General features: G+C 38.3%; 1 long non-coding RNA gene across 1 annotated transcript; it reads right to left on the bottom strand.

The window, feature by feature from the left end:
- Positions 1–36,829: 36,829 nt before the first annotated feature.
- LOC136302734 (uncharacterized) lies at positions 36,830–46,158 on the bottom strand. The gene is made up of 4 exons (XR_010724126.1): positions 45,900–46,158; positions 45,383–45,488; positions 37,917–38,041; positions 36,830–37,060 (listed from the first exon to the last, which is right to left on the bottom strand). It is a non-coding gene; the product is annotated as an uncharacterized lncRNA (long non-coding RNA).
- Between the last annotated feature and the right edge of the window lie 25,931 nt (positions 46,159–72,089).

Here is a 72,089-nt window from a genome sequence, read left to right as displayed (position 1 = left end):
CTGTCAGCTATTTTTTAGTTCCCTAACAGCAGGGTTCTTTTTTATTTTCAGATAAAGTTAATGGATGCAGTTTTTCCACTGCCACATTTATAAACAATTTGGTTTAGGGGCTGCTAAAAATTACTTACAAAACATCATTTAGAGAGCGAAAGGAGAGTATTTATGCCATATAGTGTTTATATCTTGTGGAATGACAGACATGCCTTTTAAGGAGATGTTGCTTTTCTCTCAGAAGTTAAGCACTTGGTTATACTCTATAGTTATTCATTCACTTGGTGGTAGTTGTTACTTAAATACCTCCTGTCTAATCTCTGTGCACAGACTTGTGGGCTTGGCAACCAGCAGAGATGCCTGGTATCATTTGCTGAGAAGGAACAGCAGCTCCTGGCTCACTCCACTTCCCGGGCAACCCAGATATCGCATTGATGTGCCTCTTTCTCTTGTATTTAAGTAATCAGCCCCCTTTCCTTTGTTTATCCCTTCCCTGTTGAATTATTCTGTCACTTTTTATTTATGTCTTGTTCATTGAGTTTTACAGTCATATGTATATATGTATTCACCTCTATTTAAACACACATTTCGAACATATATAATTAATGGCAGGAAAGTAATAAATGTCCATTGGGCTTTTACAAATTATCTGCAAAGTTGCACCTGCCAAAGTTTGTCTTATTATGCTCAAGAAAGCATTGATCTAGTGTAAATAAAGAGGAGTTTTATTGCCCTTAATGTGATAAAACCATGAATAACTAGGGTGGAAGTGGAATTCGTGAAAAGTGAAAAGGCTGTTGTTTAAAAAGAATACAATTGTACCTCTGATAAAATCTTCCATAATGTCTAAATGAGGCTCCAGTTAACCACATCAAAGATTGCAGAGGAAGCGGGGGGGGGGGGAGTAGAAAAGCAAATGGGAGGAAGTTTGGAGTATAGGGTTAAATCACCTGAGCATGTGTCTCTGCACAGCTGCTGAGATCCAGCTTGTTTTCTGTTGGTTTTAATAGTTAAGTCAAAGGGTAACTGCATGGAAATACAAAAATTTCTTCTGAGAAATAATCTCCTTTTACTATGAAGACAAATCAAATCCCAGAGTATTGAATCATTTAACAGAACATCATGATTTCCATGGGTTGTTCCGAAGATAGTACAGCATTTGGAAACGGATCAAGTTGTTCTTAGTTTACAAGCTGTCAGTCCAGATCCACATTCATTTTAATAACAATAAAAAACATGTTCAATTTGTCTGGCTTTTACTTTTTATTTTTGTTGTGTCATAAAGACACAATTTGGACTGGATTTTTGGATGTTTTCTTTCCCCTTTAGCACTTCTGTAGGAAAAAAAAATGGTTTAGACTTAGCAACAGCATGTTATTAAGTGCAGCTTGCCTGCTGCCAATACAACAGCTTTAATGCATAGCTGCTGAGGTTCTCTAAGACAGAAAATTCAAAGTTAGAAACTGTGTAGCACCCAAGATCCTGCTGTATAGAGTAAATTAGAACTCAAAGACAATGCTGATTCATACAATTTTTGTCTTCCTCGTCCTGCATGTTAGACTCATTAGAAAGGATTTAAAAATAATGGATCTGAATTTTCATTCCTCCCTCACTTACCTGTTAGCTACTTAAGTATCAATTAAGTGCGTAGAGAAATAGGCTGAAAAATGGTAGTGAACTGTATGATATGGGAGAGCTGGAACAGAAAGTAAATCCCATGAAATTCTAATGATCTTTAATGCTGGAGGTTATCACTTCTCACTGCCTCTACCTAATGCTTTTGCTGATGTAGAACACCACCAAGGGGAAGGCATGAAGTAATAATACACTACTTGGTGGCCTGGAGAGGATAAGAGCAATAGCAGAATAGAGAAAAGCTCCTAGGGAAGGAAATTTTAATTGTTGTTAGCTTTTCTAATGAAACTAATTGTGAGCATTTGTGAAATTGTGAAACCAAATGTGGAACATTTATTCAGCATTTATACCTCTAGGAAGGAGAATAGTGTGAAGAAAAGTAAAAGCAGAGGTTATCTGCTTTTCTAGGAAACTCCTCTTGCTCAGAACAAACCAACTGGGAACCGGGATTTCACTGTTAGCAGCTGTTCTCAGTGTCTGCATTTCAATCACTCTCCTGTTGGGAGTACAATACATTCATATGCCAGCTGCAAAAATCAACTGGTATTACAGCGTGCTTCAGTGTATTTGCAAAATGGAAACAAGTACTGCAAAATACATGTTCTAAGGTCCCTGCAGGAACCCAAACACCAGAACAGACACACCAAAGAAGAATATCAAGAGAATGGGATCTTGCAGTGAAAACTAGTATTAGAAATGCAAATCAGAGGTACGTGGCAAAACACCAAACTGACATTTCTCAATAACAGTGAGGATTGCCTTTGTCTCCAAGCGGCAGCTAAAATTAAGTGAGTCTTGAAGAAAGATTCCCACAGTTGCAGCTCTCCACCCTTCATCTCTGTCATTTATACTTGCTAAAATAAAGTTTGTAGAAAGTTATAGCATTCATCAAAAAATATGACTCTCAAATATCTAGCCCCAGGTATGCACAAGCATGCTGACTGCATACTTGTCTGTTTTAATGTTGTGGAAGATCAAATTTTCTAGGAAAATGCAAACAACTCTAGCAGCAGGTGGCCGAAGCATAGCCTTCAGAAAGCTGTTAAGAACCATTTTTGTCTGGGAAATAAAACATGGTTGCAAGCTATGTTATTTGCACTTATTGATTCAGTGAAAAGAGTCGCCTTATGTTTAATTCAAATCGTAGTCCTGGCTTGGACAGGCTTAGAACAATCAAGTTTTTACAAATCCATGTGTTTAAGGGACTCTAGTGGTGGTTATTCACACTGTCCCCCAGGTTGTTTTTAGATTATCTCTCCTCTTATGGGCAGAGGCAAGAGCTGAAGCAGATGAAGGGTTACATGAGGGAGGGAGAGGGAGAGAAAGGTACTGGTATCCATAGGAGGGGGATGAATATGACAGCAGGGTGCAGGGCTACGGATCAGTGTCAGAGCAAGCAAACAGTGCCACAAAAGGACTGAGAGGCAGCACCACTCTTTTTAACTACCAACCTCCACTTAATGGTACATTCAGCATCACATGTAAAATCAATACCCTAATTGCTGGCTGTATTACATCTCAATAAAGATTTATTTTTGCCTCATTGGTGAAAGAATTTAAAAAGAAAAAAAAAGTACATGCATTCTTACATACTTCCTCTGCCCCCACCTTTTTTTTTTTTTTTTTTTAAGGAAAATCACCACGGCTTCTAGGTAAAAAAAAGAAATTACATCCTGCTACCAGAAGGCTCTTCCTGTTACAGGGTGGTGAGCATACTCATTAGGTGATCAGCTTCCCATCTTCAGAGTGAAGATATTCTTGCCAGTTACTGACTTCTGTCAAACATGGGCACTGATGATACATCAGCATCGGTTAATTTCACAGGAAAAAGTCACTCTAAGAATGTTACATTTATTTACAAATTTAGTTGGGTCAAGAGCCCTTCAAAACAAGGGCTCTGCCTCATCATTGCTGGGTATATACAATCCTGCGCAAAGATTTTGGGTGTATTTTTGTTCAAAAAAAGAAGTACTTTGTAAATAAAGCCAAACAACCCTACACACCCATTGGAGATATTTAAATTTAAAAATGAATGCAAAATCCAGTCCACAGTTCCCTGCAGAAATTTTCATCAAAACATGCATTCTCCCCTGAGACGATTTCTTTGCTAAAATCAGCTGTACTTTTTCAAATTGACCACAAGATTTTGGACAGGGTAGGATTTATGTGGTTTGTGGATATATTTTCTTTAATTTTCATTTATTTTCTCAGATTAATTACTTAGGTCATGGAAGAAAGAGACAAGGTGGGCTATGAACAAACAGGATCTCTGTCCCTGCTGAGCTCCTGGGCAACACATTAGCACTGTGCTGGACAAAGGATGTCTGCCCTGCACCTGGACCAAAGCAGCAGATGCCCTCCTTTTTAGATTCCTCACAATAACTCAAAAAAACTGCCAACTTCCTTGTACATTTTCTAATACCTCCCTCACCAGCATTATAGTGGGGCAAGAGGCTGATGCTATGCTTTCAAGACAATATCAGCTAAAATAAATGCTGCTATGACTTGATGTTTCACTGACCTCCCCTGGGAATGTGCTGTTGGTAGGCACATAGTAAAAAGGCAGACTCAGCTGTTCACACAGACACAAAACACTTCAAAAATCCTTCCAAAACACCAAAAACCCAGAACAGTGTTCCAGGGTTTTAATGCTGACAACAGAATATGAAGTCAAAGACAAAATAAAGAGATGAAAACCATGTTGAGATTTTACTCCACAACACAAAATTATTCGAGGTACTCTGAAAAAAGAGGTAATGGCAATGGTGCACCTATGCAGCAATTACAAATTATAGTAAGTACTGTTCAGTCTTTCACCCTCCACATGGGTTGTGACTGAGGGAACAACACAAGTAACACCATGCATTTAAACTCAGATGTGGAATGAGACAAGTTTCCTTTGCCAGTTTAGCTATATATATGTATGCATGCACATAGAGGTGAGACAGCTCACAAATAGTCTCCCTCTCCCCTGTCCCTGACCTCACATCGCCATCCCACCTGCCACCTGCTGAAAATTGCCTTGCCCAGACTGGTGGCAGAGCATGCAGAACCCTCAATATTAACAAGCCGTTCTTTAAAAATGCAGCACCCTTGGCGTCAGCAGCATGGTTAGTACTTAAGTCTTCCCTACAAATGCATTTAATATCCTCCAGGGAAGGCAATACTTCTATCAGTTATATAATTCACTCTGAGCATGGATTTTCTAACTATAGACTAATGTGGTGCAAAGTCAGCTGTGGGTGGGTAGAGCTCAGAAAAAAGAGAGGTAGATATCACCCAGAGAGGCACCACAGTGAAGCATCAGGTTTTGTCATACAGTCTTTTGTGGAAAAGGTGAGAATATCAAGATGAATTTTTGAAGAAGGCTATGCTTGTTGCCTCCCTGGACAACCTGAACCATGCTATTACAAACACACTGCTGGGCAAGGAAGAGTCACTGAGGCTGCAGACTTTCTTCACTTTTTAAAGGCCTTTTGTAACCCTCCCGGAAAATCATGGGGACTCAGATCCCTCAAGACACTGTGAGTCACAGAGCACACCCTGTTATGGATAAGGCACACTGTGCTCAGCTGCTGTACCTAAAAGCTCTATGGTTTATAGGCAAATGGTCAAGATTTTCTGAGACAGGCTGTGAAATATTCCAGGCTTGATCCACTGACCAACAGATCATTAACTTGGAAATGAGACATGGAAGGTTCACCTAAAGCACAACATCAGAAAAATCTGATCAATTCTAAATTGTGAAATGGGTAGTAGTAACAGCATTTTTTCACTTCTGATGTAGCTATTTTATAAAAGGTACATTATTTTTAGCCAGGACCTTTTTACAGGTATGCTACTGGGCTGATTCATACATCTTGGCACACTCGCAAATGTAGAGCTTTTGGGGCTCTTTTGATAGCAAACAGAAAAAAGAACCACATGGAGAGAAGTGCTAAGCTTGCATGGCTGCAAGTGCCAAAAGTAACTTCTGGATGTCACTGCAGAAGCCTTGTCCAGAATTATTGAATTTTGAAAAAACTATCTAGGCTCTCTGTATCCAAATCCATATATTGTATCCAAATAAATTCTAAGCTGATTATCCATCAGCTTGATCAAATCCAGACAGAATTTAACAGATGAAGCAAAGTATAAAACTGAAAATACCGGAACACTGCAAGATAAAAATCATGTGAATTTTAATCCCAACCACATACCGGCAGATTTTCCACTCAAACTATGCTGCAAGGCTTAAGTAGTATCTACAGAAATAAACTGTTCAGGGACAGGAACAAGACAGCAGGAAAACAATCTTTCTAGCTATGAACTTTACATTCGGCTATTATCTTCAGAGATCCTTCCTTCTTCCTTGAGTTGGAGGGAAAACGCATGCTGGACTCAGATGCTAATTATCTCAAAGGTTATTTAAACAAAGGTGTGTAAGAGACAGTCTGAAGATCCCTCATCTGCCTCACGACCATCGTCAAGGACAGAGACTGAAACCCCTAAAAGGGACTTTAAAATCTCAATACAGGAGTTCTGGCCTGGCTGAGGTGGGATGTTGGCCAAGTGCTGCCTGCAGGTGTGTTCGATGGAAAAACCCAGCACCCATATCGGAACATCAGAACCTGAGCAGAAACAATGGGCAAGTCACGGTGAAGTGACCGCGCCTGCTGACTTGTACTGGTTGACACTGTACCTGCTGATGACTGACTTGTTCTGGGTTCTCTAAATGAACACACTGCAATGATTTCCCCCACCTGTTTGGCCAACTGCCTGTCGCTTCAGAGAGGACTATAAAAACCCTGGAGACCCCCGCTCACTTTTGTGATCACCCCACTGGAGAAACTCGCGTCTATAGGCATCTTCAAAAGCCTCGAGGACTCGACCCTCCATGTTGGTAGCTATAATCCCCCTTCCCTCTTTTCTGTTTTTCTAACTATTCTCTTTTTCTCTCCCGACTATCGCATTTGTTGGCACTAAATAAAGGTGCATTTGTGATTGAGTAAACTGAGTTTGTCCCCCGCTGTGTCTTTTGTGCTCTGAGATCCCTAAAACGAACCATCACGAACCCCGCTTGTGTGAGCGGATCGTGACAAGGTGACAGAGCAAAAGTACTGCAGGAATATCACAGCAGAAGGTTTCAAGTTAGACTGATTTTGTTAGACACTGATTTGACGGGTCTATGAAACCTGGTATTAGTGATAGCTAACTGATAGGCCACTAGCACTGAAAAGTAAATTTATCTTCCAATTTAAATAAACCCAGACAATCTCAGAAGCCTTAGAGAGAAAAAAACAGGTACCATTACTGCTCCATTTCTTCAAGAAGTCTAGTAAAGCTGCTAAAAAAAAAAAAAAAAAAGAATATAGTCCTGTTTTACATAGAATAGATCAGTATGTATTCAGGAACAATCCAGTTTGACTAGATTCTTTGATGGATGATCAAGGTATCATGGTGTAAATTCCATCTCCTCCCAATCCAAGTGGACTCTCTACAGGGACAAGGCTCTGCATGTGGTATGTCCAGAAAGGCTGTAAAGGGACTGATGATAATGTAACCTGATCAGACTCAAGATAAGATTACGATCAAAGGCAAAATTCTTATGAATTGATAAGAGTTTACTTCACTGGAGCACATGTGTTAAAATCAGACTGCCACTAATCAGGTGACATGACTGGAAGGAAGAACATTGCAGCAAGTCCTTATTAGTAAAATAAAAAGGGTGAGATATCAGGCAGATTTGGCATGGGCTTTGAAGCAGGGTAAAAACTGAGTTTATACTGGAAATATGGTTCAAAATTTAGATCTAATCTAAATGTGTCCAAAATAATAACAGAAATTATATGAAAATAAAAGGTCTATAATCAAATATGAAGACCAAACACTGGAGCAATCAAATGATGAGAGGAGACTCTCTAAAGAATTTTCTCCATTTGTACACAGTTTGGAACAGGAGTGAGATTGGAATCACGTCTGTATCCAAGGAACTGCTCATGGATTTTTCGATTACAAGTCCTGTATTCCTAAGGAAGGTAATTATACGGTCTTGAAGCAATGCAACATCAGCTAGTTGACAATGTCAGTGTTTATCACGTAATTCAAAGGCACAGTAACACAGTTTTTCCAAGTTTAAGAAAGAACTGTATCCAAATTCTAAGTCTGTTCTGAAGAATTGTATTGAAATTCTAAGTCTGTTCTGAAAAATTCATACACAAAAGAGAAAATTCAGTGAGATCACAAAGGGTTAATTTTAAAAGAAAGGACTTGATTAAGTTAAATGCCTAACAACACTTTTTCCATTCACTTGGGTGCATTTATTGGGACACCATCTTCTCTTAGGCATCACATATGCTTCTACATGTAAGAAATAAAAAGATCTCATAGATCATACAAGGGAAGACATGAACAACTGTACAATCTTCTCCATGCAGAATAATACCCTCTTATTAAGTGGTGCATGACTATTCAAAGCAAATTCATTTTTCAAGTTTCTCCAAAGGGCGAAGGAATCCCTGTCTCAGCTGTAGCCCCATTGCTTGCATAGTTAAGTGGCAAACTTAATACTTGTAGTGCTCGCATGTACTTGTAGATCACCCTTGCTGGTCTGTGCGTTAGGCAAGAGAATAGGAGAAGGAAGAGGAATCTATTGCACATTCTCAAAAATAAAATTTTAACTGCTGACATTGGCCAAATTAAAATCAATCTCCTCCCTATTCCCTTTAGTAAAGATAATTCAAAACACAGTAATTTCTCTTATTTAAAATACTTTCTTGTTACTACAAAGTATGCTTTCCTTTCCAGATTTCTCCTTATGAAGAAGTGATTGTTTTTTTTTCTCAGATACTAGAAGAAAAGTATTTATTTTCAGGCAGAGTTGAAGAATGAAGTTGCAGTCAAGAAAGTTCAAATTTCAGAGAAGTTGCATGTGATTGGAAAGCAAAGGTTAGGAAATTGCTGCTCAGAGCTAATGAAAGTAGTCACTCTTGGACTTCTCTGGCAGGTCTTGCCTCAAAGAAGACCTGTTATCTCCTTATCCAGAGCTCTTATATTTGCATACTCTTCCTACAAGAGGTCAGTGTCATGGAGCAATGTCTCACACCTTTTTACAAGGCAGGATTTTCCTTTCCCTTCCTTTGGTCCCACTGCTTAATGTGGCTGCAACCTCTGTGATGCACAGGGAGGTTAATCCACCTGCAAATGAGCTGTGTCCTGGGTGCAGGGCCATGCAAAGTATCTCAGTGCAGAGCTGTCCCCAGTCCAGCGTGACATAACAAATCACATGCAGCCCAGTGTGAGCAAGGCGATATTCTTTCCATAGTATGCTGCTTCAAGGTACACAGGGTATGCCAGTTATCTCACCAATCTTCTATTATTTCAGCTTGTAGAAAATTTACTGTAAAACCAGTGTATTTTAAAAAGAACCAGACTATAAGTAATTTTCATGCGCCACTCCATTATGGTAGATAATGAGATTTCACATTTTATTTTACTGGTAATAGAATCAGGGATTTAAGTGCCCTTGTCAGAGCATACAATGAAGCTTTGTGAAAATAGATAGATTTTTATTACCAAAAACAGAAAGCAGAATACTTTTTCTCAGGAAGTTCTGCCACAAACATATGACAACATGCCAGGCAAGAAAATCCATTTCCTTATGCCTCAGTCTGTACTCATTTTCAGAAAAAAAAAAAAAAATGGCATGTAACTGCCTGATAGCTAGTGCAGAATTTTTTTTCCACACAGTATGTATTAAAAACAGATAATCCTTCACACTGGAGCTAACAGAAACACCATGAAGAAGTTCTTATACTCTGCTTCTTGCTCATGCCCTTGGGAGAAGTGCAGAATCCAGATGTTTTCAAATGAATCTCACTTTTCCTAAATTATTTTTAAGTGATCCTGGTTACTTCAGTTATCTGGGAGATAAAGGAAATAGAAAGGCTTGCTGTTTTGCTCTTGAGTAAAGTATTTACATCCCTTAATGACTCTAATCTTAATGAAGAGGTAAATGAGACTTTCAGAATTGGATAACTTTAAATCTATTGGATAGCTTTTCATGGATTTTTCTGGGAACAGTTCCTTGTCCTAAGAAGTCATCAGTCCATACAAGTAGCACTGTACACAAAGTGATAACAAAGTTTAACCTAATTTGTTTCCCTACCTTCTTCCATTACATGGGGTGCAGAACAACACAGACAATTAAATAACCATTGGCTGGTTTTCCTTGAAGTTTACACTAAAGGCTACTTCAGGGAAACTAAAGACTTGTTATAGTACAGAGAACTGGGCCTCCATCAGTGCTAGAACAGTCTGCTCTGAACTTTCAAGACCTCAAAATTCTAAAAAATGAAAATAATTTTTCTCTGGAATGAGACTTACATCTTCCTAAGTTTCAGTTTCTAATCCTAGCAACAGAGCTGTTCAACAGAAAAGGTAAGGAGGGAGTATTTTAAAAAATAAGCAGAAAAGTGTATGTTTTTTTGTGTTACTATTTTTTTCCCAGTAGTCATAAATCTTGTCCTCCAATTTTAAAACAGGAGGTGGGCGGCAGGCCAAGGGAGGTTCCCTTCCATACTACCTGTGGTAGTTCACATTTCTGTGCACTCAGTCTTACCTCCTGACTTGGGAGTAATGTTTTGGGTACTTTTATTTTTAAATCAAGTGTCAAGAGCTAAATCACTCCAAAATCAAGGTTACAACTATGTACTCCGTTTTCTTTTTTCTAAAAGAAAATAGATCTAAACTAACAAAAAATCTTTTCCCTATTAGTTACAGACAGACCTTGTCCAAGGCCAATTGAACAGCTTAGAGTTCAGCAAGTTGACTCGATCCCCCTTCTCCTTCAGTGGCTTGTGCGACCTGTCGTGTGGGGCTCCATACGGCTGCTTTCCACTTGTGGTTCATCCCTATGATGCGACAGGAACCGTCAGTGAAAAGAGCGTAGCGTGTTTCTTCTGCTGGCTGTTAGTTTTATGGAGGAGCTTTTTCAGCCCTTGTCACTTGTTCCTGCTCCTCTTCATCTGTGAGACCAAAGCTTTCACTTTCTGGACAGTTGGTAATTACTTCCAAAATCCCAGGGCGATTTGGGTTTCCAATGCGAGTGCGCTGTGTGATAAGGGCAATCCATTTGCTCCATGTGGCATCAGTGGCATGGTGGGTAGAGGGAACCTTTCCTTTAAACATCCACCCCAGCACTGGTAGTCGGGGTGCCAGGAGGAGTTGTGCTTCCATGCCAATTACCTCTGAGGCAGCTTGAACTCCTTCATAGGCAGCCAAGATTTCTTTCTCTGTGGCAGTGTAGTTGGCTTCGGACCCTCTGTAACTTCGGCTCCAGAATCCCAATGGTCGGCCTCGGGTCTCCCCAGGTACCTTCAGGCTGGGTACCTGGACAAACCAGGACAAGGCTCCAGGACAAACCGTTGTTCCTGGCTGTGGAGTAAAGCACATTCTTCACATCTGGTCCCGTCCTGACTGGGCCAAGGGCTACTGCATGAGCAATCTCTTTCTTGATCTGAAAAAAGGCTTGTTATTGTTCAGGGCCCCAGTGGAAATCGTTCTTCTTGAGGGTAACCAGGTTGAGAGGGCTCACAATCTGGCTGTACTCTGGAATGTGCATTCTCCAAAAACCTATGGCACCTAGGAAAGCTTGTGTTCCTTTCTTGCTGGTCAGTGGAGACACTGCTGTGATCTTGTTGATGACCTCAGCGGGAATCTGCCGCCGTTCATCCTGCCATTTTACTCCCAGGAACTAGATTTCTCGAGCAGGTCCCTTGACTTTGTTCTTTTTGATGGCGAAACCGGCTTCCAGGAGAATCTGGATGATCCTCTCTCCTTTCTCAAACACTTCAGCTGCAGTCTTCCCCTACACAATGATGTCATCTATGTACTGTAGATGCTCCGGAGCTTCACCCTTCTCCTGTGCAGCCTGGATCAGCCCATGGCAGATGGTGGGGCTGTGTTTCCACCCCTGGGGCAGCCAGTTCCAAGTGTACTGCATGCCCCTCCAGATGAAAGCAAACTGAGGCCTGCATTCTGCAGCCAGAAGAATGGAGAAAAATGCATTGGCAATGTCAATAGTGGCATACCACCTCACTGCCTTGGACTCCAGCTCGTACTGAAGTTCCAGCATGTCCGGCACAGCAGCGCTCAGCAGTGGAGTCACTTCATTCAATGCACGATAGTCCACAGTCAGTCTCCATTCTCCGTCAGACTTGCGCACAGGCCAGATGGGGCTGTTGAAGGGTGAGTGGGTTTTGCTGATCACCCCTTGGCTCTCCAGCTCATGGATCATCTTGTGGATGGGGATCACGGCATCTCGATTTGTCTGATACTGCCAGCAGTGCACCATTGAGGTGGCAACAGGTACTCGTTGTTCTTCTACCTTCAGGAGTCCCACTGCAAATGGGTTCTCTGATAGTCCTGGCAAAGTGTTCAACCGCTTAATGTTCTCTGTCTCCACAGCAGCTATCCCAAAAGCCCATCTGAGTCCTTCAGGGTCTTTATAATAGCCATTCGTAATACCTCCCATGAGGAGCCTCATGGGAGGCTGAGCCTACTTTCATTCTATTGGAACTCCCTCTGTTAGTGTTTCTCTCCTTGAGCTCACGTACCCGTGCTGCCAGGACAGAAGTAGGTTTCCCATGCCACACTCCCATGTCCTCCCCATGGTCACGCAGATAAAACCACAGGTCAGCTCGAGGGGTGTACCTTCTCTCTCTCGCTGGGGGATGTTGGGCTCTGATTCTGGGGCCTGTGACTCCCACCGGTGCTACATGGGAACTGCTTCTTCTCATCTCCTCTCTCATTTCCCTCATCTCCTCTTTCAGTTCCTTCACCACTGCAGAGACATGAGCCTGCATTGGGCCACTGATCATACTCTCATAATTTCTGAGCTTGTTGGCAACAGAGCCCACTGTCTCTCCGTTATCCTCGGCATTAACTGTTGCGATGAATGTGGCGTATTGAGGTGGTCTATGAGTTGCCAGATTCCACAACATGTGCCCTGTGCATTTAACCTTGTCAGGGTCATTATCATGCTGTCTGGGCCTCCCAAAAAGTACTTCCAATACTGCCACTTCTCCCAACTGTTGGATTTCTTCCTCAAGGGTCTTCCAGTGCATTCTATTGTTGTGCTCTTGCATTCTGTCTCTGTGGACAAATCTCTCTCTCACACTCACTAGAAGTCATTCCCAAAGGGAAAGGGGCCTTTGCTCCTTTACAAATACCTGATTTATACCTGAGTCCTGGGTCAAGGGTCCCAAATTCCTTGCTTCAGCACTATCCAGTTGTACACCTGCACCCATAAGGTCCCAGACTCGAAGTAGCCAGGCTGTATAAGCCTCTCATCCTCGTCGTACAATATCTTTTTGCAGATTACGTAGACTTTCACACGACAGGGACTCAGTGATGATCTCAACCTGTGGCTCTTCTGTGGGCTGTGAGGGCCTTGCTTTCTTATCCTTAACACCAGGATCCGCCGATTTCACTTTAGACTTCCTTGTTTCCACAGGGGCGACTGCTGCTGGCTGTGGCTGCCCCTGTGGTTCAGCTGGAACCTGGACAGTTGTAACATCTGTGGGTTCCACTGCTGCACCATCAGTCTCTGCCTTCTCAGGGCAGGGGAAGGGTTTTTCATGAGCTGGGGAAATGTACTCTCTCAGCATCTGGCCCATCTCATGCATCTCTTTTACCAGAACCTCAACCCAATCCGGGTGGGTCCTTTCTGAGGCAGGCTGTGGGGCAGAGTCAGGGTCTGGGGTATCATCTTGTCCTGGGTTGAAGTATATTCTATCACCATCTTCAAGAACTGTTGAAACCAGGTGAGGCAGTGCTCTCTGCCTCCTCCACTCTGTCTTATCTTCTGTTAATGGGCCCATCAGCACCTTTGCTACACAGCTCACAGATAACCCCCTCCTGGATGATCTCCTGTTAATGGGCCCATCAGGCCTTATCACATGACTCACCATCCCATTGTGAGATGCTCCGCCCAGAGGGAGAAACCAAGCATTCCAGCCTGGATATAAGCTGAGACTCTGAACACCAGAGGGGCGCTTACCCACTGGATTCCCAGAGGACCCGAGCTACCAGACCTTTCTACATGATCACTGCTTCAGGAAGACCACCTCATCTGGACTGCTTCCATCACTCCGCTCAGGTTGTATTCTGACTCTGTCAGTGGTCTTTTGTATTATTGCATCTATTTTTTTTTACTTTCTTTCCTTTTTTCCTATTAAATTGTATCTCTGACTTGGAGCCTCTCATTTGTTTTGCCTTCAAACTACTACACATCTTTATTCTGTGGGGTAGGTATCAGGGTGGTTATCCAGGTCAATCTTCCCTTATATCTGAATGCTAAATAAAATATGCCTATTAGCAGCACCAGGCATTGTATGATATCATTAGCATTCAGAGAAGATTTAAACCCTTCAAAAACTGGTGGGGCAGACCCAAAGAGGTGGATAAAGGGTTGGGAAAAAAACTCCCACGGTGTCATTTCCTCACAGTAGGTACCATTGTTAAAGTAACTCCAAAAACACACAGTTAGTGTATGATAGCCCTGAATCCATGTGCCTGTCTTCCAGAGGAAATTAAAATCCATGAGTTCTTCACCTTATCAAGCCATAAAATAAACTGGATGACAGTCACAGTAGCTTTAGTTATGGGGCCCATATTTAGATTAGGACTTGCAATGGCAGAAATACAGCGACAACCACGTGCCACCCAAACCAGGGAAAACTGGACCACATGATGCTGTTCAACGAGGCTTCTATACACAAGAACTTAGGTCACCAAAGAACTGCTATTCCTTTTCCCTCTCAATGCCCTCTAGTCCCATGTTGGGGGCCAAAATCTGTCTTGGTTTAGAAAGACAGGTATCTGCCAGGGAGGGTTGGAGTCTCCCTTAAAATGTAAGCCTCTCCCACCTTTTCCAAATTATTATAAATTTGCAATTAAAAGACTGTCAGGCAAAGATTTTGGGAATAGGTATAGCAGTTCTTTACTAGGGATATAAAAATACAGATGTTGTAGTACAGAAGAATAAGCAAGCAAATAAACAAACAAGAAATCCTAGAAAACCCTGACAGAGTCAAAAATACAACCTGACACCCTGTTGGTCAGGGTGTTGGAAGCGGTCCACAGTAAGCCCTCCTGGAGTGGCAGATGTGGTTCTGTTGGAGTAGAGATGGTCCCGTTGAAGAAAAAGGGTCCAGTAATGGTGAGATGGGTCCAGTCTTCCTCCAGGGATCTGGTGGAAAACTGGATACCTAGTGGTACTGTGGCTCCTTTTTACCTAGGTTAAGAGGGTTTGGCTCCTCTTCCCTGTGTGGAGCATCTTACAATAGCACAATGTAATGTGTCATGTCATTGATGAGCTCTTAATGGTCCATTAGCAGAAAATATTCCCATGGAAATAGTGAAACAATGAAGAGAGATAAGTAGCACTCCACCATCTGATAAGTGACACTGACCCATTTGGGCAAAGATAAGCAATTCTGCTCCACCCAGATAAAATAGAATAACATGTTATTTACAAAACCCATGACACACCTGGTTTTAGTTATTGTGCTGTAGAACTAATGGATGCAGTCAACTCTCACTCACTTGGGACTTTCCAAATACTGTTTTCCTTATCACTGTTCTCAGTATTGATTAAAAGAAATTATTAAAATAAAAAAATAAACCTGGCATTTACATATCTAGAGTGTAAACAGTATTTGTTCTCTAATATCTGTGAAATGAGTCCTCAATATCTGCAAAGGCTTATGGCAATTTCTCCAATTAATATGAGAGAAATCTTTGTCTGCATCTATTTTTATGTAAGAGATAAATAATCAAGATGAATTTAGTGCTAAAGACAAAAGGGAGGATACGATGGTTTGGCATACTCTTGGCATAAATGCTACAGTCTTTTAAAATACAAAGCAACCCCTAAAATACTCCAAACATTTTAATGCTGAGCTGATATCAGTGTTCTAAATAAAAGAAGCATTACTCTTGTTACAGTCTCTCTTTACTTCAATTGAGCTCCAATCATGGAGAAGTCACTTTATGAGAAGTCACATATGGGATTGCATCTCACTGATGCACTGTAAGGGAAAAGAGTATTAAATGAGACAAATTCAGCTGCCAACACTGAGAACATCAAAGTATTTAAATGACAGCAGAGCTGGAGTTAAAATAGCTGAGATACAAGAGTTTAAGAGATGACCTTCTCTTGAATGGTGACATGATTTGCCAATTATCCATCAAGCTCTCTGTGAGTATTTGATACGTTTATCAAATATGAAACTATTCATTTTAATATAGTGGAGAGCAAGGTTTTATTCATTGTGAGGTAGGCTCGTTATCCCATTGCGCTTTATCATAGAGACAGCACAGCCACTTTTCAATGTTTCACGTCTAATGGTCTTTAAGAGTGAGAGATGCTCACCTGTCCTTGCTAACACTTCCATTAAAAAAAGATGCCCATTTATAGCAGAGAATTAACTGCACCATGAAATGAATACACTGTTACACAGTAGGACTACTGCACCCATCCCAGTCACATTGCACTTCTGGACAGAGCACACTTCTCTCGCTTAGTACCAAGGGATAATTTCTTCTCCAGCATAAATTGTCTGGTTGATCACCAGCCTCTGAGATTTCTTTCTGTCTGCAGAAAGTTATGGGTTTTTTCTTGCTTTAAGTGAGGAGAGAGACTGCATTTTGGTAAATGCATTGTAAACATGTCTACAAGGAGCCAGGATACACTCAGGAAATAAACTACAAGGGCCTGCTATCAAGGAGATAGACTGACCTGCTCTATGCAGGTGGAACAGAAAGACCAGAAAAGAAAGGACAATTAATGATTACTTCTGGCAAGAGAACATGAGTTTAACTCCTTGTTTTACAATAACCTTCTAAATAATTGAGTGTTCTTAAAAAAAATCAAAGATACATGTTTGCTTCCTAAATTTCTCTAAAGAATAACTATTTATATATGACTGATAAGCAAAAATGAGATAATTCAGACTAACAGAACTGCTGAACATTGGCTAGATAACGACTGTCTTATGTAAACTCAGTCTGACTATAATCAATACAAACACTGAAGGGCTCTTCTGAAGGTGATGGAGATGAGGGGAGGGAAGATGATTGATGATGAAGGAAGAGAGGATACAAGAAGCATTGTTAAGATGGGAAACCAAATGTCTGGAAGACATGGATGGTCATTGGAGCTTAGAAGGAGAGCAAAGATGACTACAAACAGGTAAAATGAGATTATGTGGTAGTTAGAAACTAAACAAAAAGCTATAGTCTCACCCCATTATACCCATGTACTACATATATATTCTTTGATCAAAAAAACAACCCTGTCCAAGCAGCTGTAGTCTCTACAGGAAAGTAAGAACTGACATAAGAGAAGAAAGGCCAAAAATCTCAATCAAGTGACTGAACAACACCAACAAAACCAAGATGAAAACCACTGCATAAATTTGACTTCATTGCTTGTTCACAACCTCAGCTAAATGTTAGTGTCCTGAGGTTTGCAGGTTGCCTTAGGAAAATGTGTAGGAAACTAAGGTGTTCCAAGGACAAATGAGACTAAACAGAGAATGTATGAAGGGCCCAAAATACAGAATGTGTGTCTAAAAGAAGAGTAAATGCTACAAAAATGTAGAAAAATAACAAGGTATATCTCACACAGTACAGAGGCATAGAAGACAGTGAGGGGGAAATTGGATGCTGTAAATCCAAAAGTAAAACACTGTGCTGTAATGTAAAAATACCAACTGAATACACGGACTTGAAGAGGAAACAACCTTCTCCTTTATTTTGAACACACAGAGTTTCCCCTCTTCACTTAATTGTTATTAACTCAATAGATGGAGAAAAGCCAACCAGATTGATCAAATTATTATCTTGCTTGGCACAAGGTGGTCCATTGATGCTTGCTTTCCTGATTTTGTTATTTCCCATGATCCTAGTTGTAAAGTTCAGTGATTTGGAGAAAATGCCCTTCCTCCACTTGGCAACATTTCTTTACTGAAACTGAAATAAATTTAAAAAAAACCCAATGACAAAGAAAACAACAAAACAAAAATACATATAGTAACATATCACATGGGAATTTCTGAGTTGCAGCCTGAAATATGAAAGCCTGATGAAAATTGAACGCTTAAAAAACGTAAAGGAAAGCAAGAGAAAGAGTCAAGAATAATAATGAGGACTATTAAAAAGATATGCAGAGGCCCTCTCTTTTCTCCTCACAGAACTGTAGTCACAGCTATTGAAGACAATTAAAGACTTCAGTTCAGATAAAAATCTCCATCACTATATGTTATACACACACTCAGAGAGGATGAGAAATGATTGCTGCCTCAAGCATTGACAGTCTAAAAGGAAAGGAATAAGGGACAGAAGATGATATAGGGGCACAGAGGACTTCTTGAAAGATGCTGTATTTTTTAGGTATTGAATCAACAAGGTCTTATATATGCACAGTCTTTCTTTGAAGACACAGTTAAAGGTGACTGTTTCAAGATAAGTATGTACTTAAATGTCTTGGTGAACTGGAGCCAGGTTTCTTGGCAACTGACAGGACCGAGCCCAGAAGATGTCTGTGGTTGTGTTGAGGATGGGTGAAGGAATAATTACAGCCTGTTAATTTTAGTGATGTGAGCCTTGGTATCTCTGATAAGCTCTTGTCAGAGCCTCTCATAGGTACATGAAGAGTGTCAGAACCACTCAGGGCTGCTCCTTTTAATAAAAGTAAGAAATGGCCAAGAAATATGAAAAACCTCACCTTCCAACCACACTTCTGTGTTGTGCATGTGGTAAAGCACAGAAAAATAGCTCAAATGTATATTATCTCCCTCAGAATTTGGAACATTTGAAAATACTAAATTGTTAGGTTCCACCATCCAATCTTACATAGTTCCAGTTTGCAACTCGAAATATGGCAGAGAGACAAGCTGTCCAGTGGGTGGTATAAATTAGCAAAGAAACATTTCAAAAAGACATAAATACAGAAAACATCCCACAGTTTTCTAGCTTAATTCAAAACTGCCACAAATTCTGTTGTATACTTGCATATTTTCTCAGCTGCACCAGCTGAGTTGGAAGACTTCAAATTGCATCTGGGATTCTGTATATACCTGGATTAAACAGCACAAACTTCCCTGAGACAAAAGAGTCAGGATAAACTTGGTGAGCAAGGATTTCCTTAACAAAGACACAAAATATACAGAATAAGGCGCCCTAACAAAACCTGCCCCATAACATCCTTATCCCATCAATGCCAAGAACAATGACAAGGCAGAGGGCATGGGCAGAAACAGAGGGCAAGGCGAAGGGAGGGAAATCAGTTGCTTCCAAATCAGCTAACAGTCTTGGAAAAAAGACTGAATTTTCTTCCACAGAGGGCATATAAAAATCAGCAAACATTAATGGCTGGGGATGCAATTTTATCTGTGAAGTTCTCATTTCCTCAGGTAACAAACATCCCCAAAAAATCAACGAAAACCCCATGAGGTCTGTGTTGCTTGGCTTTGTTGGGCAACATTTATTTTGTCTTCAGGTATTTGAGTCCTTGAAACCAAATTTTTCACCAGACTCTAAGTTTTATGTTTGCATGAAATAACGACTGTGGACCCTTAATGAGATTTATAAAATGGTTCCTGCTACAACATATCAAATAAGGTGTAAGTAGGACATGTTTGTGTCCCTCTTCCATACTGTTTGTTCTTTCTTGGGGTATCTGTAGCCACAGCAGTCTTCCAGTCAGTTGGCTGCTGATAGGAGCTTTCCAAAGCTCCTAACTCCAACACAAGGCAATACCTCCTAAAAACTGGTCAGCAGCATCCCTCACACTGTGAAGCATTTCTCCATGTCGAAAAAGTTTCACCAACCCTGAAGGTGTTTAAAAGATGTGCAAATTTGTTTGGGACACACCACAGAGATGGAATGTGGCTTAGTGATGAACATGGCAGTGCTGGGCTAATGCTGGACCCAACCATCTTAGAAATTTTTTCCAACCTATTCGATTCTATGATTTTTCAGATTTTTGGTGACTGATGAAGTAGAACCAGCCACTTTCACTATTCACAGAAACTGTTTAGAAAGAACTGTGTAAGGAATGCAAGGAATTGCAGTGGTTCCTTATTACTTAAAAGATTTGCATGATTACATGAGAGAATGAAAAAACTGGGCATAAAGGAGACAAAGAGCTGATAGGGAACTTATATATCAAAAGAAAACAAAGTCTTAGCAATAATTTCACCTGAATACTATTGCCCACGCATATTTTAGATATCATCTTTTCCTTTTCTGTCTTCTGAATAGAATGATGCCACAAACCAGCAATAATAACCCAGAGGCCTGATATTTCTTCCTTTATACATCTTTCCTGGGACATTTCAGGATTTGCATTGCTTCTAGTTTTTAAGAGTGGCTTTATTTAACTATCAGTTTGTAGCAAGTGTGCTCTTCTTCACCTCCCAGCACACTTCACATTGGGACAGGAAAATATATGAATGAAAAGCATTGTGAGACCCACAAGCACTAAGAAAGAGGAGGTGAAAGGAATAGTATATATGCCCCTGAAGGAAACAACCATGTTAGAAATAAAGATGAAAACCAGAGTAGATTTCAGAACTACTCAAACATACGAGACTGCTTGTATTAAAAATGAGAAGGAACACATTCCTAAGTTTTCAAACTTAGTTTTACTTTCTCTTTCAACTTTGCAAAAAGTTCTCTGCTAGTAGAGGTATACATTTCTAATAAAAGAATTGCATTTAATATTAATAAGGTGCCTTTCACCTGTCACCCTCAAGTTGCTTCACAAAATGTGGTTCTCACAGTTTTTCATAGTCAGATGAACAGGGCAGTTTAATTAGGTCCATCTCACTCTAGTGAAAAAGTGGAAAAGAAGCTGAACAGCCCATATTCCAAACACTTTTGTTGAGTGTTGACTCAACACATGCATACATTAGTGCAGTTCAAATTCCTGGCACAAGTAGTTCAACCAGAAATGGAAAACAGAATAAATAATGATTTGTGTCAAGACATCAGGCTTGAGAAAACCAAATTCAGTCTATTATTTTGCTGTAGGTGTTAAAGTTTCTCAGGCAAGGTACTTTCTGTGCTTACAACTGTCATGAATGTGGTATTATTATAAACACAATTGCATCGAACACAGGTTCCTTAGATGCTGCTACAAATCTAGGAATCTAGGCTCAATTAAAGGGACTTCAGAGGTAGGGACACTCTAACAACCCTCACTGATGTCATGGTGACAAAGAAGTTAACATGCAAGGCTTTTGGCCCATGGTCTGTTGCTTTACGTGAGGCAACCTTTCAATAATTACTTGCTCTAGACTTCTGACCTCCATTTAATCCCACATGTCAAAGGAATGAGCAGCCTGGGTTAATTTAGGTCACCAGGCTTGCACTATCACCGCCAACTACCATTCCTCAAGACTGCAGCCCTCATGCTGACAGCCCCCTGTCGCTGTTACCTGTAAGCAATGTAATGGAGTTTCACCATCACCATGCTTCTGTTGTGGCCTTCTCTTCTGACTGTTAGCACAGTGTCCATTCTGAAGTGCTCCTGCCTCACAGTGCCTGCCCTGGACATGGCAGAGCAAGCAGCTGAGAGGTTTTGGATGTAACTTGCTTTCTTGGGGCAATGATATTCCAACCAACGAAGCTGTTTGAGCAGGGAGAGGTAATGGTAAGAACACAAAGGATATCTGTCTTTCCCATCCGCTGTTTTAGTCCCGTATGTTTAAGATGAACGTGAGTCTTAACCATACCTCTCTGACAAATCTTCAACAGCTTCCACAGGCTTCAGAAAAAGCTTCAGAAGCTGTCCTGAAACTCATGAAGTAGTGCAAAACAACCCCCAAATATGTCAAAAGAAAGAAAATCAAAGTGCTCTGTAGCACTTCTCTTCAGTTACATATTACTGTACAATTTTTTTACTCTTTAATAATGTTTATCAATAAAGGTGCCTAGGAGAAATCTCACAAGGAAGACCATCAAAATTTAGACATGGTCTCTTTATGCTGAGACAGGTTTGTTGACAAAAAATCATGAAGAATAAATATTTGTCCTGTTAAATCTGACTAGGCATTTTACACGATCCTTATACAAGTACTGAATAAGATGGAGATGTGATTTTAACATTGGTCCCATCCTCTAAAACAAGAGATTTTGATTTTTATTGCCATGAATAGTTATGCAGACAGAGGAAGAAGAGGCAGAGTGAGAATTTCAGTGTACAAATATTTGCATTCACAAGTTAAAAACTGATACAGTCATCTACTACACAAGGCAGTATCTTACAATGCATTTCATTCCCTAAGCAGCTAGAAATTGAGATCAGACTTCCCATAGGATTAAAAATATACACTGGATTTGCCCATGTTTAAAGTACCAGAGAGGCAGATAAAAGTTTGAATGTCATGAGACTGTAAAGGAAAAAGAAAATCAGGGAAAGGTCATTGCAGGCCAGGAAGCGAGAGACTAAAGACAGCTTGCAGAACAAGAAGTTCATTTAAACACAGTAATTTGAAAACAGGCACAACAGGAGACGATCTATATTATCTTTTATTTGCTGAATCTTTTTGCTTTTACTACTGCCAATTCCTCCCCTGCAGTTTAGACCTGGCAGCTAAATCTCTGCTGCTTTCCAGCAGCTTTCAGAAAACAGATAAGAAACCAGGCAAAGAAATAGGCTGAAGTACTCTCACTTTCTCACTCACTCCCTCTTCAAGTACAGCAAGTGAATCTTTCTTTACAGCATCATCTAGGGGCTTGGGAACTCTTGACAGCGGAAGTCTTATACTGACCTACAAACGTTCAAGTCTATGACTACCATAAACTTCTTATAATGGTTTCCTAAGTTATGATATACTTTTTAGATGTATTGTGTATATCTTGGCAAAATCATGAGACTTAGTTCATGCTCAGGCCCCAAAAAGATGATACTCTCTTGATATGGAAGGCTCTGGAGTGGTTTGAACCCTGCAGAGAGAAAAAGGAGGAAAAACCTCCTGCTATTTTCTCGAAGTCAGAATCATTCTGCAGCGAAAAACTCATCATATTTTACAAGAGAAATAATACACAAAAGATGCATTGAAAAAAAAAAGCAGCATACGGACTAGTCTGTTGTTACGTATTTGTTGACAGACTTTTATTTTTCACAGAAATAAATATCTACTGAGTCCAAATGTTCTCATGCTATTAAGAAACATTTCCCTCTCATCCTTTTTAGAAACAGCTGCTGCACTCTATGTGTAATACAAAACCAATCTTTTAAAGCCATCAGTGGTTGTGCTTGAATCCAGATACTTTTGCACTTTGTTGACTCTGCTTTAAAGTCTTAAAAATAAATCAGCAATTCATTCCGCACGTTTTTACACCTTAGAAAGTTGTTGAAATGCTATAATGAGGACACAGAATTTGAGAACAAGTACTGTGTTAAATGTACTTTGATCACTGAATACAGTGGGAGTGCTATGCATTGTCCTTGCTTTATAAAAAAATGAAACTTTGAGCCTGCATCCTACTGTCTATCATGATGTAACACTGCAAAGCAAAACCTAGCTTAGGGGTCTAGAAGCTTTGTCTCCTTTTCTTCCTCAACTGATAAGTTACACTCTGTTGCTAAAACTACTAAAGTTAATATTCCTTGCAAAGTCCAAAATGAGATCCAGCTTTGATTCTCTCACTAACGTTTCTTTCTGGTGCTTCACAGCTGAAATTCTCTAATTTCAAGAATTCTGGCATCAGACTCTGGCAGATGAATGGTTGAGTCCTGCTTGCTTCCTTTTCTTCAAGAATTTCTTTCTGTACCTTCCTTACTAGTAATGATATGCCTATGGCTTTCTGTTCAAATGCTACTCTTTGTTGTTGAGTATCTGAACTATCTAAACAAAGTTTACAGGCAGCTTTTCAGCTTTTGTGATCAGAGCTGAAAATATTTATTTCAGACTAGACTTTCATTTCTCTCCTTGGTTCCCCTCAGCACAGAGAAAAAGAAGATTTTCTAGAATGCCTTTGTAATCACTGCCATCTTTGAAAAGGAGGGCTCAACATTCCTCATTCTCATGTGCAGTCCTCTGTATTTATTCTGAAGCACAAGGTGTTTTCCAAATTTACTAATTTTTCTTGTTATCTTTACACAGTCCATCCCACTGTGCATATATTCTACTGATTATTTTGGTAAAAGCGTGCGATAGGACCGTCATTCTGTGATCTACATATCTGACCACTTATTTGTGTCAGAGGAGACCTGGAACTGGAGACGATCAACCATTTGTCAAGTAAAGTTTAATTCAGTATGACAGAAAATTTCTCAGGAACAAAAAACTTATGTTGTTCTCTCAAACAAGAGAGGATAGACGAAAAATATCTACTATTTGGCACACTGAAAAACAATCTTGAAAAACTGTCTATGTGACCCAAAAACACTTAATCAAAGCTTGCAAAAATTTCTTCACATTCAAGGTATCTAATCATGATCCCATTAACAGAAAACTTCCAGAAGCTTAATGAGGGAGTGAGATTTGGTTGTTTTTTTCAGCATTGCTGGAGTGGGTATGCAATCAACCTCAAACCAGATTTAATTCAAAGACCAATTCTGAAAGGACATTGATACAAAGGAACCAATACAAAAACCTACTGAAGTCTGTAGGAGCCTTTCAATCGTACAAAGACCATGACTTGAAGTGAATTCATTGCAGGCTTTGGTCTTAACTTAGGAAAAACTTCATTATATGATAGAAGAATAGCATCATTTTATAGAGACATAAAATCTGAATGAGACCTGAGGTGGCCCAAGTCTTTCTCTGTCTATGTACTCATAATCCATAGAAAACTGATGACAATACTGGTATTAGTCCAGGTGGGAAGCTGTACAAGTATAACCAAAGCATTAAAAAATCATTATGCAATATTGAAATTTAAAAGGCTGATTTCACTTTATTCACTGGAATGTAAGAAGAGAAGACTCAAAATGTTGTATATGTTAGCTGTGATAGTAAGTGCAAAGAAAAACACTTTTATTTGCAGAAGTTTCCTAAGCTCTAGGAAATGCTAACTGGGTACATGTAAGTTGATCAGTTACTTTACTTCAGTGTTGAGAAGGAATAAATAAAGATAGCAGTATTTTAAATTTTTTTTTTTTTAAATTGTGATGGCTATAAATCCCAGAAAAGCCTTTTTAATGGGTCAAGGCATTAGGTCCGCAAGCTCAATTAGTAATGCTACCATAACGCTGTAAAAATCTACAACAAAAATAAAACACCGTTAGCCGATTAGATTAAAAGCAACTATAAATACTAAGTATGTGTGTATATGGAACCAACTTTTGGATATGTCAACTGATGGATGTCAACCTTAATATTGACTTATTAAAGGACATTGACATGTTTTCTTGTTACAGAATACTAATACCTCATAAAAAAGCATTTGAAACATGAATTGACAGAGCACATGTTAGTAATAAAATACAGCTTTGTTCACACTCTATTTCCTTTTTTTATATTTAATTTTTTCATTGTGTTTCTCAAAATCTTAATTGTTTTGAAAAAAAACCAACCAGTTAAACTTGGAAAGTAACAGATATGATTTCAGTAACCAAATGCAGCATTTTAAAGAGGTTGCTCATAAAACAAATATAGACTCCCAAAAGTTCTAATAAGGAAATTTTCATTAATAAATCATTTTTTTCAAACTCATCCTTCATTTCTGATTGCAAGGTATTAGGGCAAAACAAGATGAAACAAAAGATAAGAAAATTGTTTCCTTCCCCCATTCCCACACCCTCAGTGATTCTGCAGTTCTGGGATTTGCTGCCTTTGTAGAAAACTCTTAGAAAAACTGTGGTATTAATGAACATGAACAAACTTTTTAGAGAGGTTCTGGGGAGGCTCAAAGAATGGGAACTCATTTATTTGTCATAAAGACGCAATATATCTGAAATCCCACTGCTGTAATACCATTTATGAAGCTACAAACTTCCATCTCAAGAGTTTACTAGAACACAGGAAAGTCAGCCTGTTATATTTGCTGTGTTTGTTCATGAGCACAAAGATCATATTTATCCACACCTAAGTGGAAGACCTACCTGAAGAAATGGGTATAGTTCATGTGAAGTTCAACCCTGTTTAAAGGACTAATTAAGGAAATCCTCAGTGTTGCATACAAGTATTTACCTGTGGGCAGAGGTGTAAGAAGACACCCGGACAAATTTGAAAGCATTCATGGTCCGCGACAGTGCAATGCAAGCCAGATTTGGTCCAGCTGTGGCGCAGACTTGTTAACAAAGAGGGACATTTAGCAGGGACAATGTTTCTTGCAGCTATATATTTGCCAGACACTGACTAGCTCCCATACAGACGATTCATATGCGAGTCTGTGCCTGCTCTGACGTGCTGTGCCCTTTGTCAGTGTCAGGGACTCATTAATACTGCTTCTCTCTTTGTCTAAACCCTTGTACTGCGTCCATCACAGAGGTGGCCAAGCATACTCCCTGGCTACAGACAGCTACAAGTGCTTTTGTGGCACTTGTGGGTTTAATTTGTCTATTTTGTACAAGCTGAGTGGTATTTTAACAGCCTTGTCTCAAAGCTTCAAGACTTGCATGTACATCCCTTTAAGTCATGTTACTGAGGACGAGCTGGTGAAGATTCTGTTTCCCTCTCTGTTCTTCTCCCTTGATTAATTGTGACAGCTGAAAGAAAGTGGCAGAAGGCCAAACAATCAAAGGGCATAGCAATAACAGTTCTGTTGCCCTGCAATTCACAAATTATTTCATTATCTTTCAACACTGCAATCAGGCAAATCCAATACTGCGCCAGCTGCCTGGGTTACACACATTCAGGTGGGTTTGATCTGATTAACATCCACTGTCCAGAAAACTTTTGCTAGTTCTAAGAGTAGACAAACCACTGGAAAATTTGATATTTTTTCTTCAAAGACCATGTCAATATACTTGACTGCAAAGAAATAATTTCTGTGCAAGCATTGCAGTCTGTTGGGTTTGAAAGATCTGAGTGCTCATGTTTTGCATCCGTTAAAAAATGGAATGCATTTTTCTACCTACTTTGTAAGCTGATTGTCAATGTACTTCAAAAAAGACAAGTGGAAAAATATGTTTCATGATGTTTTAAAATCATCTTCCTATGGGCATGCTGAGACTGACAGCTCTGAAGAAAAAGAAACATTCTTCATTTGAAATTAAATAGAATAACTTGGAATATCTGAAATTGTCAGGAGGCTTTTTGAAAGGATGTCCTTATGCACGTAACTGCAAGTCCATCTGTTGTTTTAATTTGTCTCTCTAATAATTCCCTGGAGTTCCACTTGGTTTGAATGTTAGAATAAACAGAAAAGAATCAAACCACACATTCTTTAAAGAAAATTTATCCAAAAATACAGTTCTGTGCATTAACTCTTGCCTGTGTCAGCCTCATTTCAAGTTTCACTGTTTTCATTAACATTTGCTGAGCATCTATTTAAAGAAAATGTATTCATTCCAAGAGTCAATGTGCCTTAAACAGAATTTTATACAGTTAAGAAGTTAAAAATAAGTGAAGTATGCAGCTTTTTAAAACAGATAGCTGTATAAACCATTTCACCTATTTGCACTTTTGGATGTTCCTAAATTGTCAATTTTTCACTAAACATGTATTTCAACTTTCCAAATAGTTGGAAAAAATAAAATAAAAGGCAATTTGTTTACTTGATTTCAAGTAATTTTTATTTGAATAAACAAAGAATAATACACTGCATATTAACAATATTGCTAGCACTGATGCATGATTCATCTTGCTGTGTACAAATTAGTGAAATGTGAAACTTACTGTACATTTTAAAAAAATATTATTAACTCTGCTTTAGTTCTGGAAACACTGAAGATCCAGGCCAGTTCTGTACTGATATAAAGGAAGGTTTCCAATTACACTTAAACAGTCATTAAAAGGACAGTATAAACTGATTCTTTAAATTACATGAACCGATGGTTTATATTATTCTGCTGCTGGAAATAAAATCAAATATTTGCTTCTAAACTACCAAATGCATAAAATGCAATGCCAAAAAAGGCAGTCTCCAAAATTTTTCATGTTTCTCCTCAAGCCTAAATTCTATTATTTGTGTAGATTAATCACATGTTTCAATCTGAAGCCAAATCCTGATCTTTGGGATTGATAAAAATGCATTGGAGCCAATATGCCTGAGGCTATTATACATACAAACCATATCTTGCATTAAGTATCATCTCCCTCTGTTAGAACTGACATTTGGAGTGAATATTTTGTAATTAGTTTCTAAAACTGTGTACTAGAACAGAACTCGTTATTTTTTCACATATTAAGGTCAATTATTTTTGTAACTGACTAGAAGAATCCTACAGAATTCAATGAAGGAAATGTCACTTTCACTCATATGTCCTATGGAATTTACTAGTACTTACTAATACATCATTGTAAGTCTTAAAATGGCTAAAAAAGAATAAAGTATAGTGAACTAGGCATCTTTGTTTATGTTTATTTTTATGTCCATTTTAAACCCAGGTTAATTTCTGGACAGTCATTCTGGATTTTACCTGCTGACTTCCACAAGTGATGCTGCATTTAGGTCAGTTTGAATTGTCATCCCCAGAGGGGTCTGCGTATGCTTGCTCAGTTTCACCCGATCATGGACATGCATTCCTGGACAAGGAAAGCATTCTTTAGGAAACTCGTAACATGTTACAGATTCTTAGGAGTGCCAGTGCTGTGACAGTTTCCATGATCTATTTCACAGTCAAATCTTCACCTGGGAGAAACTGGCATAAACTGCATAAGAAAGGACCGAAGAACACAGAAAGGAGGAGGGAAAAATAGGTCTCAGATTTGGTGTACTATTAAATCTGCTCAGTTACCTAAAACACACACTTCCATGGAGGCCATGGACAAAGTGATTCCCCTGTGCTTGCTAGAGAGCTTCCACATCTGTCTTCTCACCCAATACTCATAGCATCCCAATACTCATGGCAGGCTACCAGGGCCCACTGATAACCCTAAAGACGTTAACTACTAAAAAGTAGGCAAAAACCATGACCAACAGTCTAAAAAGTGGTTTTAGTAGCTCAGACTCCTTTAACCTGAATCTGAGAGGGAGACAGCTCAGTTAGTACACGAGCAGTGCTGGCAATGTCTCACAAATGTCCCACAGGACTAAGACAGAGGGTCACAGAAACTGCCTGAGACCAGCAGCTTCTTTTGATGCTGCAGCTATTTGGAAAGGTAATCCTAGGGAGTATCTTAGTATAAAGTGCAAGACAGGGAGAGAGTGTTACTATTTTTGCTTTACTTATCTTTCCAGTAATGCATACAGTCATGTCTGATTTTTGATATCTGTCTACTGAAGCCTTCCTAATTCAATGTCATGATGAGTAAAACACATCATTTCATACTGTTTTTACAATACTTTGCAACCTAAGCACCTCACTCACCAGCAGCTTTGTTCAAAACTGCATTAGTTTTACCATCCAGTATCACTACATTCCACTGACTGCTTAAATCAGCAGCTTATAAATGGATAATGTCCCTCTCCCAGCCTTCATGAGGTAAAACTGTTATAAAAACCCAGAACAGTGAAGTATGTCAAAACGGCAGGCAGTCCAGCCTGGCGTGCTTACTCCAGCAGAGATGCCAGAGCAAAGCCAGGCTGAATTTTGCTTTGAGAGGCACAGACAGCCTCTCTCTCTGCCAAGAAATGCCAAAAACTGCATACTGAAATTCAAGCACAAAATTTCATCTTGTCCACCTCCATCAGCCTTTGGTCACCTCCATTTGCAGCTATTAAAGAGATAAAGCTCTAAAATGATACTTAAAGTAGTACACTGCACACCACTAGGTGCCCAAACAAATACAGAAGAATTAACATTCAGTTTCCCAAGAGGAGTAATAATGATTTCTGAAGGCAAAAATGCGCTAATTGTGACTGTGACCAACATGGCTGCTTTAGGTTGTATGAGAAAATAAAAGAGGCTTATAGAGATGTGGAAAACACAACATGTAAAGCTGAATTAGTGAGGGGAAGAACGAAGAATTATGCTTCTTCTATTCCCCTTCAGAAGGGTTCAGCTCAGCTGCAGTCTGTAGGAGGTTTCACTGAACTGGAGCACCTCCTTAAAATATGCACGTTGCTCCTTGCTGCAGAGAAATAATCAGGGAGCACATGAGGGGAAGGCTGAATTTAAGTTCTACATTTTCTCTGCTTCCTTCTGAAGCTGCATGCTTATTTAGTGACTCTTATGGGCTGCTGTGACTAATGCCACAGTCAAGTATGCAAAGTTCTTCGAAGGCCTAAAACCAGCATGGATCCTGCTAAAAACACATAGATCTTTCCCTCTCTGGGAGTATGCAACATTCTGCATGTCCCTAAGGCAAATAACAGTCAGATTTTAACAGATGCAACATATTAATTTTAAAAATCACTGAAGTGTCTCTGGCTAGAGGGAGCCCAGCCTAATCACTAAAGCTTATTGCCTCAGGGAGGTCTGAAGATTCTAATTCCCTTATATTTCTGTATTAAGTATTTTAAAAATATATAAGCCCTAACCATGAGCAAAACAAATCTCTAAGTCACTCAAATATTCTCCCAGCGATGCAAAGTCCCCGCAGCCAGAAATATCCTTTGGTTGTTAGTTATGCCGCTATTAACTATGAAAACACCCTCTGAATAAGCAGTAGGTGGCAGACAGTTCTGACAGAAGAGACAAAAGCTTGCTATACATAGGCACTGCCATGTAAAAATCTTCAGCATGGTGCACGGACATTAAACTCCACCCAATTTCCCCACTGAAAATGTTTCTCTTTTGTTTTATTGGTTTCATTCATCAAGAATGTTTTGCCAGACTTTTATGTTCTTTTGGGACAAATTCTAGGACTCTTTCTGTTGCTGTGCTGATGGGAGCCCAGCAGACCAGTAAGTTATGCTGCATCATGCACAGAGAGTACTTAAAGGAAGTTTAAGGCCAAATAAACTTTGCAAATATCATCACTGGGTTTAAATTATATGCTTGGTGAATTCAGTTCTTTTTGCTGGATCTAATCTAAGGAGGATATTTTTTTGTTCATTCTCCTTCCTGAAGGATTCATTTGCCCCTGCTGCTTATTACTCATCAAAAGTCATCATTTTCTGTCTGTGACATCCGGATAGGCTGTTGCCATGGAAAAGATTATGAAGCTGAAAACAAACAAGCCGATTTGCATTAAGAAGAGAGTTTCAAAGAGTGTAACTTCTGTTCACAGAAGAACTTAAGACAAATTTGATCAGGTAGTGATAAGGTTACAGGAGAAAAAGAAAAGATTTACTTGAGAGACACCTATGTTTTTTTAAATAGGGTGATGATTGGTATTACAGAGCAAATTATAAAACCAAATTATTAAAACTATTCTTTTCAAGCCCTCTTTTCCTGAATGTTCTTCTCCAGTTTGTCTTTCTCTTCTACTGAGTTCTGAAATAACAGATTTCCTACTGGCCACATATCCAGCTGCTGTGGCTCTGCATAGCTCCATTAATTTCAGGGAAGCTGTACTGCTTTATCAAGCAAAAGATCTGAATCTCTCCTTCAGGACAGAAATAACATGGCATATCCAGAAAAGGAATCTCTGTGCAAAAAGGATCATTTGAGGGAAATCAGCCCTTGATGTACTAAGCGCAGTTGAGTGTAGCTAACAACTGCACTGCTTCATGGCATTTACAGGTGCCAAATAACAACTGTTAATTGATTGGAACATGAGATAAAAATGTTTATAATTAGGTCTAACAACATTCACACATCTTGATTTGAGATGAAAGCATTGTCTTACCTCTGAGCTCTCTTCTGGCTATATACAGCACCCCAGATGTCAGGCTTAGCCATAGAAAATTCTGCTGGGGTGAGGAGGGGAACAATTTATTTTCCCTTAATATAGGAATTGCGTGGGGATGCTTTGCTGTGTTCCTTTTTGTGCTTTTGTTAGTTGAGGGAAAAAAGAAAAAGTAATTAGCTTTGAAGTCTATCTGTAGAGCTGGAGTTCTCTGTTCTTTGATCTACCACAGGTTTTTCTTTCTGATACTTAGCATATCACTCAGGCCCAGAAAATCCAAGGAGTCCTCCAGAAGTCAAAAAGAGAGTGCTGGATCCTTCTGCCTCTAAAGTTCAGTGTTTCTGCAAGATGATTCTGGATAACTGTCTGTGTATTAGACAGTGGTGCCCGTATGGAGGAGTGGCTGCACCCAACTGTGTTTGATTGATAATATCTTGGAGTACCACACTTTTGTGGTGAAGGCTGGTCTCCAGCAGCACAGGCTGCTGCCTTAGTTGAAATCCTCCTTCTGGGAAAGTAATACCTGAACAGTTAGTTCATGAAGGGTGATGCCCAGGAAGATGCAGGTATCATGCTAATCTGCTTTTTCGGCCCGTGATTCTCTGAGGTTTCAAAAGGAGTTTGCAGAATTTCTTAATTCAGTCTTCATTTTTGTTGTGACTTTAGCTCATACCGTGGTGCAGTAATCAACCCTACCACTGATTTATTCATTCACAGAACACTAAAAAGTAATGAATTTCAAAACTAGGTGGCTTAATTATTTTATTTTCTCCCCCCTTTCCTTCATTATCTTTGTTCAATAAATCTAATATTCCTTGATGATAATATTAGAGCACGACACAACATTAATTTTCACAGCAGTTTCCCTATGAATATAATAAATTAGCTTATAATAGACTCAGAAAATCTTCATTTTAAATAGCGTATTACTACACATCTTAATGAATTTATCATTATATTACTGTTAATAAATTAACAAAGTGTTGAATTTGCTTGTTAAGCTTAAATAATAACCTTTATCTATACTGTTTACCTTATCTTTTAATGTTCTATAGTCTTGCATTTGTTCTAGCATTTGGGGGGGATCTTCCCAGAATGCTTGCCTTGTGAGGTCAGAGGTTGTATGTCTTTAGGAGGTTTTAATCTACACTCTGAAATTCTTTACTGATTATAAAGGAGACAGAAAATATATCCCCATATATTTATTGTTTCAACAAACAGAATAGTTTCGTGTTTTAATTAAATGGTGGAAAGCTGTAGATTCTGGGCCGACAGTTTTTGCCACTGAAATCAAGGACACAGTCAAGCAAATCAAAAGACAGGACATCCATGAACAAAGGGATTGAAACTCAAGAGCAGAAATTCCCCTTAGCCTTGAACCAGTACATAGTGCACATCTGTTGACAGGACCTGAGAGCTGCTTGACTCCTCATCTCTGCTGAGTCCACTCCCTCTTCAGAGCTGGAAAGCAGAGCATCACCTGTATCCAGTGATTTATGCTGCAGGCTGCCCCACAGCTGCATGTCCCAGAGTGTCTATTGGCACAAAATAACTGCGTTAGAAAAGGATAATCTTAATGTGTGTAAAATTAATGGCTGATTTTTCCCTACTTTTCATCAGTCAAGAGGAACATGGTCTTCAGTGCAGTCACATGGTAGCAAAACCATCTTTTACAGGTTGGGCTCAGTTTGGCTGACACTAGTAAAGAAAGCAGCCTATTCACATGTGTAAGGATTTTCAATAGGAAAAAAGGTATTTGCAGAACTAGCTAAATGTTTTTTAATATAACAAACATTTTACCTCTATGCAAGCTCATCCTAGTCCTGAAAGCTAGCCACTATCCAACATGACCCACAGTGAAAAGGGTGAAAAACTCCTGTAAGCTGAATTAAGGTGTCAAAGAGTGGGGTAGGAAGGGAAGTTAAGACTTTGAAGGTGTCTTTTTCTTCCTCCATTATGTCTACAATATTCTATTAAAAGTATGATAGAATGGTAGATAAAGATCTGCAATAAAATTCAAAGTGATTATTTGATCTGCTAATCACCTAATTAATGATTGCTCCCATCTTGCCAAAGCAAAGAAATACAGCCTTCATTATGCAAGATCTTAATTCCTCCACTGCTCGCAGTGACAATGCTGCTATTGCATTGCCTACCCCTAAGAGTGTGAATACATTGTCTACTCCTTCTACTAAAGTGAATGCAAGTAGGGATTTGACCTACTCATTTTTTAGCCTCTCATCTCCACAAGAGAGAGAAACAGAAAACCAGAAACCTAAAAATTGGATTGCTTCCGGAATATTTTTGCTATGCTTTATTTAAAGATGCTTTGAGTGTATTTTGCTGTGTACTGCTAAAGTTTTAATATTTGCCTGAATATTATACTTATTTATATTATATTTTTCACTTACAAGTGCTCCAGGCAAGAATTTAGCTCCATTTTTTTAGTTAGTCCTCTCATGAAGCATTAAAATTGCTAATGGTCTCTGTGTGCAGTCTATAACCACATCATCTACTTAATTTAAGTGGGAACAGCTGCAGATTGTTTTGGTTTGGTGCTAGTGTTTTCCAAAAAAATTGTGAGCATCATTAAAAGAAAAAAAAATAATCACATGAGAAAATTTTTAAAATCCTTTCTTCTTATATCTTAAACCCAAGTCAGTTTTCCAATAAGAAACAAAACCAATTTTTTGTTTAAAAACATACTCAAAATGAAAATTGTTGTCCTAAACATTTCACTCATTTGGGTTGAATGTATTTGAGAAATATAATGGGAACTCATGGAGTTTTTATCATCTGGAAACAACATTTTAAATACATAAAATTCAGTAATTTTAAGTAAAATTATATAAAACTCTAAAAAGGAGTTCTAAGTTGTTGGTCTTTTAGAAAACAGGTGGTTAGAGGGTAGGACTCAGAAAATAATTCTATTTTTGTATATTACTTTTGTGAACCCTATACAAAAATGCTCCAAATCACTCTGGCATTCTTATTTCTTAGAAGTTGCTGACAAATTGAAGGACTTGTGTAAAGAAGCCAGAAAGTTTAGTTTAGGTTTGGAGAAGTGCCTTACACTGAGAAACATAAAGATCTCAGTTTCCTTAGCTTACCAGAAAGAAGACTGTAAGGTGATTTGATTATAATACATAAATGTTTTAAATCAGGTGGAAAATGGGTTGGACAAAGCTGTCTGATCTAGGAGGAAAAGGCAAAACTAAAGCCAAGGGCTGGAATTCAGAGCCAAATTAAAATAAAATTATATGAAAAGAGAAAAAAAAATATAGCAAAAGGTAGAAAAAGATGACCGGGATTCTCCATCTCTTAACTCTAAATCAAAAAGGGATGCTCTTCCAGAAGGCAAGCTATAAGTAAGACAAATTGTTTTAAATACCAAATAGTTATTACAGTCAATATTGGCTTAACTGATTGAAAGTTTAAAGGCAGCAGTGTTCAGAAAATCAAACTTGTAGAAAGTGTGTTGGTTCTCAGCTAATAGAGTGTGTCTCACTGGCAGAGCAGAGAGCAAGACTGGACTGAAAGGTCCACTGAAGGCATTAGCCTGGGCTTTGTGCCAGTGTGCAGGGGCAGTGACAGAGATGGGGAAGGCAAAGGGCTTAGAAAGCACTGGGCTGCAGCTTGGCGCAAGATCCTTGGTCTCAGAGTTTCTTGGTCTCAGTCTCTACAGAAGACTGCCTGATGCTGCTAATTTGTGAAGGCAGTGCATAGTCGCTTTGCCTATAATAAAAGGGTTTAATAACATCAACATTCAGCACTTAAAATGAATTCCATCAGCATCCCTGTGGACAACACAAGGTTAAGTCCAGCAAGAAGTGGCACTTAAATTGCTATGTCATCAAAAATCTACTCTTGACTTCTGTTCCTCCAGGAATATCAGCTATCTGAAGTGAAGGCCTCTCCAAGCTCCTTGTGGATAACAAACACTGAGTAAATATGCAAATAGATAACAAGTGTTTTAAAGACCCTTCTTGTTTATCCTTTTCCCACCTTCCCCTCCAACTCTGCCAACCAAGAGGGAATCAGCAACACCCATGTGGATACGCTGTGTGCAGGGTTTTGGGCAGCTCACTCCCAGAGAAGAACATCAGGGCTGGCAGATCATAGAGATAATAGATACTTTCAATAGATGGAGGCAGGTCCTGAATAATACTGAGGCAAAATGAATAATTTTGCAAAGTTTACCAAGGGAATAAAGTGCTATGCCTAGCTGCATATGAGCCAGAGGAAGGGGAGACATGGAAGGTAAGGTTACTGAGTTTGCCTTTACAGGGAATTAGTTTAGATTTTATGCACACACACACTGACAAAACACACACATGTTTACAGAAAAATATTTTCAGCAACTAGTAAGAATTAATCACTTCCAAAGTTTTCATACAGAGGACTTTGATTAGACTGGAGGTAAAATAAAATGTAAATTATCTGAATGACATGGCATTCAAATCCAGATTCCCAACATTAAAGTGAACTGTTAGTCATTTCATACTGCAGAAATGGCTAAGAACAAACCAATCTTTTTAGATGTGAAAAGCCTTTTAGTACTTTAAAAGAAACCTTAATTTTTTTTCTCTAGCTAAAAAGCTCTGAGTTTCACGAGCAAAGATGATAGGAAACAACCCTACACTGCTCTTCCCTTCCCTGCTTACACCCCTTACAGAGGCTCTTTTAAGCCTTCCAGTGGTAAATGTTATCAATGCAAGAGAGAGTATGAGATCATGATTCCCAGTCCTCCAGAAACTGGAGACCCAGAGTTAATCATGTATTAGGTTAATGACATCTATTAAAGGGGTCTCACTGGCCCTGATATATACAGAGGGTAGTAAAAACCCAAGAACAAACTTTAACAATATGCAAGGACCTTTTTGATACTTGAACATATTTGTTATTAGCTCTAGATATCAGCATTTATATTAGACATTCCTAAGGCTTGAGAACTAAAATGAACAGCAAAAATGATAAGAAGGACTTTTTTCTTTTCCATCAAAGCTTAGAAACTGTGTGACACAGAAACCTTTCTCTAAGCGTACCAAAAAAGAAAAAAAATAAATAAAATTGACACCTTCTACATGCCTTGTTGTGGTGAACAATGTTGCTATTATGCCAAAATATCAAAAGTAGTTGTGGTGGTTTGACTATGGCTGGATACCAAGTGCCCAATAAAGCCACTCTATCCCTCCCCTCCACAGCTGAACAGAGAAGAGAAAATACAATGGAAAGCTCCTGGGCTGAGACAGGGAGAGGTAGAGATCACTTACTGATTACTGTTGTAGACAAAGCAGGGAAATTTGTTTAATTTATTGCCAATTTAATCCAAGTAGAGTAATGACAATTAAAAAAACCTAAGACTTAAAACTCCCATCCCTCAGTCTTGTTTGGGCCCAACTTCATTCCAAATTTCCTCTACCTCCTCCCCACCAGTGGCACAGGGGGACAGGAAAAAGGGGATGTGGTTGGTTCATCACATCACATTGTTTCTGATGCTTCTTCCTCCTCTTCACTCTTCCCCTGATCCACCTTGGAGTCCCTCCCAGAGACAGTCCTCTATAAATATCTCCAACATGAGCCTTTCCCACAGGCTGCAAAAAAAGGGCTTTGTAATATACATGTATACATATACATACAAATAGTATCTCTAATATTTACATAATACTATCTATCTATCTATCTATCTATCTATCTATCTATCTATCTATCTATCTAATAAATACAGTTTTATGTATACAGTGAGTGCACTACATTTATATTAGTGAAGAGGAAACCACTCATTACCATATATAGGGTTTTGAATGTGCTAAATACAGCACAGCTTGTTGAGTCCACTTTAATTTTGGCTAAGTACCATCCCAATTTTTGAAAATAACTTAAACATGTGTCTCACTGCTCTCACAAAATCAGAGTTTTGCAAAAGAATTAGATACAGTCTAGTATCATATCTGACGTGACGCAGATGAAGATCTTGCCAATTCTCTTTAGAATGAGTAATTAATTCATGTATGAAAATGTCTAATTCTTCTGATTAGAGCTAATTGCTTAGCATGCCTTCCCTCATCAAACACTTATCAGATACCAAGTATCTCGGTGATGTCATAGTTTTTGTAGACAGATCAGATCTAGATCTACATCTGTAGTCTTTCCCCCTTCCTCTCCCTCAGTCCTTGACAGAAGTCTTATGTTTGCTGAAGACCTCTTAGAACTACTTTTCCCTCTGAAACAGAAATAGCCGAGAGTCTTCGGAGGATGACAACAAAAGAACAACAAAGGAAAATGTTTTTCAAGATGCAGTGCATTTCCATGTGGATCTATACCTGTATTTTTATTTCACAGAGAGAGATATTCAAACCCTGTTACTATTTCACTGTTGTTTTTTAAATGCAAATTTGATAGAAACTTTTCATTTTTCAGACAGAAGAGAAACCTTTGCTTTTCAGTTACCTTTTAGAAGAGCTTGATTTTGATAAGTTTGTTTTATTGTTTTCCCACGGGTTTTAGATAAACTGTGTTTCATTTTGCTGTTTGATGTATCTAGGATGTGACAATGTCATTTCTGGACAGTGTTACTGAAAAAAAAAAGATTTTAGAGAAAATTTGTATTAGTCCCACTTTTTGCAGAGTTTTGGCCCAGTTTTGGCTGTGCCATATCATGAACACCTAAATCTCACTACTGGGATGTTAAAGAGAGAAAACAGCAGCTGTATTCCTCCGTACAGTACCATAACCACTACCACAAGTTACAAGTTACAATTCAGCCACATGGGGTTTTTTGACTGACTAATAAATTGCTTTTATAATACATCAAATACTTCCCATAATTGCTGGATCTGAAAATTTAGGGAGAGAAGACCACTTTTTCACTAAGGCCTTCATTACTCTTCCTTTCACTTGCAGTAAAATCAGGAATTATTTATAAAAAATAAATTATCTGAAAACAGAATCACTTGAACTTACACCATCTTTAAAGTCATGCCCTTAAGATGCTCATTTCTCCTCTGCCTTGCACCACTGCATAGTGCAAACAGAACTGGCTCAGAAATAGGAGGTACATGAGCTACAGAAATACCATCATATCTGGGCTACAGGTTTCTCTACAGCCAGTGTATCACCTTCCTGCCCAGAAGATATCTGAGACTTGTGCAATCAATGCTAAAATAGCCTAGAAAAGGTACAAATTATTTAAGCCCTATAATAATTATTTATAATTTATCTATGAAGTCAGTTCATAAGAAACAAAACTTTCATGACATCTAGGTATTTCTTCATACTTTTCATTCAGATGTGTCATAACAAAATTTTACAAATCATCCAGAGTACATACATGCACCTATGATGCTTAAAAACAAGAGAAAATTGATAGGTCTTAATAAATTTTATGTGTGACTTACTAATGACACTGAATATCTACAAGAAAACAAATCTTGTAATCAGTTCTCCTAGGAAAGCAGCTCTAAGTTAGCATTGCATGAAATAAGACTTGCTTATATTGTAATAGATAAAGCTGTGAAAAATATTCCCTTTAATTTAAAACCAGGCATCTCAGTTTTTAAAAAATGCTTTTGGCACTAAATTTTGCACATTCAAAAAATTCAAATCTATGATCTAATTTTTCATTTAATGATAGAGGGAAGCTGGAATTCAGGCAAAACACTGATATACACTGACATACTGTTTGAATACAACAAAGTGTAGTGTATAAATTAGACAAACCTCTCAGGACAAGAATTCAATTTCACCTCTTGTGTTGAGAATCATTGCAATTACTCAAATGATTAAAGATATACATGACTTTAAAGACTTCAGTAAATCAGGGATTTAATACTTCAAAATCCCAGCATCGAATCAGGTAGCACAAATATGGTCATTATTAAGGCGGAAGGTATTTTTCTGGTCTCCTGTTTTCTTCTCTTCTATTGGGTAACATCACATCAGGTGGTTCTGCTTGGTGAACTTAGAATTACAACACTAGAACATGAATTCAATTTATTGGAATTCGTGGAGCCCCTGTGAAAAACTAAATCAATACCAAATCAACTTAAAAATCTCAGTTGTCTATGGATCAATCTCCTGGCTAAAAGAAATTAAAGCAGAGAGAAAAAAAAACAAACCACCACAGGAACCATGAAGTCTGAAGTGTACTGAAATTATGAATAAGTTCTCCATAAATCCAGGCTCACATTTCATAATACAACAGCTTACAAAAACTCATGACTTTTATTAAGCACAGTCCTTATGCCTCTGGTAGTGCAAGTAACACTTGCTATAGGTATTATGGACAAAATAAAACAAATATAGTAAGTATAAGGCTTTTTGTATTGGAAGGCATTATTGGTATTTTCCACTTTAAATGAGCTTTCCAGTGAAAGCCAAGAAAACATTCCGCTTTTAAGCCTGAAACATAGGCAGATAGAGAAACTCCATCCATAAAAATCTTCTAAGCAGAAAAAACGCTCTCTAAATAAACAAACAATAACTCAGTACTGACAGACAACATAACAAGGGACAACAGCCATAAATTGCAACTTGGAAGGTACAGATTGAACAACAGCAAAACTTATTCCACCATGACACTAGTAATTACTGGAACAAGTTGTCCTAGGAGACAGGCTTTTTTCGTCTTGGTCATGTAATTAATGATGACCTGTGGAATATATTTTTAATCTCTGGAGGGTGGGTAAGATACAGAAAGGCTAGGTGAGGGGAAATCTGGTAAACATCCTTTAAGAGCAATAAAGAAAAAAGGATGACTCAGTCTTGATTCCAATTTCCATTCAAATACTCACATGATTTAAAAACACCTGGGAAAAAAAGAGACATGAATGACATGCTGTGCATACATAAGCAGATTAGATCAAACTAATTTATTTTCCTTCTCTGTCGGAGAAATAGGTTTTGTGGATATATGAAATGGGCTTTTACACATCTTAGCTTTAGTGGAGGATTTACCTCGAATGTCATTTTTGTTGGCCAACTCAGGAATTATGAAAAGGTCTAGAGAGGTTGCACAGGCATTTAGGAAATCTTTCTCAAACTAGCTACCAACAACTTAATGCTAAAACTGAGGGTATCATTCCAGCACTACTCCTTAGTTATGGTATCAATCTATGCAATCAATAAAAACTTGATGAATGAACATAGCATATGCTTATCAAACACTATTTATGGCACCGGAATGGGAGGGACACATTATACAGTGAAAATACCAAATTCAAAAAGATCCCGGCAAATTAGATATCTGATTTTCAGGGTAAAGTGAGATTATAATTCAAGAAGCAAGGAAAAATCAATTGTAAAGGAATTATAGAAAGATTATCACAACAGAATTATAAAAATTACACAGTGCCTCCCCATAAACAGTGTCATGCTATTGCAGCACTGGGTAAAGACCTCATATACTGGGAGGCATTGGCAGGCATGCAGCCTGTCAGATACAGAATATAGCCCTTCAGACTTATCCACCCTTGGAATGGCCTCAAGACATTCTCTCTACAAATATACTTCAATGACAGCTATAACCAATTGGGAAGGTCAGGAGGTCAACAAGAGGACTCAAATGTTTAAGAATTTAAAGACAGGTTAAAGAAACTAGTGTTTGTTTTATCCTATTCGAGGGGAGGAGTGGAGGGAAAGCCAGGTTGAAGAAGCGTTGAAATAGTGCTGTTAAAATATTAAAAAATATATTGTGCTCTTCATCTTTACAATAGGTTCATCATGCTCATGAGTGTTATAAGTGGAAATAACAAACTTGAAGTGGTCCATGGAAGTTTCCTGTTATTCTGCAGAGAAGACTTTGTAAAGGTAAGAATGTAAAAATACAAGAGGCTGCCTGCAGAAACTATGGAGTCTCCATTATTAGGAAACATCTGAGGGCAAAACAGGCAAGCATCCATCAGGACAGACACAGAATAAGAAGATGAACTTAACCTTTCCAGTCATATGATGACACAAAAAATCAAACTGTTAAGAAGAAACCCAAGGAATAGACATCAAAACTGGAGTTCTTGAGAAATTTGGAGAGCAAACTATGGAAGGCATCAGGTTTCTTTGAATGTCAGAGTAACCAGGTTCTGTTTGAGTGTTCCTAAGGATGAATGGACAGGCACAGGGAATTAAACTTAGGGGGAAATACATAGGACAACAAATGGGGGAGAAAATTTGCACTGAATTAGAAAATGGCTGACATAAGGTTAAGAACAGACTCTTGTCTATTGTTTTATGAGAAGTATAAACTCGACAGAAGAACAGAGGACTGAAAAATATGAGAAACATATCTAAAGATGTGTTTTTCTTAAGAAAAATAAGATAGCTACCAAATTATATTATATATAATATTTATAATATATATATGTATATATTATATAAATCTTCAATATCCATATTGGCCTCCTCAAGAGAAACTTGTTAAATTGTTCAAGTTGCTCTCAGGCTGAGAAATTAATGCTCATTCCCTTTTCACTGAATAAGGCAAGAACTCATACATGCATCAAAACAAGTGGGGAAGAGCATACAATATTTTCTTCTTGCTACTGAGAGGGGAAAGTCCAGGAAAAATAGCCAAGAGACTACTGTCTATCCCTTGATGACGTTACAAAGACCTACTATTAAAAAAAGACAAAACTTAAATACACACCCAAATCCCAGAAAGCACTCCAGTGGCTTGGAAAACATAATTTCCTCATATTGCAGTTTGTTCTGTGTTTGGTAACAGTTTTATAGAAAACAATCCCTTATGGACAGTATAAAGGGATATTACCTGAAGGAGCAAGAAAAGAAGACAGTGAAGTATTTTTGGTAGCTCAGACAGGGAGAAATGAGAATGGAGAACGGAGAAAAAATATAATAAGATAGAAATGTAAGGGACAGAAGACAAAAAACAAAAACAAAAACAAAACCAACAACAATAACAAGAAAACAAAAAGCCAACCAACCAGGCAAAAAAACCCCAAAAAACCAAAAATCCCCCAAAAAACAAAACAAAATAAAAAAAAAAAAACAAAACAAAACAAAAAAAAAACCACAAAAAACCCCTAATTAATTGCCAGTAATAGAAGCAATAGAAGAGGGACAAAAGAGGACTCAATAAAAATGCACAGTATTTGAAGGCCAGTGCTGACCATTCACTTCCAAATAAGACCAGTTATAAGGAAGCAATGAAGAAATTCCTTTGAGTGTAAATTCAGTTTCCTAACTTACCATCTCATTTAGATAAACCAGTATGAAGTGAGTGTTAACCTCCCGTTTCAGTGAAAAAGACAATCATGAGCTAAGATCTCAGTCAGTTTCTCAGATTCTAAGAATTGCTTTTACCAGTGTTGCCAGAACTGGAGACCAATATTCTTTTCCTTTAGTGTCTGAAATCCACAAGTGTTGATGTGTACAAAAAGAAAAAGCTTCTTTGGCCCAAGCCTACCAGTGTAAAAAGTTCTCCATCTTTATTTATGGGAGGACAGTGTTAGATGAAATTGACCATAAACTACTCATTGCTGTTGCCAAAAAAGGTCTGACAAACACTCCCACTGAGAAAAGAGAGTGCTTTTTCTTTGCTACAAATATATGATTTGCAAATTGAAAGCAAACCTGGAAAGATTTGTGGCTGCAGGCTCGCCCTCCAGGGCATTTCGGCAAAACAAAACAGCTGAACAAAGTCCAGAACTAAATTAAATGCACGTAAGTCTGAGGAAACAGAAACATGTACACATCAACCACCAACTGTCCAATCTCAGATAAAAAACAAATGACAATTGTCAGAGCTATGGCTAAGAATGCAGAGAGTAATGAAGGCTGTGATCACAGTCCTATTATCAATCTGAAGGACAACAGCTGGCAGTAAATGAGGTTTGATCTAAGGGTGCAGGACGGCAGTTCCTGAAGGGATAAAGTCTAAAGACCTAGAGGAACAGAAGCTGTTTCTTCCTCATTGAGACAGACCAAAAGTTCATTTAAACTCTGTCTAAAAATCGTCACTCCCAAACCTGCAATAATATAGGGAGTCATGAAGCCATAGGCTGTAACCAAAGCATTATGTTTGTTTCCAGCCTATTATTTCTATTAATCTTTAATGTAGATATTGCATTTTCATATTAGTCATACTTTTCAACTTACCTTATACATTGAGTTCTGTTTGGTTATTTTTTTAAAGGTGATAATGTCAAGTCTGATGGCTTCTTTTGTTACCCCTAACCCCTTGCACTGGGAAAGTCTGTGAATAACCATTCCTCATGCGGCAGTGTATCAGCTTTCAGCTGGTGCTCCTCTTTTCTCTTGTGAAGTTAAATAGTCTACTCAATTTGTCTCACACCTCTCACCATCTCTGCTGCTCTTATCTTGTATTTTTTTTCTATTAGCTTCTTTTCAAGGTGGGATAACAAGAATGCCATACTGTGCTCGAGAAACATCATTATTTATACAGCTGTATACTGCTTTAAGTTCTGCTTGCTGCTCCTTTACTAGTTGAAAGGAATCCATGTGCTTTCCATGGCTGTCTTTGAGCACTGACCAGCCCTCATTCCTGCATAATGACAATTCACTCAAATGCCACCACTAAGGATACAGAATTCTTCACATTTACTCATTTACTTTGTGTGAAATCAGTTTATAAATAATAATAATAGAAAAAGGAATGTAAACCAAAAAACAAGATAGACAAAAAGAAACTCTTCCTCCTCCCTTGTTCACCAAAAAACTACTGCAGAGGTCTCAAACTGAAGAAATTGAGCTTTGGATCAATTGCGAAATATAACTGAAAAAACCAAATATCACGGAAATGGTGTTGATATCTTCAGACCAAAGATCCCTAAAGTAAAATATATTTGTATTTTAGACAGAAACAATCCCATCTCAAAACAAAAAGAGCCCTTAGATCATTACTTGAACTCTCCCACCATAACTTTACTGGAAAATTGTATATCTGGATGAGTATTTTGTCCTACAAAATCCTATTTCCATAGAAAATGCAGTTTCTGACAGTGGATGTTAGTTTGGTGAGGACAGTGAGAACTCAGGCCTTTAAAGTTCTCCTTATTTCAAGTAGGTTCACCCATGAACAGTCTGCTGAAGTCTCTTAACATGGCATAAACATGTTTGTTTCATGGCTTGTTCCCAGAGTAAGTAACTTTAATTATTTTGCTATTAGGGGCCTTGTATCTCAGTCACATTTTCATATTCTGTTTTCCTACCATATATTTAGAAGGTACAATTTTTCATTGTACTTGGATTTCCTTTTTTTTTTTTTTTTTCCCCTCCTCCTAACAATAATCCAAAGCCTGTTCTATAGGCAGGAAAATACAATGTGGTCCCCTCAGAATTATGGTCTTCATACTTAGGGGTAATAAGAAAAGACATGTGCCTTATTTTTCAGACAACAAAAATAGAGTCATAGGTTACCTAAATTCTTAAGATTAAAGAAGGTTAGCAGAAAAAATGAGCTTAAAATCTGTTCATCAGAAAAGACAATGGAGTCAGATGTCAGCTGTAATAATGAATATTCTGATTTCTAAGTTCTGTAGTCTTTGCTAGGGTCAGGGTAATTGCAATACCTTGGTTTAATTCCAATGTGTAATATGAACACATCTCCCTCTTAGTGCATCAGCCATATTGTTGCAACAAATCTCAGTGTGTAAAATACATTCTAGATCCTGCAAGCAATGCAAAGTTACCTCTGCTGTGAACTTGTGACTTTACACAACCAACAGGAGAGATGAGTGGCATGCTCTCATCTCCTCAAAGAATAAGTCACTTACAAAATAAGCAAATTAAAAAAGGACCTAAGGACCCTTCAAAGGCACAATTTTAGTGCACCAACTGCAGGAAAATATAATTTCAGAGAAAGGTACAAAATAGCTGAAGGGTTTAGAGACACATAATAGCCCTGCAAATTTTCAAAATGAATAAAAAATGTTTTTCTGTACCTCCCACACAGTGTTTTTGTTAATGGCTTGTTGAATCTGTTTGAATTCCACATTTTGCACAATTTAATAGAATCTTCTCATGGAAAAGACAGACACCATCTAGAAACTACAGAAAAAAGTAATTGCATTAAAAATATAAACTAATATTATATTGATAACTCTAAGTCAAACAGATGAGAAATTATCTCCCTATTTTAAATAATCAACAAACTGTGCAGCTTTTTCATATCAAAGTTATAATTTTTGTCCACTTCCACATAATTTTTGAACTTATATCTTCAGAAGATGTAGTTTAGCCTTCACACTTGCCAAGTTTTTTCTGCGTCTTTACAAGTTACTCAAGGCTACAAGATGCTGAAAAATTAGTAGGGTGATATTCTTTGTCTGCCACAGACATCTCTAGTGAAGTGATCAACAATTAAAAAAAAAAAGTAGCATTATATTGTGTAACAGTGCACATATGGTCAAGTAATACCCTGTGCTTAAATCACCACTGCAGCACTCAGTATACACATACCTCCTAATCTCTGGTGCAGGTTCTTTAGTTGGCTCCCACCAGTTCTTTCCCAGCTACACTGATACAGCAAAAGATTTAGAAACGAGACCTCAGAACTCATGGCTGCTAGAGGAAACATACAGAAACATTGTTAAAACAATCTCTAAATATTTGAACAAGTTAGAAAACTGTTTTACACCAAGTTAACTGCAGATCACAGCATCAGAAACTGCTGTGTGCTAATGGTTGGCAGGTAAATGATTCCCCAGCCTGATTTAGTCTGTTTCACTGTGCATTTATTCCCCAGGATATCAAATTACCTCAGGGACTACTTATCAATATACAGCTGCTAATCAAAGCACTTGCTCAACACCTGAGATACGTTGCTCATACAGAAATATTTTGAACCCTTGGAGATAAAATAACCTTTCAATAATATAATAATAATAATGGTCTTTAAGTACAACCTTCTATTATGGATTCACTCTAAAATTATTTAAGCAGTTTTGATAACATAGAAGGCTTAAAGTAGTCTTTCATGTTCAATACTGAAAAAATACATACACTGTGATGCCATTTGAAAGTGAAAGTTCTGGTAGATTTTATATTGTCTTTAGGTAGTTTTACATCCTTTTTATTATCACCATCATAAACACCAAATTATAGTTAAGTACAACAGTATGTTATTTTCCACTAAATGTTTACCTTATTTTCCAAAATTTTTATAGGAAAAAACATTTCCTTCATAATCTCCACAAAGGACTCAGGGTAGATAAAGAGAGTACTTGTTGCATACAATTTAGATAAATACTGTTCAAAATACGAAAGAATTAATGTGTTGGACAGAAATGGGTTATCGGTGACTTTGAGGCTACATTCTCTATCCAAATCCTTTCCTTCTCAACTTTATCAGACGCTTGAGTGCCACGGAGGCCCATTGTACTAGGAAGCATTAAACAGAATGAAGGCCTGTGCTCCAGAAGCATGGGTACATACACTGAAACATTTTATAACCAGAGTATTTCAGGTCTGTTGACCCTTGCAGGAGAACAAGTCTGAAGTAAATCAATTAATTACAGAAGAAAACACCATTACTTCCTGATTTCCTACAAATGGAATCTGCTTTAAAATACCATAAATAACACACTTTCCATTAAAGAAACATATAAAATATGTGAATAAAAAGAAAAAAACCCGCAACTGACAAATGTTGTGTGGAAGAAAATACCTTTAAAATGCAGTCAAAACACAATGGAAAACCTGTCTGAGAACTTTTACTTGCACTGAAACTTCAGAAGTAAGTTATACTAGTCTCTTATCATGGATTTGTGCAGCAGAGACAATAAACACTGTGGTACATTATATTTTACTTTTCAAGTGCTACAGTTACAAAAAAAAATATTATTATCTCAAGATCAACATTTCCTCAACATTTACATGACTACAATGAGGCTGTCAGTAGATGGTTCATGTGGATAAGCCATACTACTCTTCACAGTAAAGTATTTGCTTTGCTCTTTTTGTAAGCTTATATTAAAAAAATATCAGTAACACGACACAATAGTAATAAAAAATAACAGAAGAAATAAAAATCTTCACCATAGAATATCTGGAGTTTCACTTGATAGAAAAACCATGCAGATGGAAGAATGAATCTGTAAATTGCACTTTAATTTTAGGCAAAATTGTGATAGAAAGAAAAAGATTGTTCAGCATTAGGTAATTTGACACTAGGCTGTGTATAATTTTCCTACTTATCTTGGCAGAGAAAGCTGAATTAAAAATGCAATTAATAATATTAGTGAAATACATTTTTCTTCTAAAAACAATTGTATTATATTTGCTTACAAATATGTTAAAACTTTTCAGTCTCTTTCAGCAATTCTATGATACAGTGTTAAGTATTCAGTGCAAAGAAGTAATTGCTATTTAGAGAGAATATTTTTTGTATGTGGCAGACCATCATCCCTTTTGTAGGGCTGTAATAAGAGTCAAGGTGAAATTACAGTTTGAAAAAATACCACAAAGTCACATTATGTGTTTGCATGAATTCAAAAAGCACAACTGTCTCACCTGGAATTCTTATTTTGGTTTTTTGCTTTATTGTTTCTTTTGCGGGTTTTTTGTGTGTTGTGCTTTGGTCCCTTAAATCAGTATCTGAAGTGCTGCCCTTTTGTGTACTCTTGATCAGCCCCTTTGATCACTGTAATGCGAATTCAGAGCATTGTATTTTCTTTAGGGATTCCACATTAGCATAAATGAGTGCACAAATTGCCCAGTAGGGTCTTATCCATAAGATACTGTGCACCTGTAATTTCTCTTCCCTTCATTGGAGCTCAGGAAGGTGTTCAATAGTCCATTCAGAGCTTCAGTACACTTATGAGATCCAGCTAATTTTTTGGCTGGTCACAGCTTGCTGTACTTTAAAATAACAGGAGTCTCACAGCATCCTGCTGAAACTGGATGCCAGAACTGAAACTAGGATGTTCAGCTTTCACAGTCCCAGTCTCATACTACCCCAGATTCTGCAAGGAACAATACCTATGCATGCAATTATCTTCGTGTTTCAGCAAAGAATGGAAACCAAAATATCAATTCAGATACCTCCTGCACTTTGAGGACATTAAAATGTTTGCCATCTGCCAGGACAGTAAGAAACTGAGTACCAAATCAAACACCTAAGTATAACCAAATGGATTGTGTTTGCTGCAACAGCATAGTTACAGCCTGTGGTCCAGATTCTCATCCTGGATAGACAGAAAATACAAAACTGCTGAAAATGTTCATCAGTGAAAAATCAATACCCTGGGAAATGGAAGGCAACCAATTTCTTTCTCATTATGTGTTCATTTCTTAATTTGCAAGGGATAAGTTCTGTCTTCTTTGTAAAACCTTGCTGGAAATAACAAGATTTGCACAGGTACAAATGAGGGCAAGGTGTGTCTAATTATTTTATGCTTTGAAATTAAAAAAGGAATTACTGCTAGATTGCTGTGACCCCTCATTTTGCATAACTACCAGCCTATCATCCTTTTGTTTAAGAGAGATTTTTTCCTTTCATTGTAAGCACTCATCATTGACTTGCAGACAGTTGACTAGAAATGCATCATTTTCATTCTAGAGGGGAACTCTGAACTCTCTCAACTTATGTGCCGCTTGGAAAAATATAAGGAGAATTAGAGATGTACATTCCCTTTAGCGTGGTTTATTTTTCCAAGGGCAGTTACTTTTTTCTTTAGTTCAGGAGGATAATAAAGCCTCAGAAGACACAGGTCATCTGTGATGCAGGTCAACCCTTTGCTCCTTCCACATTCCTGGCCTCATGTAAAATCTCTGATTTCATGGAATTAGCATTGTCTAATGGGAAAAAAAAATTAGGTGGAACAACCATTAAAGGGGTCAACAGTGTTTAAAGAGCTGGTATGTTTTGAACACACATTCCCACTTTGAAACTTTGCTGACAAAGTTCTGAAGCTTTCCAAAGCTACTTAGCTCTGATTAGAACAGAACTTTTTTGGCAAGAATACCAAAATTCTGATGATATTTATGACAAAAGTCTTGTATAGTATCACAAACACACAAACTAGCCAGAAATGTTCAAAAAAGGCAAACAGTTCCATCTAAGATCTAATGAGCAAATATAATATAGTATGAATTGCTTTTCTAAATTCTCCCTTAAAGAATATAACCACAAAACATTCTGCTCTCATTTACTTAGTGGACTTCAGAAAACAGAATCTGCTTTTTTCTCCTTTCTTCCGTGGCTGACAGAAGAAAGTGAAAAAAGAAATGTCTTGAATGCTATGATAAGATAGGAAAAGATGAGTGAATTATTGTCACACAGTAAATTGTACTTGCATCAAAATTGTTAGGAAAAAGGAATAACTGTTATTTGGATTGACTTGCCTGCTCAGGCTACTCTCCTAGCCAATCTGTCTTTCACCCTTAATAATAAACCCTACAGGGTTTTTTTTTTTCTTATTTGGGTATGCAATCCCAAAAAGGAGAAAGTGGGGCAAAAATGTCCCAAAAGAGACAAAGAGAAAGAGTTTCTCAATGACCTCTGTGCCTCAGTCTTCTATGGCAAGTGCTCTAGCCACTCCAGCCCAGTTAAGACAGGCAAATGCAGGGACTGGAAGAATGAAGACCATAAGACCACTGTAGGAGAGGATCAGGTTTGATATCGTCTAAGGAACCTGAATGTGCACAAGTCCATGGGACCTGATGAGATTCTTCTGCAGGTCCTGAGGGAGCTGGCAGACAAAATTGCTAAGCCACTGTCTATCATTTCTGAAAAACTGTGTCAGTCAGCTAAAGTCTCCAATGACTGTAAAAGGGGAAATAAAACTCCCATTTTGAAACAGGGGAAAGCAGAAGACCTGGGGAACTATAGACCAGTCAGTCTCACCTCTGTGCTAGGTGAGATCATGGAGCAGATTTTCCTGGAAACTAGACTGAGGCACATGGAAAACAAGAAGGTGGTTGGTGACAGCCAATGTGGCTTCACAAAGGGAAATCATGCCTGAAAAATTTGGTGACCTTCTGTTATGAAGCTGCAGCAGTGGTGGATGGTGCAGAGGAACTGACATCATCTACCTCTGCCTACCCAAAGCATTTGACACTGTCCTGCAGGTTATCCTTGTCTCCAAATTGGAGGCATGGATCTGATGGATAGACCACTTGGGGATAAAGAACTGGATGGCTGCACACAAAGCATTGTGGTCATCGGCTGCTCAGCCTGGAGAAGAGAAGGTTGCATGGAGACCTCATAGCAACCTCCAAGTACCTGAATGGGGCTTACAGGGAAGCTGGAGAGAGACCCTTCATCAGGAACTGGAGCAATAGGACAAGGAGTAACAGGCACAAATTGAAGGAGGGGAAATTTAGGTTAGATATCACAAAAAAAATCTTTACTGTGAGGGTGGCGACACACTGGAACAGGTTGACCAGGTAGGTTGTGGATGCTCCATCCCTGGAAGTGTTCAAGGCCAGGTTGGACAAGGCCTTGAGTAACGTGGTCTAGTGGGAAATGTCCCTGCCCATGGCAGGGGGTTTAGGACTAGATGATCTTTAATGTCCCTTCCAACCCAAACCATTCTATGATTCCATGACCTTGTTTGGTTTCCATTTTCTCTTTTTCCTGAAACTGCAGTTAATTATTAGTAGCTATCAGTCACACATTGAACAGGAATATCTGTCATAGCAAAAGGAAGCTAAAAATAAAACAGGAGAGAGAGTAAAAGAAAATCTCATCTAGAACAGAGTATGGATTTGTCTCTGTGAACTCCAGACTGCTCCATTCCCATGGAACAGCAATCCATTGAATCCTTCCTCATCTACTCCTTTTATATAACAGGTATTAAGAAAGGGGGGGGGGGGGGGGGGGGAGGAAGCAAACATTGGTCATGTTTACTGGAAGATAACATGTGCAGATTTATATGAGTTATTATTCCAGGTCTCCCAACTTCAAAAATACCTGCAAAAAACTCCTAAATAAAAAAAAAAACACGTACCTTATCGTTCTGTTTCGCCTTCCTTTCCCTTACACCCATTAATTTCTTCTGTCACATCTCACCACTTCCCAATACAAACATTATTTGTTGTACCAGCCTGTCTTCATTCACATTCTCAAGGCAGTGTGGCCAATTAAATGATGTTTCTCCAGGAAAATAAAAGATGGGGTATCTGAAGATAACAGCACAGTCTACATCATTTGGATCTTCATCTTGTATCAGCTGTAACTGAGGGACTTTTGTACTCCTTCTGTGCTTATTTCCTCAAGGTCAAATATTCCTTCAGTAAAATATGCATCTTCTGTGCCTTGAATTGGATGAACTGGATTGAGCATACTGAAAAACTATCAACAAATAGCATCATCTCTTTCAATTATTTTTGAAATTTATGGGTAATTACTGTAGTTCTGAGTTCCGAGGTCAGCTGACAATACAAAAAGCAAGTACTCACCACTTTTTGTCAAAGGCAGGAAGATAAAATATGATGATTCCTTGATCAGAGGAATGCAAGCCTGAGACAAAAAAAAAGGTTTGTTTTTTGAAGAAAGAAACTAATTCTGAAACACTACCAGAAGCCTCATTAAAGAAATTAGTTGGACATCCAGGGTGACAATTCCCTCTCTTGTGCTTTGTACTGTTTCATTTGGTGCTTTAAAAATACATTCTTCTAATAATATCTAGAGGAAGGATTAGAAAAACAATTTTCCATTTAAGCTGTGAGGGTAAGGTCAACAATACATAAGGAGATACAAACAAGAACTTCAGTGGGGGTGATTGACGGGTAGGAAGCCAAGAAAAGCTACATTAAGGCTGTGACTTCACATTCGTAATGATTCCCTCCTTAACACACTCACCATGATACAGTTCTACAGGACTCACTTTAAGAGAATTTACCTGTGTCTGTCTGTCCATGCATACATCTCCTTGACACTCGTGTCAGGCAGCAGGAAATCATCAAATTCCCAGAGACAACATCAGGACTGCACTTTACAGGACTACTTTGGAACTCTTCTGTCAATGCTGGTGGCTCTCTAAGCTGCTGACTCATCTTGTGTTTTCCTACACAACCTCCAAGTTTACAGCCCCACTCCACCAACCAACACCTCTTTGAGCAGGGTTAGAATGGAAAGATACAATACCATCATGGCCGGGGAGTCTTCATCTTCCCTGTTCACTTTCTTAGGATGAAGGGACTCCAGACAGGAAATGTGCCAGTAACTTTTGTTTCATATTAAACCTATGATATGGTTTAGTTGAAGAAAATCCTGCTTTTAAAAATCAAACAGATGTTTGCCTTATTGATCTATTTGTTTCCTATTGCCATAAATTTTGCTCTTAAAACGAACTCAGACTTGCATTAAAAAGATGTAAAGAATTTTTTTACCCATGCTTCAGCTGAAACATTCAGAAACATTGATTCAGAAGGTGGACACCTGTAGTAAAGACATTCACATTTTGCATTCAAATTGTTCATTTCATCTTCCTTAAAACAGAAGAAAGATGGGAAGCTGGAGAAGTGTAGAGAAATAAAGCACCAGTAATGCCTCTCTTAACTGTTTAACCCAAAGGATTACATACTGTTCCATTAGAAGGGGCAATTCATGCCACTGGCCCTGGTAGAGCTGACAAATTTGTTAGAAATTTCTAATCTCTGTTATTGAAACTCCTAGAGATGAACACTGTTATTCATACTGGATTACCTTTAATCCAGGCATTCCTTTTCTTAGAGCATTATCCACATGTTTCTAGGGATAGTACTAGACATATTAAAAAATTCAGAAGTAACATGACAGGAGAAAAGGATTTTATTTATTACATACATATTTAATTAAATAAAGAGCTGTTGGACTCCATGCTGCTGCAGATGTCTCTGTTTGCTCTAACAGACTCTCTTGTACCTACACAGTACTACAAAGAGCTCAAATTTTCAGCAGGAGGATTGTATGCACACAGTGCAAATACACTGATTAACATAATAACTCCTAAGGAATGGTCTTATTTAACTCAAGCTTTGAAAGAAAAAAAATCATTTGAGCTTTTTGGGCAGCACTGCATCACCTTTAGAAATGCACACTCTGGACTTGTTCTCTTTCCAATGGCACAAAACCAGGGCCTGATTCTCATTATAATCGGGGTAGAAGTTCCAGACCAGACACTAGCTAGCCTGGCTCACGCTGAGCATGACTTTGAAGTAAGAAATAACTGGAAAAAGCCCAGGCTCTTCCACAGGCAAGTCTTTCAACTCTAAAAGCTGTAATTAGAAAGCATTTGTGTCAAATCAAATTGAGAACAGAAGGAAACACCCCATATTCTACTAACTTCAATCACATGAGCTGCTTTTCCAGGCCACTCAGCTTAGTCCCTGATCTCCTCACCTACTATGGGCTTTTTGTCTTGTATGGCTGGTTCCATGTTAGCATTTCCTAAGGGCCTACAAAACTGTTTCATTTCATTTGAACATACCACAATCCCTTTAGTAGATCTCTATTTGGGGAGCATGTTGCAGGTTAGATCTCTTTTTTCTCTTGAACTCCTCACATAGCACTGCTGGAGACAATGATAACTGCTGTTCTTCTTCTGAACAAAACCCCATAAACTAACACCCCCACCCCCCCCAAACCCCCCATGTATGTAGTCTAATTACTATTTGAAGAAGAAAAATTGGAAAGTTGCTTTTCCTGCATCTGATGATGGCTCAGTGTGTCTCTCAATTTTACAGTAAGACAGCCCCCATGTGCACTTCTACTTCTAAAGATTACAACAGTTTAAACACAACAGGAAGCTTCACAGGGAAAAATAAATAAAATTACTAGCTACCATCAGTGCGTGGTAATTTATAGTTCCAAACATCAACCTTAACTACTGCTTGCAGCTCGTAAGTTGGAATGGATTATTGAATTTCACATTTTCCTTGTGACATATTTTTTGAGGAGTGAGGGGAATTATAAGGGCAATATTTGTTACTATGAAATGCATAAAAATGTGCATACTTTTTACCATGCCACTAACATAACTGAGTGTACTAAATTATGCCACATAGTGGATTAATAAACAGTAGCATTACCTGAAATTGCCATAAACAATGGTGCCTGAAAGCTCAAAATTTTCAGTGGTTAGTAAGAGTGAACATACAAAACTGGGTATCAGTGCAGATGCTGCACAAATGGAGATGTGTTGCTGTGGGCTGACCTTGGCCACCTGCCCAGTGCCCACCCAGCTGCACACTCACTTCCTCAACAGGACAGGGGAAGAAAATGAGATGTAAAAGTTTGTGGATCAAAACAAAGACAAAGGATGTCCCTTACCAAAACAGACTTAACCTGGGGAAAGCTAGTTTATTGTCAGTTAAATAGATTTGGGTGGTCAGTAACAGAGAGAAGAAATTAAATACCTTCCTCCTGTCCAGCCATTTTCTTTACCAGGCTCAATTCTACTTCTTCACTCCCAACTCTATCTCTTCTTCCTTGAAGGGTGCAGAGAGACAAGGAATGGGGTTTACAGCCAGTCCATAAAAGACCCACCCTGCTGTTCCCTCAGGGCACATCCACTAGCCACAGGCTCTCTCCCAGGAACACAGTGCCACCTCTGTTGGGATCTCTCCTGCCCTCCATCCCTCCTTCCACTGACCCGTTGGGACTTACAATGGAACAATTAACTTGCAGGCAAAGTAGCAAATCCCACACACATCCAGCCAGTTAATCAACATGGGTGAACAGCTACAGAAAAATTTTGCTCCTACTATTTACTCTTAAGCTGAGTGAAAAAAATCCTTCCTTTTACATAACTCCTAGTGATTTTATAGCCTCTAGCCTTAAATATCTGAGAATTCATCATCCTTTGGTTCAGAAACAGGATGCTCTAGCAAGCAGGCTAGGAGGGGTCTGCTGCTCTCACTGCAAGACTGCCAGTGCTGCGCTTGCTGCACAGCCCCTAGGTCATGCTTAGCCACCATTGGCAGTGTAGCATCCACCCCAATTAACAGGCAGATGGGAATTGTGTAGCAGGATCTGGAAAAGTGCAAAAGATCTCATGAACGTGTATAGGTAATCCCATTGTTCTCCAAGACCAGCTGTATTATCATATGAATAAAAGAAGTGACTCCATTGGCTTAGTAGGTGAGTAATGCATGCACAGGGCAGGCATCTGAAGAAGTTACTGCTGGTATATAGAACTTGTGTAGGTCTCCCTACTCTTGCAGGAATGGAAGTCGTGTGGTAATTTTGATAAGTGGAAGCGCAGTTGTGGTGGGTAGCTCATAATAGCGCATCATCATCAAATGTTTGCATTTTAAAGAGCTTCTACACAGGCTGCTATGAAAGGAAAACAAGGTCTAGTTGTAATAGTAAAACAGAGTCTCTGTAGAAAAGATGATAGTAAAGTTTTTGCCAATAACACAGCACATTAGTCAAGAATATTTATCCAGCTCCAAATATTTCAGACTCTTTAAATTTAAACCGATAATTATTGCAAGAAATTAGGCCTGTTTCTTATGCTATTTTGCTATTTATTTGTTATTTTCTCCCAAAGCAGTAACAAATGGCATGTTCTGCACAAATAAAGTATTTTAAATTTCTCTCCTTCAGATCAAACTCCAGATTTTCATTCTGGCTGTACCTAATTGAGTAGACTTAGAAAAGTCTTGGAAGTGTGTTTTCAATTTACTGGTCAGGACTACAAATTCTGGTCAGGACTAATCAGAATTCAGATATTATTCTTACAAATTATGACTTCTTGATCTGATCCAGACCCCATAGGAGTCTTGAATTTTGATTTTTAGATCCTCCAGGCAGGTGTTTGAATCTATGCTTCCATCTGCATCTGGAAGTGCTCTGGCCTTGAATACATGGCAACATTTGTTATCCATTTCATGCTTTTATCCTTTATCAGGCTGAAGAAATTTAATGTTCCTATTCCTAGATGTTCTGAAGGAAGACTCATTCTCAAAACATACCTTCTGGATCAGACTTCTGCAGATAATCCAGTAATTGTCACCACTTTAGAAAAAAATAACCCAGGCAAGTGAGAAATACAGGGAAAACAAATTATTTTACATAAAAGGCCTGTGATGAGAACTTCTTTGGGAGAAGTAGAACCTGAAATAAATTTTTCTCAGGTTGCAAAGACACACGCTTCTTTCAAGGTCCATCAGCTTGTCTGCACTGTTTGGTGGCTATATGTGTTGATGGCACACAATCCATCCTCCTGAGGATTTTCTTACAAGCAGAAGAGAATTCATGGTATATCTTGTGCTACAGATAGTGCAAGAAAGAGCCTGACAAAGTAGGCTATTGATTAGAATGGTCACCTGAAAAGGAAGGTTTGTGGCTGAAATTTCTGCTCCAAAGAACAGTAATTTAATCAATGACTATGTCAAGTAATAGGGAAGATATGGATAGGACTGGAATGGCATTTCCCCTCTTTTTCCTTACAGGCCTTGCTGGAACTAAAACTCTGAACTTTTGGCCGTTAATCAAGTCAAATTAATTTGTGTCCACAACCACCAATTCTCTACTTGACTAAAAGGTTTAAACATTTGGGTCCAAGACTGCCTGGTCTTCCTATCTAGATGTCTTTAGAGATGGCTGCCAGGTGTACTACAATATTAACATAAATGGCATTCATATTGCAAATATACATAACATATACTTTTATGAGCTACATGTAGGTAAAAAAATAAAAAAGGGTGTTTTGAAAGACTGAAGATCTCCTCAGATTTGTAAAGTTCTAAGACCTATGAAATCTCCTAATCGCCAAGGAAACAAAAATATTTATTCTATTGTTGCTCATTTCTAGGATAGTAGGGAGAATTTCAGAAGAAATCCTACTTTTAGATGAACATATGGTCCAGTCATACAGTTTATACCATAATGAAACACAAATAGAAATGCTTGTGTGACACTTTTAAGAACAAACTGGCTTGAAAATTCTGAGCGCAGCATTTTGTTGAATGACACAATGGGTTCTACCATCCCTCTGCATTGCCAGTGGATAATTATGATTATTACGAGGAGCATGCTTTGACAGAGAAGTGAAATAAGTCTCTAGTTTTCTCTAGCTCTGAAAGACTATTTCCCTCTAGAGGCCATATGTGGAAACACAAAACAGTTTTATAGCACAATTTTCATTTTGCCTTTAAAATAAGAAATTAAAATTAATATGAATTATAGCTTTCACTATCCAATATAATTAAGAGGAAACAACATCCCAGGAAGTAAGAAGCGCTCCAAGTACAATAATTCATACAGCCAAGTACATCCATTTTAAAGTCACTGGAACAAATCCTTAAACAACTAGGTGCAGAGAAAACACTGCCAAACTTTCAGGCTGAACTTCACATATCATTATTCACTATTGCAAGAACATTAAAAAAGTGACTTTTGAGAGCTGAAATCGTGCATATATTATTTCCAAATTACAGACTTTCAATTCCATGGCTTCCAGAAAAAAAAAAAAAAAAAAAAAAAGAAAAAAAAAAAGAAAAAGAAAAAGAAAAAAAAAAAAGAGAAGAAAAGAATAAGAGAAAAAACTTGTTAATCTTATGAAGTCAAGTTTTCTCAAATGATTTTCATTGAATAAGCAGAACTGTTAAATATTCTAATTTGAACATTTTAAAGTGTGTCCCTACACATAGTTTAACATACAGCATATTCCACATACATCTTTATCCATTTTCTCACAGGTTGTTCTTGAAAGCACACACTTATGTTATCAGTAGGAAGTGCTAATTGACTGCTTTCTCAAATTGCTCTTAAATAGAGGAGGCTTTGGTAGAATATACAAAAATTTAAAAAGCAACCCAAATGTCAAAGACCAGAAATTGCACCCTGTGCTCTCTAACCCATCTGTAAAAGACTAGGAATGCAGGGAGGAAACCCTTTCATCTGTCACACTTATCTCTTGTTACTTGTGTAAATGGAGCAACTCTTTGAGAAGTTTAGTGCCCACAGCTGGAGCAATTTCTGGAGGAATAGACACAGTTTTGTCATCTTGCCTTTCTTTTCTGGTTCAGAGCCATATTTTCAAATATGCAGCTGTGGATTTCTTCTGACTTTTATAGGGTGACTGCCAGGGACCTAGGTTTCCCATTCCCATTCCTTTTTAAGCTTTGTTCCCCAGTTCTTTCCACACAGCCTTTGCCCAGAGCCACTTCCTTTCCAAAGCTGTGAAGCCTAATGTCTCCCTGTGCTTCTTTCCTATGTGCACTCCAGTCGGCTTCATTCTATATCTCCTGCATACCAAGCTGTCCCAGTGATTTTGATTGTGATTTGGCCATGTATCTTCTCTGCCAGCCATCAGATCTTTGCTGGAAGTGAGAGGGTATCCAGATGATGCCCTTGATGGAGCCAACAGTGTTTAGACCCACAATTTAAACAAAGAACAAGCACTGCCTTTTAATCTGAGAGCTTCTTTTGCATTTGGATTGCTCATGTGAGCTTCCTGAAGCACCTGCTCCCAAGTCCATGAAATCTCCTGCCAACTGCTTTCCCCAAATGTCCAGTTCTGTTTCTTAAAACTCTCCCTTGCACATTACTGAAGTCCTTTCCCCTTCTACAAATATATGCTGCTTATTTTCAACTTTTCTAGATATCTGAGAGGAAAAAATTCATCTAGGGATAAAGAGAGGCAACTGTTTCTGAACAGTCTGTTTCTCCCTAAGGATAAAGCTAGATATTAGAAATGATTAGGTAAACTCTCTCATTGCTTAAAGTTACCTCCTCTTCCGTCAGACATCCCTGGATGAAGGTAGATGAACAGATTTATTTAAACAAAATGATTCTCCTTAATTTATTTTGTATATAGGAATCTCCTTGCAGTTTCCTCAGCAAAAGAGAAAGGCTTCTCAAGGTGGATCCAGTTAATTTCTGTTGATTCAAGACCTCTCTTCTACAGCATTTATTTTCTTTGTGACCATCTTTCAGCTCAGTGCTTGTTCTGAAGAGTCCTTTGACAAAAATTTCTCCTGAAGCTTAGCACCCTGCACACCTACCTACACTTTATCATTTCGCAGTCTAGACTCCAGTCTTTTTTTTTTTTTTTCTTCTTCTTTTTTTTTTTTTTTTTTTTTTTTCCTGGAGGCTATCCTTATTTATTTCTTTTCTCTTTCATCTGAAAGACAGGAAACGTCACCTCCCTATTTTCAGCGATGTCCTCACATGCTTTATTGCTGAACAAAGTGTTTTCCTTAAAACCAAGCACATTAACACTGACATAGTCTAAAATATATATGGAAAGGCCAGGAACATATGCTGGAAAAAGCATTTTAACAGTCATTTAAATAGCATCACTATTCAAATCTTGCAATAAAAGCAAACTGTACAAACATAAATTATATAGAAAACCTTGCCAAATCACAGTGCTGGTTTGCCCTACTTCCACCTGCATGGGAAATTCTGTTCTGTTTTGAAATCTTGGCCTCAGGCCTCCCAGGATGAGGCTAGAATATCCCCAGCAAGTGGTAGAGGAGGGAGCATGCTCACTGGTGACATTACAAAAAAAAATCTGAGTCTACTATGCAGAGTTTTTCAGCAAACTATAATTCAGCAGCACCTAAGCAAACTATGACAGGAACAAATGAACACCTTGATAAGCATGCAAAATTTGATTCTGAAATGCATGTATGTATGTATTAAAGCTTTTCAGTGAAGTAGGTGTGACAGCTCATAATGGATATGATGAGCTATGCTAATATTACTGTCAAAAACAAACCAAAAGCCCAACAATGGAACTGTTCAGACAGCATGAAAAAAAAACAAAACAAAAGAAAAAACCCTCACAACCTAATAATTATGGTTTGATAAAATCATAGTGTTAAAAGTTTGCTTTTTGTTTCATGGGCAACAGCAGACTTCATCACCTGTGCCATCTGCAATGATCTCGCTTTAGGCTGTCACATCCGTGAATGTGCATTGATGGCCCAGATCAATTATAGTTCACTAGAGCCTGATATATAAACTTGCTGACTGAAACATGGCCACTTCAACTGGCAGCAGTTGAAGCATTTAGTTAATAAGCAGCATGAATCATACCAAAATTTATGCCATTCTCTCCAGCCCCCAGGATGCATTCTCATGATACTTGAGCTGGGCAATGTGCGTTGCATGGTACTAAGAGTCCTCAGTGAGGGACCTGGGCCTCTTTACACTGAGTACCCTGAAAAGCAGTGGTGACAAAACATATTCTGAAAAAAAAATCAGCACTTATTAGGTAAACCATAGACAACTAATGCCATGAAGCAATGCCTAGTAGTATTTTTTCCCTCTCTCTCCTGCCTTTTCTACAGTGCGTTCTATAAGGATTTGATTTATTTGATTTAGATAAGTTGCTAATTAGAAGCTGCTCTTCAGCCAACTAAGAAAAGGCTGTAACAGATTTTCTAGTTAGTTACATACACTTAGGTGAGTCACAGTGAAAGGCAGGCATTCATTTTCTTCTGCTTCCTTTAGATTTTCAGAACTATGTTAATGCCGTTCTCAGAAAAAGAAAATGAGGCCCATACAGAATGTTACTCACTCTTTTGTTCTGCTTGGGGGTCATCTTTGGTAGCAAGGACATCAAGAAGGAGAAGGTAGTCTTGATATGGCACTATTGTTTCATGGGCCATGGCACTATTAAAGCAGTAGTGTTCTCTAATTGATTACTGGTAGTACATCTTTCCAATTGCAGCATTGAACACAGGATTGATGACAGCAGGAATGATTTAAGCAAGCTTTTACCACAGCTTAGAGAGAAAAGGTTGACAAGAAATTATTTGAAGTGTAGAAGGCTGAACTCAATCAAACAGTTTCATTTTCTTGCTATTTGCTTTGACAGATGTAGTTCAGATTTCTAGTTTGTGTTGCTCATTAAGTTTGTTTGTCCTTCTGACCTTGCTGTCACTAATACCTTCATGATCCAAAAATACTGACTTGGTTAATGGTATTTTTTCCGTATATAAAAAAGAAATTTTTTTTTCGAAACACATGTTCAGACAGACTTTCATCCCACTTCTGTAGAAAGGTACACATGGAATTGGTTATTACTCCATAAGTAATCTATTCTGCATCTATCATGATACATCTGAAATAAAAACAAACTATGCTCTTGCTGGAGGTCCAGTAGCCTGACTACTGAAAATGCAAGTAGTGAAGAATTTTTTCGTTTGGTTGGCTTTGTTTTTGTGTTTTGTTATAGGCTGGGATTTTTAAAACATTAACTGTGGTTACACAGCAAGGTAATTGAAATTCATAGACTCCGTCCCCAAATGAGTCCTGACACATGAAAATGAAATTCATATGTACAATCTTTCACAGGAAATCATGAGACATAGTAGCTAGTGTCCCAGTCTGAATGATTGGTGATCAGAAATACAGGATATGAAGATAAGTGAACCTGTCCTGTAAGGGAACAGGAGCACAAAGGATACCACTGCCAACTTGCTCTGGAGTCAAAGGTACAGCTCAATTACACAAGCTCACTAAAGCTGCAGAAATCTCCTTGGTGGATGTTTTCTGAGGTTTTCTGAGATCCTCTACTCAATAGTTCTTTCTGGTGTTTTCACAAGTACCTTTCAATCTCTCAGCTGCCGCTTCTCACACCAGTGGTTGGTTTCCCCATAAAATCAACTGTCTGTCCTTGATTTCCTTTTTCCTCTAGCTCATTCCTATTCCATTAGACCTTTTGCTAAAGGTTGGACAAACATACAGCCCACATAGTAAAATGACAATGTGTCCAAGCCTGGGGGACCAGAACCTTCCAAGAATTGTTTTGGTTTTACTTTTTACAAGGCACTGGGATTTCAGTGGGCTACCTGTTGTTTTTCTTGGTCTCAGTTCTCTTGTACCGGTTTGTCACTTAAACGTTTTATGGAGTAGTTTATATGCAATTTAAAAGTAATTTTTTTCCCTGCCCAGACCTACCTAATTTATTAAAAAACCCCAAACAGGTGTGATGAAGAAATGCATGAAAGTCAAGTACAATGTCTCAGATTTGAACAGAGGGTTTGGTCTTCCTCTCTCTCTTGCTTGCTGTCTTTCACATCAATGTAGGAAAAAATGGACATCTACAACACAGAAAGGAATGAAAAAGAAATGAATTGCCATATGGTGATTTTAATTCCATTTAAGTAAATTGCCATATATTTGGCCTTTCTTTTATTCATGGAATAACAATTAACTTAAAATTCTTCAGTTATTTTCACAACTTAAATGGTTCAGTTTTCCAGATTTAATAAGATAAATTATTTTCTTCTAAGAAAATTAGGACAACCTAATGTTATAATTACACATAAAACAAGTACAATACAAAATGCTGCTAGAGTGTTAATTCAGCTATGAAAAGAATGAGAGATGCATTAAGAGCTACTTTAAAAATTCATTGTAATCTTTCAATCTGTTACAATTTTGGCATCCTCTCTGAGTGAAAATAACTCACCTTTACTATATGAGATGAAGATACAACTTCGGCTTGTTTTGGAGATTTTGTTGAAACCTGAAGTTGGAGCTAGAATCCCTAAGAGAAGCAATGGATGTCTTAAAAATTTCAGTAATAATAAGGAGAGAGAGCACCTTGTTTTAAACGTCCACAGGATATTATGGCTTTATGGGTCCAATATGAACACTACAGCTTACTTTGGGAAGGCTGGAAATGGAGAGATAACAGGGAGAGAGCCAGCTGAGCACTGGCTAAGGGACTGACCAGCACTTCTGTACCTGTGAGAGAAAGGAATGATATAGTAGTCTGATAGACGCAGAAGGCTGTTTTCCTCTCTATGCAAAGTCACCAAAGGGGAAACAATTTCAAACAGGACTTCAGGCATAAGCTATATAACAATACCACCTTGTTAAAAAATTGTAGGAGAGATCTAGACAGATCCTAATCTCCTTTTTAAAATGAGGTGTCATAGATCTCAGTGTCAGACCTCCACCTCTGACATAAAAGACCACAGGCTTTTGCTTAAGAGAAAGTGAGATGGCAAGTATTAATTGCCTTGGCCTACGAGGAACACAATATTGGCTTGAACAGTAGACAATAGGGTATATCTCTTCAAATGAATGAATATGAACACCTCTGTAGTGTCTTCTCCCAGTTCACAAACTTAGCATCAATCAGCTTGAATTTCAGTAGGTATCCTTCATCCAAGCTGTCACCTCCATTATGCACAGCCTAAAACTGCAAGCTGTGTAACGCAGACACCACAGTAATTTCTCTTCATTACCCCTTCTAAATGCACCCCCATTTGGCCAGGGCATGCCACAGGAGAAGATCCTTCACGATCTTATCTTAAGAGTCTCCTTGGAACAAAACAGGAGTCACTGGGCATGACCCCAACAAGATCAATGTAATATTAATTATTTTGCCTAATCTAATTAAAATGTCAAAATATGGTCATGGTTATTAAGAGAAATATGGCAGATTTTCCTCAATTAAGGTATTGAAATAACACATAACAATAAGTCTCCAACAGCCTTAGTATCTAGCCATTCCAGCTTTGAACATTGAAATATTATCTTCTCTAGTGGGTTGATGTGGAAAGAAGAACTATCCCAATCGTCCAGAAATACCAACCCCTGAAAACCTAGGTCTCCTTTCAAGGGCAAGTCCGGATTTAACTGAAAGCATCTTCACTATCCATTTGGCTTCTCTCTCCTGCTGCAGTCCTTCTAGCAGGTATAAATACTGGAAAATTACAACAGCAACATTTTAAAGCCAATTTGCACAGATGGCTACCCCATGTTTTAAAGTCATTCATTTTGAACATCCAAGGTGATGCTGTCTGGGCTTGAAGAGAAAAAATTCTTTTTCCATGCAATTCAAAGTTAAAGAGAAAAAAAGCAACCTATAAAATATCTGTTGTTCCAGATGTGTAGTCTGCTTGCATTTTAAAATAAATAATTTGCTTTTTCAAAATTAAAATAAAGCTCTCTAGTCTATTAAAAGCCATCTGCAAAATTCCTCAATTCCAGATGCTAACAATATAAGCAAACAAGTTTAAGAGGTTCATCTTTGCATGAAGGATGCACACTGCATGGTTCTCTATAACTCAGCTCATCCTTGGCACTACACATGAGCTCTTGAGTCTCTAGTCAATGGGGCAAGGCTGGTGAAGAAAGCTTCATTAACTGCTTTGACTCTATGACACTTAATTACTCTGAAAGAGTTTGTGTGTGGAAGAACAGAACAGGGCAAGCAAAGCACTCACAGCGGAGATTTTTATTCCATTATTATGCTCTGCTGGTGTTTTGTTTTGCAAACCAGAATGACTGCAATATTACTTGTGAGAAAGTCAAGGGCATGTCAGGATGGAGTCAGTGAACATATGCATAACCAGAATCGGATCAATCTCACAGGGGTAAGTACATAAAAACTGTCAAAATTTGTCTCCAGACCATGAGAATAGTATATTGTTGCATTATTTTTCTTAGCAGAGAAAATTCACGGGAGAGGATCAAATAAAAAACATCTGATACAAATTAAAAAAATTAAACCTATTCAATGAGACAAGATCTCCAAGAAGTGACACAATTAATTGCAATGAAATGAATGTCACAGGGCAGCTTCTCACACTCTGAAGACATCGTGTAGAAGGGCTATGCTGAGCTTATGGTTTGCTCATGGTCAAAGTGATATGCAACACATGCCTCTGGAGACAATATAACTTGTAGAAAGTACAGCTACAGGTAAAACTTGCCACATACATTATGTCCGAAGACCAAAATTAGTTGTGTCATTTACACTGTGTTACAGGCTGCCAATAGCCTTGTTATAATTACCCTGTACAGCATTTTACTTAATCTTCCTGTCACTTGCAAAAGGTGACATCCACGTAGCAGCAGGAATCCTCCTTCAAGAAATCATATAACAAAGCCACCAGGAGCATAAATTTAAATGCTCATACAATGTAAGGGGAGGGGAGAAAAAGCTTGCCTGCTTCATGAATATCTATGATTTTTATATCACAAGAACTTACTTGAACATTTCAGTGGATTGAATGGGTTAAACAAGGAACAGCTTTCCTTGTTATTTATTATTAATGACATGTACTGACTACATATCTTGGCTAGAGATCCTGTAGCTTTCCTCTGCAAAAAAACCCCCATTAATTCCCCCCAAAAAAGCAAAGCCCTCACTGGAAAGAAAAATCAGGACATAAAATTAGACGTTGTCATTCCGAATCATAGAAGTTCCGAGCTTTGCTTCCTCTCCGTTTCCTAACACCAAGTCCAGTGCTGCCACTGCTAGTGTGTGGGACACATCTGTGCTTTACTAAAGAGCCTGCTCCCCCAGTGTAGTGATGAAGGTGAATAGAGCATCAGAGGAACAATGGGACATGGTGGGGTTACCTAGTTATACAGTGTCACCACTGACAATTATGGGTCATCTTTGCCTGCCCTGGAACCAGATGTGAATTATTCTTACTCTTCTAAAATGTCCTGGAACATCTCAGATGCTGTTCACAGTAAACAGCCTCATACACACCTTTTCTTCTAAGAAAACATCTGTCTGAATGTGGCAGGTATTCTTGCTCAGTGCTGCAGCTGGTGTCACCTTTCTTAATACATAATTTTCAACTTCTTCTGGATTTCTCCCCCCCCCCCAAAAAAAAAAAAAAAGAAAAAGAAAAGGAAAAAAAGAGACAAGGCTGGGAATAGAGAACCTGTCTATCTGTTCATCAGCTCCCACTCCCTACACATTACCAGCTCCCCTCCCAAGAATCTGTTTTAGCTCAGAGCACCACAGTGAGGCAAAAAAAAAATATTTGCTTAACATCAAAAAAGTTCTGCAAGAGAGCCAGGAACTGAACCTGTGTCCCCTGACTCACAATTCAGTCCCTTGCCTACAGACACCCTTCCTTCTCTGTAAAAGTACAGGGACATGCTTGGTACTAAATTGTGATATGAACCAAAAGTAACATGCCCTCCTGACTCCATGCATAATAGCCAGCTATTAGCAACTGTACAAGTGAGGCAGTAAATAACCTATTTTTCCATTGTTTCATATGCAACACATAAACTTATTTTCCTATGCTCCCTGGATCTTTGAGCTGCTTAACTGGCTCTCTTGTCCACATTCAAGGCAATCTTTCACAATAAATTAAAGGAAATACAGCATGTTCACAGTCACTGGAAAAGAATTGTGTGGCAGCACATAAATCAGCAAGAAGGCTCTCCCAGAACAACTTGTTAGCAACTGATGTGGCATTTGTAGGAAGTTGTCTGTGACAGTGTTCTTTCTGAAAGCAAAATAACCACTAACTATTTGCTGGAGTTTTCTCCTCCCCTGCTAAGTAAAGCATCAATTAGATGAGCGCCATTTACAGTTGCACAATTCGACACTTCTAATCCCTTGAAGGCTGCTCTTGTGCCTTCCCTGCACGCTTGCATAAGAATTACAGGTTGCTTGTCAGCTCGAACAATCATTTTCCTATTTAAAGAGAAAAAAAAAAAAAAAAAAACAAAAGAAAAAAAAGCCAAAAAAAAAAAAACCCACCCCAAAACAACAAACCACACAGAGTAAGGAAAAAAAAACCACCAAAACAAAACAGAAGAAAGTTTTCCCAATGCAATATATAAAAATTGTCCTGGAGGGAAGAAGAAGTTTACCCTCCCAAATTGCTCTGACTCTAATTGTCTCTGATCAGAAGCAACGCACTATGCAATGTCAAAAATGGCATTTTTGTAGTTTCTCCTGTAGCTGATTCTGTTGGCTTATTTGATAAGTGACTAAAAACTGGCGGGCCTGGGAAGGTCTGACTCTCCAGAATTAACTGTTCCCAAAAAGAGAGCCACTGAGACACGGCCAGTGAACTGTGTGAGAGTGAGCATGCAGGGAAAAACAAGATTCCCAGAATTTCCCAAGGCTCTGAGTTCTCTTATGTCTCTCCACCCGTCTGTAGATTAGAACAATTATATTTACAGGCACCTGAAAGATCATCGTAAAAATATTAGGTTTTTTTTAGTTTTATGATTTATGGGCTCAACACATTCCTATCTTGTTCAGACATTCGTAGATGTTCCCAGCTGTGCACTGGCCTCTACAGCTGTAGCATGAGTTGCATGGCCTGTTACTCCCCCTCCAAGCCCTTTTCCCATTGCACAACACTGCTGTTACAGATGGAGACAGTCAGAGAGATCAAAATTAATATGGAATTCTCAGTTGTGCCACAGCTGTTACTGGGCCTACAACACAGCATCAACTGACGCTTGATAAATTTTGGGTTTTGAGGGACGCACCAAATTCCCTGCACATTCAGAATGTGCATTCACCCACTGAAAAAGGAAATTAATTTCCCTTGGAGACTGGCAACTTGCTTTTCTGCTAGGTTTCAAAAGGCTTATACATTTGAGCAAGATCTAAAGTCATCTGCTGTATCCAAGAGGCCAGAAATCCCAATGGAAAGAATGAACATACAGGCTGCACAACTTGTCTATATTTGAATCAGAGTTCTGAGACAGAAAAAAAGAAAATACAAATTTGTACACCTGTTTTAAAACACCTGGCTTAATGCAAAGCTGTAGTAAACCAGGTCATAGCAATGTGCATGCTAATAGGCATCCTGTTGTGCTATCAGAAGGTTCAGGAGGAATCATGAAATGCATTTAATGTTCTCTTTTCTACCCCTTCACAGCATGTGATTATAGTCAGCCCCTCCCCCCCTTTTTTAAATAGACTTAGAAGAATGCAAATGGTCTTTTTAATTGTTCATGAGATGTCATTAAATTTTTCTTTTTCGCTTAGAGTTCATTCTTTTAATCAGCTGTTTGGTCCCTTCCAGACAAATGTAAGAAGCTGCATAGTTTCCTTTATTTTTTTTCTTTAATAGAAAACGCAACTTCAAAGTCAAATGATTAGAGATTTTAATTTTTTTTAAAAAATGTACACTTGGGGGGTTAATTAGCATTTAAAAATGGACTTTTGTTATCAAAGCTAAACTATATGACCTCGGCTTTATGTATTCATTGTGAATTCAGATGCTCCTGAAAGAGCCTGATTTATGATAAATTATTAATTTTTTCCACCTTCATTTTGCTGCCTGCAAACAACAACCATGGATCAACACTTAAAAAAACCTAGGAGAATTAAGACCCTATTCCTAGAAGAAAAGGATACATTTCAATAGACAAAGTGGTACGGGCACCACTCTTTTTATTCCTTCTGTGGGTGAGAGAGCATTTCACAAACTCCTTTTAGAATGGGAAAAAAGACTCTCAAAATCAGCTTTAAAACAATAACTTTGCAAATGTTCTGTTCAAGTACAAACTGTTATAGAAACTAGAAGGAACACTTTTGGCAAATTAACAGAGTTCCTCAGAAAATGAGATGCCAGCTTTATTAAGACCCCTCCCAAATGTTCATCAGATCTGGGAATGACAGGAGAGGCAGCATCTCCCCAAAGCCAGGCAAAGGTTAAAACTACCTGTCAGTGTAAGCGACAAGGTCATGAATACTAGAAAACCCCCCCAAATATTTAACTCCAGTCAAACAAGCAAGGTTTGTGTGTATGTGTCTCCAGTGATTGAATTAGACACTCAAGGGATCCTATTTTATATGAAGTTTCAATCTTGTAAATACAAATAAAAGCTTTGGCACCTTTTCCCAATTCTTGTGCCTTGTGATAAGGCCCAGTACAGTCAAAAACTGGGCCAAGAAAAGAGCTGAATTGTGTTTTGGTGTTGCCCACACGCACAAGCCCTAGCAAAACAACTTGCCATGCACTTTTTGCTGAAAACCAATCTGGTTATCCTCAGAGATAAATAAAAGCCAAATCAGCTCAGCTACACACCACTATCACTGTGATCAAACACATTTCTTTATTTGAGCTTTCTTCTCCGCTTATGTTGTTGTAGGGGGTAGGAGGGCACAGGTATTTTTTATTCGGGGTTTGTTTGTTTGTGATTTTTTTTGCTTGGTTTGTTGGTTGGCTTGTGGTTTGGGGTCTTTTGGACTTTTTAAACTTGTCCTTTCCAAAACTATTTTGAAAAATTCCAAAAGCCTGGCAGTCTAGAGACTTTAAAGCCATTCTGCCTTTTAGGGGTCTATGAATGCTGGCAAGTTTGTCTGGTGCATTTTATCTTCTTGTTCAAAGGTAATTACGTTTTTGTTTTGGTTTGGTTTAGGTTTTTTTGATTTTTTTTAAGACACTTAAATGTTCAGGACTAAAAAGCTGGTGAAAAAATGAGTGGATTGAAGTAGTAAGCAGATCCAATACTGTAAAAAAAAAAAAATCTCTACTGAATCTCTACTGTTAGATGATGTATTTGACAAGCATCTTGTGATTGCTTCCACAGAGACAGGGCAGCAGAGAGGTGACATTAAAGGTTAAACCCCCAAAACAGTGAGGTGATCTGTGATTAGGCCATGTTCAGGAGCACAGCAGACACCTACAGATATGCCTCATGGAGTCCATGAAGACATGGGGTGTGCAGGAACACATTGCTGCCAGTGGATATCAAGTACATTCCTTTAGCCTGAAACAGAAATAGAACTTAATCACACAGGGATTATTCTAAAGGTACAGTTTCTGCAGGGAGAAAAATTGATGAGGGTGTAAACTAAAGACTATTGCAGATACATGTTTACCAGGCTGACATTTCCAGTAATCATCCTGCAGGCAAATAAATCAGAGACATACACTACATTTTTCTCTCCTAGATAGTAATTTATTTTTTTTCTATATAGAGAATTTCTCATTTTGACGTATTTCTATCTCGTCACAAAGCAAATGCTGTTGCCAGAAATAGTACATTAATTTTCAAAATTCTTATCTATAGATTGAACTTGCTAGCCCAACCCAGAAGCATTCATTTAGATTAGTTACATTGTCTGAAATACAACAAAACGTATCAGCATGTCTGTTTTTACAGCCTTTTGTGCATAAACATTATGCTAATAGGGTCACCATAATACAGGAAGGATCAGACAAGTTTCTACAGGGTTTATATGTACATATAAAATCTGTAATGGTCTGTGTGTTTCTGTGAAGAATATTAAAATCCCCTTATTTTTAGCACTGTAGAGTATTTGAGGTGTCTGCTCACTTGTGTTCTACCTGTGATTTCAGACCTCCTAAATCCTGCTACCCAGGGGCAGCAGAAATGTATAAACTGCTCAGGGTGCCTATAAAGAAGCCTCTGCATTGCTTAAGAACAAAATTAATCTAAAACCTTAATGAAAGGGCTAAGGCACACTCCATGATGCAGTCCTGCTTTTAATTGTTAAAAAAGGAAGGTTTCCTTATTAGCACTGCAACTCACAATTTTCTAAAACACCACTCCCCCTTCCAACAGGCCACAAATGCAAAACTGGGAGCAGAAATTGTTTCCCACACTGCGATTCCACTCTCACTGCAAAGCCACAGGCTCAAAGTCAGCTTAGTCTATCCACAGCTCTGACTCAGATGTGGGACACAGGCCACATTCTGGGCTCTTGTCCTGTCCAAGCCTTGCAAGACAAGGGGATGGTGAACACACCCTTCCTCCTTAAGCTGTGTCTGTGGCATGTTGAAGAGCATTACATAACCAAGGAGGTCAGGAAACATTAAAATGCTGAATTTTCCATAGTATAATGAGGAACTTTTATCTTTCATACCAGACACACGAACAAACTCTTCATGATTTCATGCGATACTTCTCGTGTGTCTGTTATAGCATCCAAAGTAGATGCTGCAGGCAGCAAAACCAAGGCTCGACCTTTTAGAATCTAATTTATGGAAGTGGTTTCTGTACTCCTGCCTTGGTAAAGGTAAGATGCATTTTCCTCAGCAGTTCTACTGAATTTGCTAAGATGAATGATAAGATCTGCTGGGAGCGAGACACTTTTAGTGGCACTATCACCTTGGCTTTAAGTGACTGACAAAACATAGACCTCTTTTCATGTTGAGTACATCATCTGAAATCAGCCTCAAACACCTTAGTATTCACACTTTGAGATAGTCTGCTTTCAGTATCACAAAATCCAAAGCTCAGTCCATATGTTGAGGATATATTTTCTCAACAGAAAAATCTCCTGTTTCAATGTCTCTACGCTCATACAGTCATGAGCTTATTAGTCATTAATGGAATATTTTTAATTAAATGGGACATATTGGCAGATAGCAAAATCTGAATTAAGACAGCCTATAATTACTATAACAACAAAACCACAGAACTCATCAGAAAACCAGGAAAAGACTCAGCCGTTCTAGCTACTCAGTAATAACATGCAAGTATTTTCCTACAGATATATAGTAATTCAGATAAGAAACAATGATTAGGGCTTTAGCAATTTTTTTCTTGGAGGGGAATGAAAATTTTGTGGTTCACCATGTTACTATTAAAAGAGAAAGTATAGATTTTTCTCCAAAAAAGTTAAAGTCATTTTTATTTTATAGATTATACACCAAATTATTTTGAAAAAAAAAACCCTTTAATTATACCATTATCTGCTAATACTCTTAAGAGATAAATAACATTTTCCAACTCAGTAACACCTCCTAATGCAACAGCATCACTTTCAAATCTTCCTGGCTCGTTATGGTCTCCATTTTTGTTTGTCCTAGTTCAATTTGAAGCTTCTTACTTTCTTGCACTAAATATTTGTATAATACTTACAGAGGTTGTAGGGTTGACTGGGATTTCCAGCTATTACCAAAATAATAGCAAGGCTTATTTGACCTTGTGTTTCTACTCTTCCCTCCCCAAGCTTACCTCCTACAATGGGCAGGTAAATATTCCCACTCATTTTG

Source organism: Chamaea fasciata, unplaced genomic scaffold (assembly GCF_029207755.1).
Source record: "Chamaea fasciata isolate MVZ Bird 193981 ecotype frontalis unplaced genomic scaffold, bChaFas1.0.hap1 SCAF_1, whole genome shotgun sequence".
NCBI lineage: Eukaryota > Metazoa > Chordata > Aves > Passeriformes > Sylviidae > Chamaea > Chamaea fasciata.
This window is presented reverse-complemented; position numbering and strand designations above follow the sequence as displayed.